This window comes from Pholis gunnellus (genome assembly GCF_910591455.1).
Source record: "Pholis gunnellus genome assembly, chromosome: 10".
Taxonomy (NCBI): domain Eukaryota; kingdom Metazoa; phylum Chordata; class Actinopteri; order Perciformes; family Pholidae; genus Pholis; species Pholis gunnellus.
The window spans coordinates 1,836,258-1,908,346 of NC_136537.1; the positions used below are offsets into that span (position 1 = coordinate 1,836,258).

Here is a 72,089-nt window from a genome sequence, read left to right on the forward strand (position 1 = left end):
AAGTGCCTTTTGGAGTAGATCTACAGTGCTAACTGTATTTCTTTGTATTGGTTCTAAGTACTCCTGATTGAGCTCCAACTTCAGGCCACCATGTGGCAAAGATTTGCACCAAGAAGACTCATTGCACTCTAATTGACCATTCATCAAATGCTAATGGTGTGATAGTTGTATCTTCATAACGCCTTTGTTTACTTACATAGTCAAGACCATTGAAACTTCATCAAAAAGTAGGTGGAGTTCATGTGACTTGGCTGCATTCAGTATTTAAGATGGGCAAATCTGAGCAGGAATCACCACTTCCACAGCTTCATGGACACAACACAGATGATGCGAGGAACGAACCATCTGGACTATGGGGATCTCATGACTGCTCTCTGTAAGTCATTTATGTTTCCTCAACTTGAGCATTGGCTTGTGTTTTTAATTCAGTAAGTGCTACTTGTTGAGGCGCTTGAACATGACAAATACTACAGACTACATCTTAAGATAGATGTCAATGAAATCGCATTCAGATAACCTCAAACAGAGACACTGATGATTGTTTCGTTCATAAGTGCTTCTCTTTGGGGTTGTCTTGGTTGTGTGTTCTTCAACAGAAATATCAAGGGTCAAATGCACAGACAGTAGATTTCCACCATTTTCAAATGACTAGCTAAATGCATAAATTAGGCACCAAAGTTACACAAGCACTGACTTGACTTGTGAACACAGTAAGTGCTATTTGTTGGGGTAGTTTTGATGAGCTCTGAAATCCAAGCCTTCTTTTCAAAGACTTTATGAAGAAAGCCATTCTAGATTGATTGTTACTGGTTAAAGCCCATGATTTCTAAGTCTTCATACTACCTTAACTTGAGCATTGACTGTTGAATTCACTAAGTGCTAAATGTTAGGGCAGTTTTAAGTGACAAAAGCAACAGAATGGAAGAAGAGGACAGAAGAAGACATATTTAAAAAAAGAATTGACTTTCACTTCACTTTAAAGAGAGCCACTGGTGATGCTTTTGTTTGGGTTGTTTTAATTGTTACAATCAAGTGGGATTGAATGCAATGTTTTTTTCCCAATCTGATATCCAGTAATGGTCATTGGGATTACCCTTACAAAAACACTAACTTTGTTTCTCAATGCAGTAAGTGCTTTTTGTTGGGGTAGTTTTGCTGATCTCTAAATCTTCAAATTTTTAAGCTGTATTTAACTTCAAAACTCTGGTGAGATATGCACTAACATTTTACTCCCTGATTCTGCATTGGAATCAGTTTCAGATCTGTTGTCTATTGTTTCAGAAGCTGTCTTGGGGTCTTAAAGTGCCTTTTGGAGTAGATCTACAGTGCTAACTGTATTTCTTTGTATTGGTTCTAAGTACTCCTGATTGAGCTCCAACTTCAGGCCACCATGTGGCAAAGATTTGCACCAAGAAGACTCATTGCACTCTAATTGACCATTCATCAAATGCTAATGGTGTGATAGTTCTATCATCATAAAGCCTTTGTTTACTTACATAGCGAAGACCATTGAAACTTCATCAAAAAGTAGGTGGAGTTCATGTGACTTGGCTGCATTCAGTATTTAAGATGGGCAAATCTGAGCAGGAATCACCACTTCCACAGCTTCATGTGGAAGACAGATGATGCGAGGAACGAACCATCTGGACTATGGGGATCTCATGACTGCTCTCTGTAAGTCCTTTATGTTTCCTCAACTTGAGCATTGGCTTGTGTTTTTAATTCAGTAAGTGCTACTTGTTGAGGCACTTGAACATGACATATACTACAGACTACATCTTAAGATAGATGTCAATGAAATCACATTCAGATAACCTCAAACAGAGACACTGATGATTGTTTCGTTCATAAGTGCTTCTCTTTGGGGTTGTCTTGGTTGTGTGTTCTTCAACAGAAATATCAAGAGTCAAATGCACAGACAGTAGATTTCCACCATTTTCAAATGACTAGCTAAATGCATAAATTAGGCACCAAAGTTACCCAAACACAAGCACTGACTTGACTTGTGAAAGCAGTAAGTGCTATTTGTTGGGGTAGTTTTGCTGAGCTCTGAAATCCAAGCCTTCTTTGAGATCTGGTGAGATATGCACAAACATTTTACTCCCTGATTCTGCATTGGAATCAGTTTCAGATCTGTTGTCTATTGTTTCAGAAGCTGTCTTGGGGTCTTAAAGTGCCTTTTGGAGTAGATCTACAGTGCTAACTGTATTTCTTTGTATTGGTTCTAAGTACTCCTGATTGAGCTCCAACTTCAGGCCACCACGTGGCAAAGATTTGCACCAAGAAGACTCATTGCACTCTAATTGACCATTCATCAAATGCTAATGGTGTGATAGTTGTATCGTCATGAAGCCTTTGTTTACTTACATAGCGAAGACCATTGAAACTACATCAAAAAGTAGGCGGAGTTCATGTGACTTGGCTGCATTCAGTATTTAAGATGGGCAAATCTGAGCAGGAATCACCACTTCCACAGCTTCATGGGCACAACACAGATGATGCGAGGAACGAACCATCTGGACTATGGGGATCTCATGACTGCTCTCTGTAAGTCATTTATGTTTCCTCAACTTGAGCATTGGCTTGTGTTTTTAATTCAGTAAGTGCTACTTGTTGAGGCGCTTGAACATGACATATACTACAGACTACATCTTAAGATAGATGTCAATGAAATCACATTCAGATAACCTCAAACAGAGACACTGATGATTGTTTCGTTCATAAGTGCTTCTCTTTGGGGTTCTCTTGGTTGTGTGTTCTTCAACAGAAATATCAAGGGTCAAATGCACAGACAGTAGATTTCCACCATTTTCAAATGACTAGCTAAATGCATAAATTAGGCACCAAAGTTACCCAATTACAAGCAATGACTTGACTTGTGAATGCAGTAAGTGCTATTTGTTGCGGTAGTTTTGCTGATCTCTGCATCTTCAAGTGTGTAAGCTGTATTTCACTTCAAAACACTGGTGAGATATGCACTAACATTTTACTCCCTGATTCTGCATTGGAATTAGTTTCAGATCTGTTGTCTATTGTTTCAGAAGCTGTCTCGGGGTCTTAAAGTGCCTTTTGGAGTAGATCTACAGTGCTAACTGTATTTCTTTGTATTGGTTCTAAGTACTCCTGATTGAGCTCCAACTTCAGGCCACCATGTGGCAAAGATTTGCACCAAGAAGACTCATTGCACTCTAATTGACCATTCATCAAATGCTAATGGTGTGATAGTTGTATCTTCATAACGCCTTTGTTTACTTACATAGTCAAGACCATTGAAACTTCATCAAAAAGTAGGTGGAGTTCATGTGACTTGGCTGCATTCAGTATTTAAGATGGGCAAATCTGAGCAGGAATCACCACTTCCACAGCTTCATGGACACAACACAGATGATGCGAGGAACGAACCATCTGGACTATGGGGATCTCATGACTGCTCTCTGTAAGTCATTTATGTTTCCTCAACTTGAGCATTGGCTTGTGTTTTTAATTCAGTAAGTGCTACTTGTTGAGGCGCTTGAACATGACAAATACTACAGACTACATCTTAAGATAGATGTCAATGAAATCGCATTCAGATAACCTCAAACAGAGACACTGATGATTGTTTCGTTCATAAGTGCTTCTCTTTGGGGTTGTCTTGGTTGTGTGTTCTTCAACAGAAATATCAAGGGTCAAATGCACAGACAGTAGATTTCCACCATTTTCAAATGACTAGCTAAATGCATAAATTAGGCACCAAAGTTACACAAGCACTGACTTGACTTGTGAACGCAGTAAGTGCTATTTGTTGGGGTAGTTTTGATGAGCTCTGAAATCCAAGCCTTCTTTTCAAAGACTTTATGAAGAAAGCCATTCTAGATTGATTGTTACTGGGTAAAGCCCATGATTTCTAAGTCTTCATACTACCTTAACTTGAGCATTGACTGTTGAATTCACTAAGTGCTAAATGTTAGGGCAGTTTTAAGTGACAAAAGCAACAGAATGGAAGAAGAGGACAGAAGAAGACATATTTAAAAAAAGAATTGACTTTCACTTCACTTTAAAGAGAGCCACTGGTGATGCTTTTGTTTGGGTTGTTTTAATTGTTACAATCAAGTGGGATTGAATGCAATGTTTTTTTTCCCAATCTGATATCCAGTAATGGTCATTGGGATTACCCTTACAAAAACACTAACTTTGTTTCTCAATGCAGTAAGTGCTTTTTGTTGCTGTAGTTTTGCTGATCTCTAAATCTTCAAATTTTTAAGCTGTATTTCACTTCAAAACTCTGGTGAGATATGCACTAACATTTTACTCCCTGATTCTGCATTGGAATCAGTTTCAGATCTGTTGTCTATTGTTTCAGAAGCTGTCTTGGGGTCTTAAAGTGCCTTTTGGAGTAGATCTACAGTGCTAACTGTATTTCTTTGTATTGGTTCTAAGTATTTGTTGGGGTCATTCTTCTGAGCTCTGAAATCCCAGCCACAACACAGATGATGCGAGGAACGAACCATCTGGACTACGGGGATCTCATGACTGCTCTCTGTAAGTCATTTATGTTTCCTCAACTTGAGCATTGGCTTGTGTTTTTAATTCAGTAAGTGCTACTTGTTGAGGCGCTTGAACATGACATATACTACAGACTACATCTTAAGATAGATGTCAATGAAATCACATTCAGATAACCTCAAACAGAGACACTGATGATTGTTTTGTTCATAAGTGCTTCTCTTTGGGGTTGTCTTAGTTGTGTTTTCTTCAACAGACATATCAAGGGTCAAATACACAGACAGTAGATTTCCACCATTTTCAAATGACTAGCTAAATGCATAAATTAGGCACCAAAGTTACCCAATTACAAGCAATGACTTGACTTGTGAATGCAGTAAGTGCTATTTGTTGCGGTAGTTTTGCTGATCTCTGCATCTTCAAGTGTGTAAGCTGTATTTCACTTCAAAACACTGGTGAGATATGCACTAACATTTTACTCCCTGATTCTGCATTGGAATTAGTTTCAGATCTGTTGTCTATTGTTTCAGAAGCTGTCTTGGGGTCTTAAAGTGCCTTTTGGAGTAGATCTACAGTGCTAACTGTATTTCTTTGTATTGGTTCTAAGTACTCCTGATTGAGCTCCAACTTCAGGCCACCATGTGGCAAAGATTTGCACCAAGAAGACTCATTGCACTCTAATTGACCATTCATCAAATGCTAATGGTGTGATAGTTGTATCTTCATAACGCCTTTGTTTACTTACATAGTCAAGACCATTGAAACTTCATCAAAAAGTAGGTGGAGTTCATGTGACTTGGCTGCATTCAGTATTTAAGATGGGCAAATCTGAGCAGGAATCACCACTTCCACAGCTTCATGGACACAACACAGATGATGCGAGGAACGAACCATCTGGACTATGGGGATCTCATGACTGCTCTCTGTAAGTCATTTATGTTTCCTCAACTTGAGCATTGGCTTGTGTTTTTAATTCAGTAAGTGCTACTTGTTGAGGCGCTTGAACATGACAAATACTACAGACTACATCTTAAGATAGATGTCAATGAAATCGCATTCAGATAACCTCAAACAGAGACACTGATGATTGTTTCGTTCATAAGTGCTTCTCTTTGGGGTTGTCTTGGTTGTGTGTTCTTCAACAGAAATATCAAGGGTCAAATGCACAGACAGTAGATTTCCACCATTTTCAAATGACTAGCTAAATGCATAAATTAGGCACCAAAGTTACACAAGCACTGACTTGACTTGTGAACACAGTAAGTGCTATTTGTTGGGGTAGTTTTGATGAGCTCTGAAATCCAAGCCTTCTTTTCAAAGACTTTATGAAGAAAGCCATTCTAGATTGATTGTTACTGGTTAAAGCCCATGATTTCTAAGTCTTCATACTACCTTAACTTGAGCATTGACTGTTGAATTCACTAAGTGCTAAATGTTAGGGCAGTTTTAAGTGACAAAAGCAACAGAATGGAAGAAGAGGACAGAAGAAGACATATTTAAAAAAAGAATTGACTTTCACTTCACTTTAAAGAGAGCCACTGGTGATGCTTTTGTTTGGGTTGTTTTAATTGTTACAATCAAGTGGGATTGAATGCAATGTTTTTTTTCCCAATCTGATATCCAGTAATGGTCATTGGGATTACCCTTACAAAAACACTAACTTTGTTTCTCAATGCAGTAAGTGCTTTTTGTTGGGGTAGTTTTGCTGATCTCTAAATCTTCAAATTTTTAAGCTGTATTTCACTTCAAAACTCTGGTGAGATATGCACTAACATTTTACTCCCTGATTCTGCATTGGAATCAGTTTCAGATCTGTTGTCTATTGTTTCAGAAGCTGTCTTGGGGTCTTAAAGTGCCTTTTGGAGTAGATCTACAGTGCTAACTGTATTTCTTTGTATTGGTTCTAAGTACTCCTGATTGAGCTCCAACTTCAGGCCACCACGTGGCAAAGATTTGCACCAAGAAGACTCATTGCACTCTAATTGACCATTCATCAAATGCTAATGGTGTGATAGTTCTATCGTCATGAAGCCATTGTTTACTTACATAGCGAAGACCATTGAAACTACATCAAAAAGTAGGCGGAGTTCATGTGACTTGGCTGCATTCAGTATTTAAGATGGGCAAATCTGAGCAGGAATCACCACTTCCACAGCTTCATGGGCACAACACAGATGATGCGAGGAACGAACCATCTGGACTATGGGGATCTCATGACTGCTCTCTGTAAGTCATTTATGTTTCCTCAACTTGAGCATTGGCTTGTGTTTTTAATTCAGTAAGTGCTACTTGTTGAGGCGCTTGAACATGACATATACTACAGACTACATCTTAAGATAGATGTCAATGAAATCACATTCAGATAACCTCAAACAGAGACACTGATGATTGTTTCGTTCATAAGTGCTTCTCTTTGGGGTTCTCTTGGTTGTGTGTTCTTCAACAGAAATATCAAGGGTCAAATGCACAGACAGTAGATTTCCACCATTTTCAAATGACTAGCTAAATGCATAAATTAGGCACCAAAGTTACACAAGCACTGACTTGACTTGTGAATGCAGTAAGTGCTATTTGTTGGGGTCATTCTTCTGAGCTCTGAAATCCCAGCCACAACACAGATGATGCGAGGAACGAACCATCTGGACTACGGGGATCTCATGACTGCTCTCTGTAAGTCATTTATGTTTCCTCAACTTGAGCATTGGCTTGTGTTTTTAATTCAGTAAGTGCTACTTGTTGAGGCGCTTGAACATGACATATACTACAGACTACATCTTAAGATAGATGTCAATGAAATCACATTCAGATAACCTCAAACAGAGACACTGATGATTGTTTTGTTCATAAGTGCTTCTCTTTGGGGTTGTCTTAGTTGTGTGTTCTTCAACAGACATATCAAGGGTCAAATACACAGACAGTAGATTTCCACCATTTTCAAATGACTAGCTAAATGCATAAATTAGGCACCAAAGTTACCCAATTACAAGCAATGACTTGACTTGTGAATGCAGTAAGTGCTATTTGTTGCGGTAGTTTTGCTGATCTCTGCATCTTCAAGTGTGTAAGCTGTATTTCACTTCAAAACTCTGGTGAGATATGCACTAACATTTTACTCCCTGATTCTGCATTGGAATTAGTTTCAGATCTGTTGTCTATTGTTTCAGAAGCTGTCTTGGGGTCTTAAAGTGCCTTTTGGAGTAGATCTACAGTGCTAACTGTATTTCTTTGTATTGGTTCTAAGTACTCCTGATTGAGCTCCAACTTCAGGCCACCATGTGGCAAAGATTTGCACCAAGAAGACTCATTGCACTCTAATTGACCATTCATCAAATGCTAATGGTGTGATAGTTGTATCTTCATAACGCCTTTGTTTACTTACATAGTCAAGACCATTGAAACTTCATCAAAAAGTAGGTGGAGTTCATGTGCCTTGGCTGCATTCAGTATTTAAGATGGGCAAATCTGAGCAGGAATCACCACTTCCACAGCTTCATGGACACAACACAGATGATGCGAGGAACGAACCATCTGGACTATGGGGATCTCATGACTGCTCTCTGTAAGTCATTTATGTTTCCTCAACTTGAGCATTGGCTTGTGTTTTTAATTCAGTAAGTGCTACTTGTTGAGGCGCTTGAACATGACAAATACTACAGACTACATCTTAAGATAGATGTCAATGAAATCGCATTCAGATAACCTCAAACAGAGACACTGATGATTGTTTCGTTCATAAGTGCTTCTCTTTGGGGTTGTCTTGGTTGTGTGTTCTTCAACAGAAATATCAAGGGTCAAATGCACAGACAGTAGATTTCCACCATTTTCAAATGACTAGCTAAATGCATAAATTAGGCACCAAAGTTACACAAGCACTGACTTGACTTGTGAACACAGTAAGTGCTATTTGTTGGGGTAGTTTTGATGAGCTCTGAAATCCAAGCCTTCTTTTCAAAGACTTTATGAAGAAAGCCATTCTAGATTGATTGTTACTGGTTAAAGCCCATGATTTCTAAGTCTTCATACTACCTTAACTTGAGCATTGACTGTTGAATTCACTAAGTGCTAAATGTTAGGGCAGTTTTAAGTGACAAAAGCAACAGAATGGAAGAAGAGGACAGAAGAAGACATATTTAAAAAAAGAATTGACTTTCACTTCACTTTAAAGAGAGCCACTGGTGATGCTTTTGTTTGGGTTGTTTTAATTGTTACAATCAAGTGGGATTGAATGCAATGTTTTTTTTCCCAATCTGATATCCAGTAATGGTCATTGGGATTACCCTTACAAAAACACTAACTTTGTTTCTCAATGCAGTAAGTGCTTTTTGTTGGGGTAGTTTTGCTGATCTCTAAATCTTCAAATTTTTAAGCTGTATTTCACTTCAAAACTCTGGTGAGATATGCACTAACATTTTACTCCCTGATTCTGCATTGGAATCAGTTTCAGATCTGTTGTCTATTGTTTCAGAAGCTGTCTTGGGGTCTTAAAGTGCCTTTTGGAGTAGATCTACAGTGCTAACTGTATTTCTTTGTATTGGTTCTAAGTACTCCTGATTGAGCTCCAACTTCAGGCCACCATGTGGCAAAGATTTGCACCAAGAAGACTCATTGCACTCTAATTGACCATTCATCAAATGCTAATGGTGTGAGAGTTCTATCGTCATAAAGCCTTTGTTTACTTACATAGCGAAGACCATTGAAACTTCATCAAAAAGTAGGCGGAGTTCATGTGACTTGGCTGCATTCAGTATTTAAGATGGGCAAATCTGAGCAGGAATCACCACTTCCACAGCTTCATGGGCACAACACAGATGATGCGAGGAACGAACCATCTGGACTATGGGGATCTCATGACTGCTCTCTGTAAGTCATTTATGTTTCCTCAACTTGAGCATTGGCTTGTGTTTTTAATTCAGTAAGTGCTACTTGTTGAGGCGCTTGAACATGACATATACTACAGACTACATCTTAAGATAGATGTCAATGAAATCACATTCAGATAACCTCAAACAGAGACACTGATGATTGTTTCGTTCATAAGTGCTTCTCTTTGGGGTTCTCTTGGTTGTGTGTTCTTCAACAGAAATATCAAGGGTCAAATGCACAGACAGTAGATTTCCACCATTTTCAAATGACTAGCTAAATGCATAAATTAGGCACCAAAGTTACACAAGCACTGACTTGACTTGTGAATGCAGTAAGTGCTATTTGTTGGGGTCATTCTTCTGAGCTCTGAAATCCCAGCCACAACACAGATGATGCGAGGAACGAACCATCTGGACTATGGGGATCTCATGACTGCTCTCTGTAAGTCATTTATGTTTCCTCAACTTGAGCATTGGCTTGTGTTTTTAATTCAGTAAGTGCTACTTGTTGAGGCGCTTGAACATGACATATACTACAGACTACATCTTAAGATAGATGTCAATGAAATCACATTCAGATAACCTCAAACAGAGACACTGATGATTGTTTCGTTCATAAGTGCTTCTCTTTGGGGTTCTCTTGGTTGTGTGTTCTTCAACAGAAATATCAAGGGTCAAATGCACAGACAGTAGATTTCCACCATTTTCAAATGACTAGCTAAATGCATAAATTAGGCACCAAAGTTACACAAGCACTGACTTGACTTGTGAATGCAGTAAGTGCTATTTGTTGGGGTCATTCTTCTGAGCTCTGAAATCCCAGCCACAACACAGATGATGCGAGGAACGAACCATCTGGACTACGGGGATCTCATGACTGCTCTCTGTAAGTCATTTATGTTTCCTCAACTTGAGCATTGGCTTGTGTTTTTAATTCAGTAAGTGCTACTTGTTGAGGCGCTTGAACATGACATATACTACAGACTACATCTTAAGATAGATGACAATGAAATCACATTCAGATAACCTCAAACAGAGACACTGATGATTGTTTTGTTCATAAGTGCTTCTCTTTGGGGTTGTCTTAGTTGTGTGTTCTTCAACAGACATATCTAGGGTCAAATACACAGACAGTAGATTTCCACCATTTTCAAATGACTAGCTAAATGCATAAATTAGGCACCAAAGTTACCCAATTACAAGCAATGACTTGACTTGTGAATGCAGTAAGTGCTATTTGTTGCGGTAGTTTTGCTGATCTCTGCATCTTCAAGTGTGTAAGCTGTATTTCACTTCAAAACACTGGTGAGATATGCACTAACATTTTACTCCCTGATTCTGCATTGGAATTAGTTTCAGATCTGTTGTCTATTGTTTCAGAAGCTGTCTTGGGGTCTTAAAGTGCCTTTTGGAGTAGATCTACAGTGCTAACTGTATTTCTTTGTATTGGTTCTAAGTACTCCTGATTGAGCTCCAACTTCAGGCCACCATGTGGCAAAGATTTGCACCAAGAAGACTCATTGCACTCTAATTGACCATTCATCAAATGCTAATGGTGTGATAGTTGTATCTTCATAAAGCCTTTGTTTACTTACATAGTCAAGACCATTGAAACTTCATCAAAAAGTAGGTGGAGTTCATGTGACTTGGCTGCATTCAGTATTTAAGATGGGCAAATCTGAGCAGGAATCACCACTTCCACAGCTTCATGGACACAACACAGATGATGCGAGGAACGAACCATCTGGACTATGGGGATCTCATGACTGCTCTCTGTAAGTCATTTATGTTTCCTCAACTTGAGCATTGGCTTGTGTTTTTAATTCAGTAAGTGCTACTTGTTGAGGCGCTTGAACATGACAAATACTACAGACTACATCTTAAGATAGATGTCAATGAAATCGCATTCAGATAACCTCAAACAGAGACACTGATGATTGTTTCGTTCATAAGTGCTTCTCTTTGGGGTTGTCTTGGTTGTGTGTTCTTCAACAGAAATATCAAGGGTCAAATGCACAGACAGTAGATTTCCACCATTTTCAAATGACTAGCTAAATGCATAAATTAGGCACCAAAGTTACACAAGCACTGACTTGACTTGTGAACACAGTAAGTGCTATTTGTTGGGGTAGTTTTGATGAGCTCTGAAATCCAAGCCTTCTTTTCAAAGACTTTATGAAGAAAGCCATTCTAGATTGATTGTTACTGGGTAAAGCCCATGATTTCTAAGTCTTCATACTACCTTAACTTGAGCATTGACTGTTGAATTCACTAAGTGCTAAATGTTAGGGCAGTTTTAAGTGACAAAAGCAACAGAATGGAAGAAGAGGACAGAAGAAGACATATTTAAAAAAAGAATTGACTTTCACTTCACTTTAAAGAGAGCCACTGGTGATGCTTTTGTTTGGGTTGTTTTAATTGTTACAATCAAGTGGGATTGAATGCAATGTTTTTTTTCCCAATCTGATATCCAGTAATGGTCATTGGGATTACCCTTACAAAAACACTAACTTTGTTTCTCAATGCAGTAAGTGCTTTTTGTTGCTGTAGTTTTGCTGATCTCTAAATCTTCAAATTTTTAAGCTGTATTTCACTTCAAAACTCTGGTGAGATATGCACTAACATTTTACTCCCTGATTCTGCATTGGAATCAGTTTCAGATCTGTTGTCTATTGTTTCAGAAGCTGTCTTGGGGTCTTAAAGTGCCTTTTGGAGTAGATCTACAGTGCTAACTGTATTTCTTTGTATTGGTTCTAAGTATTTGTTGGGGTCATTCTTCTGAGCTCTGAAATCCCAGCCACAACACAGATGATGCGAGGAACGAACCATCTGGACTACGGGGATCTCATGACTGCTCTCTGTAAGTCATTTATGTTTCCTCAACTTGAGCATTGGCTTGTGTTTTTAATTCAGTAAGTGCTACTTGTTGAGGCGCTTGAACATGACATATACTACAGACTACATCTTAAGATAGATGTCAATGAAATCACATTCAGATAACCTCAAACAGAGACACTGATGATTGTTTTGTTCATAAGTGCTTCTCTTTGGGGTTGTCTTAGTTGTGTGTTCTTCAACAGACATATCAAGGGTCAAATACACAGACAGTAGATTTCCACCATTTTCAAATGACTAGCTAAATGCATAAATTAGGCACCAAAGTTACCCAATTACAAGCAATGACTTGACTTGTGAATGCAGTAAGTGCTATTTGTTGCGGTAGTTTTGCTGATCTCTGCATCTTCAAGTGTGTAAGCTGTATTTCACTTCAAAACACTGGTGAGATATGCACTAACATTTTACTCCCTGATTCTGCATTGGAATTAGTTTCAGATCTGTTGTCTATTGTTTCAGAAGCTGTCTTGGGGTCTTAAAGTGCCTTTTGGAGTAGATCTACAGTGCTAACTGTATTTCTTTGTATTGGTTCTAAGTACTCCTGATTGAGCTCCAACTTCAGGCCACCATGTGGCAAAGATTTGCACCAAGAAGACTCATTGCACTCTAATTGACCATTCATCAAATGCTAATGGTGTGATAGTTGTATCTTCATAACGCCTTTGTTTACTTACATAGTCAAGACCATTGAAACTTCATCAAAAAGTAGGTGGAGTTCATGTGACTTGGCTGCATTCAGTATTTAAGATGGGCAAATCTGAGCAGGAATCACCACTTCCACAGCTTCATGGACACAACACAGATGATGCGAGGAACGAACCATCTGGACTATGGGGATCTCATGACTGCTCTCTGTAAGTCATTTATGTTTCCTCAACTTGAGCATTGGCTTGTGTTTTTAATTCAGTAAGTGCTACTTGTTGAGGCGCTTGAACATGACAAATACTACAGACTACATCTTAAGATAGATGTCAATGAAATCGCATTCAGATAACCTCAAACAGAGACACTGATGATTGTTTCGTTCATAAGTGCTTCTCTTTGGGGTTGTCTTGGTTGTGTGTTCTTCAACAGAAATATCAAGGGTCAAATGCACAGACAGTAGATTTCCACCATTTTCAAATGACTAGCTAAATGCATAAATTAGGCACCAAAGTTACACAAGCACTGACTTGACTTGTGAACACAGTAAGTGCTATTTGTTGGGGTAGTTTTGATGAGCTCTGAAATCCAAGCCTTCTTTTCAAAGACTTTATGAAGAAAGCCATTCTAGATTGATTGTTACTGGTTAAAGCCCATGATTTCTAAGTCTTCATACTACCTTAACTTGAGCATTGACTGTTGAATTCACTAAGTGCTAAATGTTAGGGCAGTTTTAAGTGACAAAAGCAACAGAATGGAAGAAGAGGACAGAAGAAGACATATTTAAAAAAAGAATTGACTTTCACTTCACTTTAAAGAGAGCCACTGGTGATGCTTTTGTTTGGGTTGTTTTAATTGTTACAATCAAGTGGGATTGAATGCAATGTTTTTTTCCCAATCTGATATCCAGTAATGGTCATTGGGATTACCCTTACAAAAACACTAACTTTGTTTCTCAATGCAGTAAGTGCTTTTTGTTGGGGTAGTTTTGCTGATCTCTAAATCTTCAAATTTTTAAGCTGTATTTAACTTCAAAACTCTGGTGAGATATGCACTAACATTTTACTCCCTGATTCTGCATTGGAATCAGTTTCAGATCTGTTGTCTATTGTTTCAGAAGCTGTCTTGGGGTCTTAAAGTGCCTTTTGGAGTAGATCTACAGTGCTAACTGTATTTCTTTGTATTGGTTCTAAGTACTCCTGATTGAGCTCCAACTTCAGGCCACCATGTGGCAAAGATTTGCACCAAGAAGACTCATTGCACTCTAATTGACCATTCATCAAATGCTAATGGTGTGATAGTTGTATCTTCATAACGCCTTTGTTTACTTACATAGTCAAGACCATTGAAACTTCATCAAAAAGTAGGTGGAGTTCATGTGACTTGGCTGCATTCAGTATTTAAGATGGGCAAATCTGAGCAGGAATCACCACTTCCACAGCTTCATGGACACAACACAGATGATGCGAGGAACGAACCATCTGGACTATGGGGATCTCATGACTGCTCTCTGTAAGTCATTTATGTTTCCTCAACTTGAGCATTGGCTTGTGTTTTTAATTCAGTAAGTGCTACTTGTTGAGGCGCTTGAACATGACAAATACTACAGACTACATCTTAAGATAGATGTCAATGAAATCGCATTCAGATAACCTCAAACAGAGACACTGATGATTGTTTCGTTCATAAGTGCTTCTCTTTGGGGTTGTCTTGGTTGTGTGTTCTTCAACAGAAATATCAAGGGTCAAATGCACAGACAGTAGATTTCCACCATTTTCAAATGACTAGCTAAATGCATAAATTAGGCACCAAAGTTACACAAGCACTGACTTGACTTGTGAACACAGTAAGTGCTATTTGTTGGGGTAGTTTTGATGAGCTCTGAAATCCAAGCCTTCTTTTCAAAGACTTTATGAAGAAAGCCATTCTAGATTGATTGTTACTGGTTAAAGCCCATGATTTCTAAGTCTTCATACTACCTTAACTTGAGCATTGACTGTTGAATTCACTAAGTGCTAAATGTTAGGGCAGTTTTAAGTGACAAAAGCAACAGAATGGAAGAAGAGGACAGAAGAAGACATATTTAAAAAAAGAATTGACTTTCACTTCACTTTAAAGAGAGCCACTGGTGATGCTTTTGTTTGGGTTGTTTTAATTGTTACAATCAAGTGGGATTGAATGCAATGTTTTTTTCCCAATCTGATATCCAGTAATGGTCATTGGGATTACCCTTACAAAAACACTAACTTTGTTTCTCAATGCAGTAAGTGCTTTTTGTTGGGGTAGTTTTGCTGATCTCTAAATCTTCAAATTTTTAAGCTGTATTTAACTTCAAAACTCTGGTGAGATATGCACTAACATTTTACTCCCTGATTCTGCATTGGAATCAGTTTCAGATCTGTTGTCTATTGTTTCAGAAGCTGTCTTGGGGTCTTAAAGTGCCTTTTGGAGTAGATCTACAGTGCTAACTGTATTTCTTTGTATTGGTTCTAAGTACTCCTGATTGAGCTCCAACTTCAGGCCACCATGTGGCAAAGATTTGCACCAAGAAGACTCATTGCACTCTAATTGACCATTCATCAAATGCTAATGGTGTGATAGTTCTATCATCATAAAGCCTTTGTTTACTTACATAGCGAAGACCATTGAAACTTCATCAAAAAGTAGGTGGAGTTCATGTGACTTGGCTGCATTCAGTATTTAAGATGGGCAAATCTGAGCAGGAATCACCACTTCCACAGCTTCATGTGGAAGACAGATGATGCGAGGAACGAACCATCTGGACTATGGGGATCTCATGACTGCTCTCTGTAAGTCCTTTATGTTTCCTCAACTTGAGCATTGGCTTGTGTTTTTAATTCAGTAAGTGCTACTTGTTGAGGCACTTGAACATGACATATACTACAGACTACATCTTAAGATAGATGTCAATGAAATCACATTCAGATAACCTCAAACAGAGACACTGATGATTGTTTCGTTCATAAGTGCTTCTCTTTGGGGTTGTCTTGGTTGTGTGTTCTTCAACAGAAATATCAAGAGTCAAATGCACAGACAGTAGATTTCCACCATTTTCAAATGACTAGCTAAATGCATAAATTAGGCACCAAAGTTACCCAAACACAAGCACTGACTTGACTTGTGAAAGCAGTAAGTGCTATTTGTTGGGGTAGTTTTGCTGAGCTCTGAAATCCAAGCCTTCTTTGAGATCTGGTGAGATATGCACTAACATTTTACTCCCTGATTCTGCATTGGAATCAGTTTCAGATCTGTTGTCTATTGTTTCAGAAGCTGTCTTGGGGTCTTAAAGTGCCTTTTGGAGTAGATCTACAGTGCTAACTGTATTTCTTTGTATTGGTTCTAAGTACTCCTGATTGAGCTCCAACTTCAGGCCACCACGTGGCAAAGATTTGCACCAAGAAGACTCATTGCACTCTAATTGACCATTCATCAAATGCTAATGGTGTGATAGTTCTATCGTCATGAAGCCATTGTTTACTTACATAGCGAAGACCATTGAAACTACATCAAAAAGTAGGCGGAGTTCATGTGACTTGGCTGCATTCAGTATTTAAGATGGGCAAATCTGAGCAGGAATCACCACTTCCACAGCTTCATGGGCACAACACAGATGATGCGAGGAACGAACCATCTGGACTATGGGGATCTCATGACTGCTCTCTGTAAGTCATTTATGTTTCCTCAACTTGAGCATTGGCTTGTGTTTTTAATTCAGTAAGTGCTACTTGTTGAGGCGCTTGAACATGACATATACTACAGACTACATCTTAAGATAGATGTCAATGAAATCACATTCAGATAACCTCAAACAGAGACACTGATGATTGTTTCGTTCATAAGTGCTTCTCTTTGGGGTTCTCTTGGTTGTGTGTTCTTCAACAGAAATATCAAGGGTCAAATGCACAGACAGTAGATTTCCACCATTTTCAAATGACTAGCTAAATGCATAAATTAGGCACCAAAGTTACACAAGCACTGACTTGACTTGTGAATGCAGTAAGTGCTATTTGTTGGGGTCATTCTTCTGAGCTCTGAAATCCCAGCCACAACACAGATGATGCGAGGAACGAACCATCTGGACTACGGGGATCTCATGACTGCTCTCTGTAAGTCATTTATGTTTCCTCAACTTGAGCATTGGCTTGTGTTTTTAATTCAGTAAGTGCTACTTGTTGAGGCGCTTGAACATGACATATACTACAGACTACATCTTAAGATAGATGTCAATGAAATCACATTCAGATAACCTCAAACAGAGACACTGATGATTGTTTTGTTCATAAGTGCTTCTCTTTGGGGTTGTCTTAGTTGTGTGTTCTTCAACAGACATATCAAGGGTCAAATACACAGACAGTAGATTTCCACCATTTTCAAATGACTAGCTAAATGCATAAATTAGGCACCAAAGTTACCCAATTACAAGCAATGACTTGACTTGTGAATGCAGTAAGTGCTATTTGTTGCGGTAGTTTTGCTGATCTCTGCATCTTCAAGTGTGTAAGCTGTATTTCACTTCAAAACTCTGGTGAGATATGCACTAACATTTTACTCCCTGATTCTGCATTGGAATTAGTTTCAGATCTGTTGTCTATTGTTTCAGAAGCTGTCTTGGGGTCTTAAAGTGCCTTTTGGAGTAGATCTACAGTGCTAACTGTATTTCTTTGTATTGGTTCTAAGTACTCCTGATTGAGCTCCAACTTCAGGCCACCATGTGGCAAAGATTTGCACCAAGAAGACTCATTGCACTCTAATTGACCATTCATCAAATGCTAATGGTGTGATAGTTGTATCTTCATAACGCCTTTGTTTACTTACATAGTCAAGACCATTGAAACTTCATCAAAAAGTAGGTGGAGTTCATGTGCCTTGGCTGCATTCAGTATTTAAGATGGGCAAATCTGAGCAGGAATCACCACTTCCACAGCTTCATGGACACAACACAGATGATGCGAGGAACGAACCATCTGGACTATGGGGATCTCATGACTGCTCTCTGTAAGTCATTTATGTTTCCTCAACTTGAGCATTGGCTTGTGTTTTTAATTCAGTAAGTGCTACTTGTTGAGGCGCTTGAACATGACAAATACTACAGACTACATCTTAAGATAGATGTCAATGAAATCGCATTCAGATAACCTCAAACAGAGACACTGATGATTGTTTCGTTCATAAGTGCTTCTCTTTGGGGTTGTCTTGGTTGTGTGTTCTTCAACAGAAATATCAAGGGTCAAATGCACAGACAGTAGATTTCCACCATTTTCAAATGACTAGCTAAATGCATAAATTAGGCACCAAAGTTACACAAGCACTGACTTGACTTGTGAACACAGTAAGTGCTATTTGTTGGGGTAGTTTTGATGAGCTCTGAAATCCAAGCCTTCTTTTCAAAGACTTTATGAAGAAAGCCATTCTAGATTGATTGTTACTGGTTAAAGCCCATGATTTCTAAGTCTTCATACTACCTTAACTTGAGCATTGACTGTTGAATTCACTAAGTGCTAAATGTTAGGGCAGTTTTAAGTGACAAAAGCAACAGAATGGAAGAAGAGGACAGAAGAAGACATATTTAAAAAAAGAATTGACTTTCACTTCACTTTAAAGAGAGCCACTGGTGATGCTTTTGTTTGGGTTGTTTTAATTGTTACAATCAAGTGGGATTGAATGCAATGTTTTTTTTCCCAATCTGATATCCAGTAATGGTCATTGGGATTACCCTTACAAAAACACTAACTTTGTTTCTCAATGCAGTAAGTGCTTTTTGTTGGGGTAGTTTTGCTGATCTCTAAATCTTCAAATTTTTAAGCTGTATTTCACTTCAAAACTCTGGTGAGATATGCACTAACATTTTACTCCCTGATTCTGCATTGGAATCAGTTTCAGATCTGTTGTCTATTGTTTCAGAAGCTGTCTTGGGGTCTTAAAGTGCCTTTTGGAGTAGATCTACAGTGCTAACTGTATTTCTTTGTATTGGTTCTAAGTACTCCTGATTGAGCTCCAACTTCAGGCCACCATGTGGCAAAGATTTGCACCAAGAAGACTCATTGCACTCTAATTGACCATTCATCAAATGCTAATGGTGTGAGAGTTCTATCGTCATAAAGCCTTTGTTTACTTACATAGCGAAGACCATTGAAACTTCATCAAAAAGTAGGCGGAGTTCATGTGACTTGGCTGCATTCAGTATTTAAGATGGGCAAATCTGAGCAGGAATCACCACTTCCACAGCTTCATGGGCACAACACAGATGATGCGAGGAACGAACCATCTGGACTATGGGGATCTCATGACTGCTCTCTGTAAGTCATTTATGTTTCCTCAACTTGAGCATTGGCTTGTGTTTTTAATTCAGTAAGTGCTACTTGTTGAGGCGCTTGAACATGACATATACTACAGACTACATCTTAAGATAGATGTCAATGAAATCACATTCAGATAACCTCAAACAGAGACACTGATGATTGTTTCGTTCATAAGTGCTTCTCTTTGGGGTTCTCTTGGTTGTGTGTTCTTCAACAGAAATATCAAGGGTCAAATGCACAGACAGTAGATTTCCACCATTTTCAAATGACTAGCTAAATGCATAAATTAGGCACCAAAGTTACACAAGCACTGACTTGACTTGTGAATGCAGTAAGTGCTATTTGTTGGGGTCATTCTTCTGAGCTCTGAAATCCCAGCCACAACACAGATGATGCGAGGAACGAACCATCTGGACTATGGGGATCTCATGACTGCTCTCTGTAAGTCATTTATGTTTCCTCAACTTGAGCATTGGCTTGTGTTTTTAATTCAGTAAGTGCTACTTGTTGAGGCGCTTGAACATGACATATACTACAGACTACATCTTAAGATAGATGTCAATGAAATCACATTCAGATAACCTCAAACAGAGACACTGATGATTGTTTCGTTCATAAGTGCTTCTCTTTGGGGTTCTCTTGGTTGTGTGTTCTTCAACAGAAATATCAAGGGTCAAATGCACAGACAGTAGATTTCCACCATTTTCAAATGACTAGCTAAATGCATAAATTAGGCACCAAAGTTACACAAGCACTGACTTGACTTGTGAATGCAGTAAGTGCTATTTGTTGGGGTCATTCTTCTGAGCTCTGAAATCCCAGCCACAACACAGATGATGCGAGGAACGAACCATCTGGACTACGGGGATCTCATGACTGCTCTCTGTAAGTCATTTATGTTTCCTCAACTTGAGCATTGGCTTGTGTTTTTAATTCAGTAAGTGCTACTTGTTGAGGCGCTTGAACATGACATATACTACAGACTACATCTTAAGATAGATGACAATGAAATCACATTCAGATAACCTCAAACAGAGACACTGATGATTGTTTTGTTCATAAGTGCTTCTCTTTGGGGTTGTCTTAGTTGTGTGTTCTTCAACAGACATATCTAGGGTCAAATACACAGACAGTAGATTTCCACCATTTTCAAATGACTAGCTAAATGCATAAATTAGGCACCAAAGTTACCCAATTACAAGCAATGACTTGACTTGTGAATGCAGTAAGTGCTATTTGTTGCGGTAGTTTTGCTGATCTCTGCATCTTCAAGTGTGTAAGCTGTATTTCACTTCAAAACACTGGTGAGATATGCACTAACATTTTACTCCCTGATTCTGCATTGGAATTAGTTTCAGATCTGTTGTCTATTGTTTCAGAAGCTGTCTTGGGGTCTTAAAGTGCCTTTTGGAGTAGATCTACAGTGCTAACTGTATTTCTTTGTATTGGTTCTAAGTACTCCTGATTGAGCTCCAACTTCAGGCCACCATGTGGCAAAGATTTGCACCAAGAAGACTCATTGCACTCTAATTGACCATTCATCAAATGCTAATGGTGTGATAGTTGTATCTTCATAAAGCCTTTGTTTACTTACATAGTCAAGACCATTGAAACTTCATCAAAAAGTAGGTGGAGTTCATGTGACTTGGCTGCATTCAGTATTTAAGATGGGCAAATCTGAGCAGGAATCACCACTTCCACAGCTTCATGGACACAACACAGATGATGCGAGGAACGAACCATCTGGACTATGGGGATCTCATGACTGCTCTCTGTAAGTCATTTATGTTTCCTCAACTTGAGCATTGGCTTGTGTTTTTAATTCAGTAAGTGCTACTTGTTGAGGCGCTTGAACATGACAAATACTACAGACTACATCTTAAGATAGATGTCAATGAAATCGCATTCAGATAACCTCAAACAGAGACACTGATGATTGTTTCGTTCATAAGTGCTTCTCTTTGGGGTTGTCTTGGTTGTGTGTTCTTCAACAGAAATATCAAGGGTCAAATGCACAGACAGTAGATTTCCACCATTTTCAAATGACTAGCTAAATGCATAAATTAGGCACCAAAGTTACACAAGCACTGACTTGACTTGTGAACACAGTAAGTGCTATTTGTTGGGGTAGTTTTGATGAGCTCTGAAATCCAAGCCTTCTTTTCAAAGACTTTATGAAGAAAGCCATTCTAGATTGATTGTTACTGGGTAAAGCCCATGATTTCTAAGTCTTCATACTACCTTAACTTGAGCATTGACTGTTGAATTCACTAAGTGCTAAATGTTAGGGCAGTTTTAAGTGACAAAAGCAACAGAATGGAAGAAGAGGACAGAAGAAGACATATTTAAAAAAAGAATTGACTTTCACTTCACTTTAAAGAGAGCCACTGGTGATGCTTTTGTTTGGGTTGTTTTAATTGTTACAATCAAGTGGGATTGAATGCAATGTTTTTTTTCCCAATCTGATATCCAGTAATGGTCATTGGGATTACCCTTACAAAAACACTAACTTTGTTTCTCAATGCAGTAAGTGCTTTTTGTTGCTGTAGTTTTGCTGATCTCTAAATCTTCAAATTTTTAAGCTGTATTTCACTTCAAAACTCTGGTGAGATATGCACTAACATTTTACTCCCTGATTCTGCATTGGAATCAGTTTCAGATCTGTTGTCTATTGTTTCAGAAGCTGTCTTGGGGTCTTAAAGTGCCTTTTGGAGTAGATCTACAGTGCTAACTGTATTTCTTTGTATTGGTTCTAAGTATTTGTTGGGGTCATTCTTCTGAGCTCTGAAATCCCAGCCACAACACAGATGATGCGAGGAACGAACCATCTGGACTACGGGGATCTCATGACTGCTCTCTGTAAGTCATTTATGTTTCCTCAACTTGAGCATTGGCTTGTGTTTTTAATTCAGTAAGTGCTACTTGTTGAGGCGCTTGAACATGACATATACTACAGACTACATCTTAAGATAGATGTCAATGAAATCACATTCAGATAACCTCAAACAGAGACACTGATGATTGTTTTGTTCATAAGTGCTTCTCTTTGGGGTTGTCTTAGTTGTGTGTTCTTCAACAGACATATCAAGGGTCAAATACACAGACAGTAGATTTCCACCATTTTCAAATGACTAGCTAAATGCATAAATTAGGCACCAAAGTTACCCAATTACAAGCAATGACTTGACTTGTGAATGCAGTAAGTGCTATTTGTTGCGGTAGTTTTGCTGATCTCTGCATCTTCAAGTGTGTAAGCTGTATTTCACTTCAAAACACTGGTGAGATATGCACTAACATTTTACTCCCTGATTCTGCATTGGAATTAGTTTCAGATCTGTTGTCTATTGTTTCAGAAGCTGTCTTGGGGTCTTAAAGTGCCTTTTGGAGTAGATCTACAGTGCTAACTGTATTTCTTTGTATTGGTTCTAAGTACTCCTGATTGAGCTCCAACTTCAGGCCACCATGTGGCAAAGATTTGCACCAAGAAGACTCATTGCACTCTAATTGACCATTCATCAAATGCTAATGGTGTGATAGTTGTATCTTCATAACGCCTTTGTTTACTTACATAGTCAAGACCATTGAAACTTCATCAAAAAGTAGGTGGAGTTCATGTGACTTGGCTGCATTCAGTATTTAAGATGGGCAAATCTGAGCAGGAATCACCACTTCCACAGCTTCATGGACACAACACAGATGATGCGAGGAACGAACCATCTGGACTATGGGGATCTCATGACTGCTCTCTGTAAGTCATTTATGTTTCCTCAACTTGAGCATTGGCTTGTGTTTTTAATTCAGTAAGTGCTACTTGTTGAGGCGCTTGAACATGACAAATACTACAGACTACATCTTAAGATAGATGTCAATGAAATCGCATTCAGATAACCTCAAACAGAGACACTGATGATTGTTTCGTTCATAAGTGCTTCTCTTTGGGGTTGTCTTGGTTGTGTGTTCTTCAACAGAAATATCAAGGGTCAAATGCACAGACAGTAGATTTCCACCATTTTCAAATGACTAGCTAAATGCATAAATTAGGCACCAAAGTTACACAAGCACTGACTTGACTTGTGAACACAGTAAGTGCTATTTGTTGGGGTAGTTTTGATGAGCTCTGAAATCCAAGCCTTCTTTTCAAAGACTTTATGAAGAAAGCCATTCTAGATTGATTGTTACTGGTTAAAGCCCATGATTTCTAAGTCTTCATACTACCTTAACTTGAGCATTGACTGTTGAATTCACTAAGTGCTAAATGTTAGGGCAGTTTTAAGTGACAAAAGCAACAGAATGGAAGAAGAGGACAGAAGAAGACATATTTAAAAAAAGAATTGACTTTCACTTCACTTTAAAGAGAGCCACTGGTGATGCTTTTGTTTGGGTTGTTTTAATTGTTACAATCAAGTGGGATTGAATGCAATGTTTTTTTTCCCAATCTGATATCCAGTAATGGTCATTGGGATTACCCTTACAAAAACACTAACTTTGTTTCTCAATGCAGTAAGTGCTTTTTGTTGGGGTAGTTTTGCTGATCTCTAAATCTTCAAATTTTTAAGCTGTATTTCACTTCAAAACTCTGGTGAGATATGCACTAACATTTTACTCCCTGATTCTGCATTGGAATCAGTTTCAGATCTGTTGTCTATTGTTTCAGAAGCTGTCTTGGGGTCTTAAAGTGCCTTTTGGAGTAGATCTACAGTGCTAACTGTATTTCTTTGTATTGGTTCTAAGTACTCCTGATTGAGCTCCAACTTCAGGCCACCACGTGGCAAAGATTTGCACCAAGAAGACTCATTGCACTCTAATTGACCATTCATCAAATGCTAATGGTGTGATAGTTCTATCGTCATGAAGCCATTGTTTACTTACATAGCGAAGACCATTGAAACTACATCAAAAAGTAGGCGGAGTTCATGTGACTTGGCTGCATTCAGTATTTAAGATGGGCAAATCTGAGCAGGAATCACCACTTCCACAGCTTCATGGGCACAACACAGATGATGCGAGGAACGAACCATCTGGACTATGGGGATCTCATGACTGCTCTCTGTAAGTCATTTATGTTTCCTCAACTTGAGCATTGGCTTGTGTTTTTAATTCAGTAAGTGCTACTTGTTGAGGCGCTTGAACATGACATATACTACAGACTACATCTTAAGATAGATGTCAATGAAATCACATTCAGATAACCTCAAACAGAGACACTGATGATTGTTTCGTTCATAAGTGCTTCTCTTTGGGGTTCTCTTGGTTGTGTGTTCTTCAACAGAAATATCAAGGGTCAAATGCACAGACAGTAGATTTCCACCATTTTCAAATGACTAGCTAAATGCATAAATTAGGCACCAAAGTTACACAAGCACTGACTTGACTTGTGAATGCAGTAAGTGCTATTTGTTGGGGTCATTCTTCTGAGCTCTGAAATCCCAGCCACAACACAGATGATGCGAGGAACGAACCATCTGGACTACGGGGATCTCATGACTGCTCTCTGTAAGTCATTTATGTTTCCTCAACTTGAGCATTGGCTTGTGTTTTTAATTCAGTAAGTGCTACTTGTTGAGGCGCTTGAACATGACATATACTACAGACTACATCTTAAGATAGATGTCAATGAAATCACATTCAGATAACCTCAAACAGAGACACTGATGATTGTTTTGTTCATAAGTGCTTCTCTTTGGGGTTGTCTTAGTTGTGTGTTCTTCAACAGACATATCAAGGGTCAAATACACAGACAGTAGATTTCCACCATTTTCAAATGACTAGCTAAATGCATAAATTAGGCACCAAAGTTACCCAATTACAAGCAATGACTTGACTTGTGAATGCAGTAAGTGCTATTTGTTGCGGTAGTTTTGCTGATCTCTGCATCTTCAAGTGTGTAAGCTGTATTTCACTTCAAAACACTGGTGAGATATGCACTAACATTTTACTCCCTGATTCTGCATTGGAATTAGTTTCAGATCTGTTGTCTATTGTTTCAGAAGCTGTCTTGGGGTCTTAAAGTGCCTTTTGGAGTAGATCTACAGTGCTAACTGTATTTCTTTGTATTGGTTCTAAGTACTCCTGATTGAGCTCCAACTTCAGGCCACCATGTGGCAAAGATTTGCACCAAGAAGACTCATTGCACTCTAATTGACCATTCATCAAATGCTAATGGTGTGATAGTTGTATCTTCATAACGCCTTTGTTTACTTACATAGTCAAGACCATTGAAACTTCATCAAAAAGTAGGTGGAGTTCATGTGCCTTGGCTGCATTCAGTATTTAAGATGGGCAAATCTGAGCAGGAATCACCACTTCCACAGCTTCATGGACACAACACAGATGATGCGAGGAACGAACCATCTGGACTATGGGGATCTCATGACTGCTCTCTGTAAGTCATTTATGTTTCCTCAACTTGAGCATTGGCTTGTGTTTTTAATTCAGTAAGTGCTACTTGTTGAGGCGCTTGAACATGACAAATACTACAGACTACATCTTAAGATAGATGTCAATGAAATCGCATTCAGATAACCTCAAACAGAGACACTGATGATTGTTTCGTTCATAAGTGCTTCTCTTTGGGGTTGTCTTGGTTGTGTGTTCTTCAACAGAAATATCAAGAGTCAAATGCACAGACAGTAGATTTCCACCATTTTCAAATGACTAGCTAAATGCATAAATTAGGCACCAAAGTTACCCAAACACAAGCACTGACTTGACTTGTGAACGCAGTAAGTGCTATTTGTTGGGGTAGTTTTGCTGAGCTCTGAAATCCAAGCCTTCTTTTCAAAGACTTTATGAAGAAAGCCATTCTAGATTGATTGTTACTGGGTAAAGCCCATGATTTCTAAGTCTTCATACTACCTTAACTTGAGCATTGACTGTTGAATTCACTAAGTGCTAAATGTTAGGGCAGTTTTAAGTGACAAAAGCAACAGAATGGAAGAAGAGGACAGAAGAAGACATATTTAAAAAAAGAATTGACTTTCACTTCACTTTAAAGAGAGCCACTGGTGACGCTTTTGTTTGGGGTTGTTTTAATTGTTACAATCAAGTGGGATTGAATGCAATGTTTTTTCCCCATCTGATATCCAGTAATGGTCATTGGGATTACCCTTACAAAAACACTAACTTTGTTTCTCAATGCAGTAAGTGCTTTTTGTTGGGGTAGTTTTGCTGATCTCTAAATCTTCAAATTTTTAAGCTGTATTTCACTTCAAAACTCTGGTGAGATATGCACTAACATTTTACTCCCTGATTCTGCATTGGAATCAGTTTCAGATCTGTTGTCTATTGTTTCAGAAGCTGTCTTGGGGTCTTAAAGTGCCTTTTGGAGTAGATCTACAGTGCTAACTGTATTTCTTTGTATTGGTTCTAAGTACTCCTGATTGAGCTCCAACTTCAGGCCACCACGTGGCAAAGATTTGCACCAAGAAGACTCATTGCACTCTAATTGACCATTCATCAAATGCTAATGGTGTGATAGTTGTATCGTCATGAAGCCTTTGTTTACTTACATAGTGAAGACCATTGAAACTACATCAAAAAGTAGGCGGAGTTCATGTGACTTGGCTGCATTCAGTATTTAAGATGGGCAAATCTGAGCAGGAATCACCACTTCCACAGCTTCATGGGCACAACACAGATGATGCGAGGAACGAACCATCTGGACAATGGGGATCTCATGACTGCTCTCTGTAAGTCATTTATGTTTCCTCAACTTGAGCATTGGCTTGTGTATTTAATTCAGTAAGTGCTACTTGTTGAGGCGCTTGAACATGACATATACTACAGACTACATCTTAAGATAGATGTCAATGAAATCACATTCAGATAACCTCAAACAGAGACACTGATGATTGTTTCGTTCATAAGTGCTTCTCTTTGGGGTTGTCTTAGTTGTGTGTTCTTCAACAGAAATATCAAGGGTCAAATGCCCAGACAGTAGATTTCCACCATTTTCAAATGACTAGCTAAATGCATAAATTAGGCACCAAAGTTACCCAAACACAAGCACTGACTTGACTTGTGAATGCAGTAAGTGCTATTTGTTGGGGTAGTTTTGATGAGCTCTGAAATCCAAGCCTTCTTTTCAAAGACTTTATGAAGAAAGCCATTCTAGATTGATTGTTACTGGTTAAAGCCCATGATTTCTAAGTCTTCATACTACCTTAACTTGAGCATTGACTGTTGAATTCACTAAGTGCTAAATGTTAGGGCAGTTTTAAGTGACAAAAGCAACAGAATGGAAGAAGAGGACAGAAGAAGACATATTTAAAAAAAGAATTGACTTTCACTTCACTTTAAAGAGAGCCACTGGTGATGCTTTTGTTTGGGTTGTTTTAATTGTTACAATCAAGTGGGATTGAATGCAATGTTTTTTTCCCCATCTGATATCCAGTAATGGTCATTGGGATTACCCTTACAAAAACACTAACTTTGTTTCTCAATGCAGTAAGTGCTTTTTGTTGGGGTAGTTTTGCTGATCGCTAAATCTTCAAATGTTTAAGCTGTATTTCACTTCAAAACTCTGGTGAGATATGCACTAACATTTTACTCCCTGATTCTGCATTGGAATCAGTTTCAGATCTGTTGTCTATTGTTTCAGAAGCTGTCTTGGGGTCTTAAAGTAGAATGTGCCTTTTGGAGTAGATCTACAGTGCTAACTGTATTTCTTTGTATTGGTTCTAAGTACTCCTGATTGAGCTCCAACTTCAGGCCACCATGTGGCAAAGATACTCCTGATTGACTCCAACTTCAGGCCACAATGTGGCAAAGATGTGAGGAACCATAATGCAATGTGAATTACGTTCTTTAAAGGTAAAAATATGCATTAGTTTTATGTTAATATTAAGGTTCACATACTTAACATGTTCTTATGTCCTGTAATCGCTAGCGTTATTAAAGCTTAATCTCCCCTTGTCTTCCAACTTTTACAGAGAGGAGAGGAGACAGCATGCAATGTGAAATCTCTTATTTAAAATAATCTTGCCCATCAAGATCAGTTCACTACAGAGTCAAGCCTGGAGGACCAAACAGCCATCACACTTATTTTTAAAAGACTCATTTATAAATAACTTGCATAGACATAGGGCTCTACTGATCATGAGTAATTCTTCCTGTCTATAAAGTTCCAAAATAGAAGAATCTATTGACAGAAGTCTTATTTGAGCTCTTGCTCTTGTGTGTGTGATCCACAGCACTACAAAGATAGCACTGAAAGAGAAAGGGAATCAAAAGAGCACCACTGGAGATAGCTTAAACTGTATCACCTTCATGTTGGGATTTAGACTTTTTAAATAATTATTTCTAAAGGTATCTTATGGCCGATAGCGAAAGTAAGCCAGTGTCTGTGCAGTTTGGTTAATGCAGTCAGAAGGTTGTCACAGCTGGAATGATTGAGGTGTGGTTTGCACACTCCTGAAAAGAAGAGAAAAAAGGTTAGAAAAAGATGTCTTTATTTTGTGATCATCTAATTAGTTTTACAGACTTTTTGCACATGATTTACTATTTATCGACAGCCCTCCTGACAAGTTACAGCTGAAACAAAATGTGGTATCAAATTTAGAGTTCAACTAATAACATCTTCAAAAATGTCTTCTATGGAATTTTGTTTGTATTTGTTAATTTATTTCAAGAACAAAAAACAGTAACATTGGCGTCAGACCATAGTAACAGAATATCTTGACCATCGGAACAGGATATAGGCCAACAAGTCCTCTGAATCAAACGACAACATTTTTTTGTTACTGTTTGTAACTGCTATTGACAATGAAAAAGGAAGGAAAAAAACATGGTTTGGACTGAAAAAAAGGTTCGGGAACCCCTCGTTATTATGGTTGCCTTAAGATCTTGTTATAGTCAGGGAATGGTAGTCGTGGTATAAAGACCTCGCACCCCAAGGACCTCAACAGCTAAAGCCCATCAATGGACTCACTTCAGTTTCCCTGCCAACCTGGGGTGGATGACACTGTCATCTACCTTCTACAAAGATGAAGGTAGATGACTGGCTGTGCTCATGTGATTGGTTGAAAATGAGGCTGACATCTGATTGGTTACAGATGGTCCATGTTGAAGAAAACGCATTTGCGAATCAAGCCACGTCAGGGGAGTCTCAAAAAACCCACACACAAATGTGGAGCAATCCACAAACAAATCCAGTGCGATCCACAAACAAATAGAAAAATCCACACACAAATACATACAAATGCAGAAATATATTTGTGATTTTTTACATTTATATAAATCGTCATTTATTTATTTGTGCATTGGAATGTATTTGTGAATCGTTCTGCGTGCATTTGTGAGTCAAATTTATTTGTAAATCCTTCTGTGTGCATTTGTAAATCGAATATATTTGTGAATTGTTCTGTATGCATTTGTGAATCTTTCTGTTTGCATTTGTGAGTCTTTCTGTGTTAACCATAATTATTGAGACTGATCTGACCCCATACTTGATGGGTTGGTTTAGAGTGGCGAATGACATACGGATCACGAAAATGTAAGGGATAAGATTCAAACGTCCCCGCTTTGATTCCTCCAATCTAATCAGAATCAGAATCAGAACTGTTAATTGCCAAGTACGTTACACATACAAGGAATTTGACTAGATGAATGGTGCATCACAATAAACAAAGTGCAATAATCAAGACATAATTTAAAAATAGAAAAATATTAAAATGTACAGATGACAGTACATTAAAACAAGTACATTATAAAAGACACAATATATCGTCACAAATACACCCAGATAAATTGTTAAAATGTACAGTAAAATATAAATCACAGGTCAATGTCACTGACTGGTGAGAAATTGAGTGGAGCAGATACAGGGGATGACCTTTTTGCTGGGGGATGGAGGCTTGAAAGGGAGAGCAGAGTCCTTCTGTGCAGCTGGGAGGGGCTTGTGTGATAGTGGGAGAGGCTTGTCACTGCGGTATGGATTGCTTTGGAAATAATCTCTGGGGCGAAGGTTTAGTTTGAAGGGACCGTCTCTTAACTTGGAGCGATGGATTGCTGCCCCCTTCTGTATCACACACACATACACAGACATTTAAAATTCTAATCTAAATTTAAAGGGAAACTTTAAACAGGATTTTCATCTGTCTTTGTATCGTTGAAATGTTGGTGCAAGTCTGGCTTCCATTTGTGTTGCTGGCACCCGGAGCACATCATTCATTTTTCGTAATTCGAGGGACTTTGGACAGCGGGTACACAAAACATTGTTCAGTTCCACACAAAAACTTTGAAAATCGCCAAAGTTTCCCCTTTCATGTTAATTAAGATTCGTCAAAATGTAGAAGTTTTTAATAGTACATGTTTTTTTATAGTTTAAAGGCCTGGACAAAATGTGATTTAAAACAACAAAATATTGCATTCAAATCAATTAATGCCAATGGATTTGCTGCAATCAGATGATCTGCTTGAAGAGGTGAAATTAATCTGCCAAAATTCAACTTTGACATGTGAATTTGTGCAAGCCATCTTGAAAAAGCTGAGCTTTTAGGGGACAGGAAGCTGGCTAGTGCAGGAAGCTTTCACAGGTTATTACTTGTGTGTTGCCATCCAGTTTATTTTGAGCCTCGTTTGCGCCACAAAAACTACTCCACAAAAGATGTATCCATTGTTATGTCAATGGTACAAATACATGAATACATGAATATGTGACGCAAACATGCGTTTGATTAATATTTGATATGATGAATTTCTGTGATTATGGTCTTTTCCTGAACTTTCAAATGTAATGTATTTTTTTTAAATAACAGTGACGAAACATAAGGATCTATAATACAAACTTCCTCAGAAGTGTATTTTAACCAATGCACAGTAGATGGCATTGCCGCGCTGTGCTTTCGTCTTGCGACTCCGGACTTGTATGTGCGCAAGCAGCTCTTCTCATAGCTTGAGAAGACTTTGAATGATGAAGACACAAGTTTGCCTGCCTCATCATTTTTCCTGTTTTCTCAGGTTAGTGACATGTAAAGTGCACCAAATACCATAAAAATATATTGGGGACTAATGTTTATGAAGCAATCTGGATGTTTTAATAAGTTGTTTCATCCTAAATGTGTTGGTTAAATGTTACTGAAAGATGTACAGTATATAAGTGTTGGGCATGTTAGTTAGCCTTTGCTAGTCCCTCTCGCCTGAGTTAGGGCTTGTTCGCCATATTTTTTGTGCAGCAATAGTTTGCAATAGTATTTGCACTGGAAAAATGTTAAATAAATATAGCTCGAGAAGCCATAAGTTTGGCTGCCTCATAATTTTTCCTTTTTTCTCAGGCACACTATTCTCAGGGTTTTTCAAACTGATACCTGTAACATAGACTGAGCTGACTTACTATTAGCAAGCTCGTTAGCTCAGAGAGCTTTTTTCCCCATCTTTAATCACTTGTTATTGACCATAATGGCGTACAATGGTCAACAAAATTAACCTGACGCACAAGATGGTTTGCTACAAAGAACCATCTGATAAGCCTTCATTGGAAACTGTTTGAAAAAAGGACAGGCATTTTAAAAAAATACTTAGCAGGTGATTGTATTTGTCTACAAAAGTCTTGCCAATGCCGAGCCTTTTTCATTGAAAAAGCCTTCAGTCTCGTGCTTTAGTCTTCTTTAAATTATGAAATACTCTCCAGTTCTGATATGTTACAATTTTCTTTTTCGGTTTTGGACAGAGTCACTTCATGTCACTGTGTTCACACACCATTATGCTTGTAGCTCCTCACAAGACACTGATTGGTCTGGTAACTGGTGGTCCGGAAACAAACACACACTTAAAGCCTGACTAGATTGATTTTTGTGTGATCTTGTGACCCCAAAATTCATGAGAATCCAGTTGCCATGCAAGGTAAGAGCCAAATGCCAGAGGGGAGCATTGAACTTTAGAGAGAAAATGGAGCGCTGTTGTTACTGACAAGCCCAGCTGGCAAGTTAATGGCTCGCCAACTACAGTTCTGCGAGTAGTCAATATGTCGCACACCTTTTGGGCCCACCTATTTTGTGTTGGCCATCAGTTATGTCAGTAATATTAACATTGTACTCACAGCAAGTTAATTGCAAAGATCCGGGACACAGCACAACCTCTAAAACGGTGATAAACAACTTAGAACTCTGCTAAATGAGCCAACAGATCACTACAAAGTATTAGATTTTGTGTTGAGATTTTTGTAAAACAAATAACATCTCATCCTTTCGCTGACTGTGCCACTCATCTGTGTCCATGGTAAAGTTTGGTAATCAACCTGCCACATTATTATTTTACCTCTGTTTTAGCTAGCTTACCTCTTGGCTTCTTAACAAAAGCCATCCTCACCAGAAAAACAGCCGTACAGTATAGGTCGTCTGTTCAAGCAGCTTATTATGACCTGTATCTCCGTTTGTTGTTAGGCTGCAACCTCTAATGCACGTTGTAATCATTACAGGAGCAAAGGAGGATGTCAGCTGAGCCAGTATGAAAAGCAACAAAGTCCACATAGGGTCATGGGTAAATGGGTCAAAAAATCACAGGACTTTCACCCAGGAGATAGGTATTGTATGATACCAAAAGTCAATATGTTGAGTTATATTAAGTTACCTAGGTGACAACGTTAGTATGTACATAACTATGTTGAGTATGCAGCCACGTCACATATTGATTAATAAGCATACTTATTTGAACACAAACTATGATCTTTTCCAACACCTAACCACACTTTGTTAACGTTCGCTTTCACTATTGGTTTCTTAACAATTACGACATGGATAAAACTGCGACCATTTCGCAGTGTTAAATAGAACATATATGTCATATATGTCATTTTTGGAATCATTGAAACAAACCTATTCTGATGTTCAGATATGAGGATGTATTATTACAACCAGATGTGATCATAAACCTGACTGCTTGTGTTTGTCACCCCATCTGACTTCTTTTTAGAGATGATGCCGTGTTTCCACATCTCATCAATTTCATTGGTGAGAACAATGTTGATATAACTAAAATAAATGATGGCCAAAAGTAATATAAGGCCTTGAATACAGTTTAAACAAATGTTTTATTGAGGGGGCCTGTTCTCTACGTTACACTCTTCTCTTGCTGTTCTTCTTCTGAGAAACTTTACAAGGAAGCGTGACTACCATGCACAGACAACCCCCCTAGTGGTGAGATGGCGACACCTGCTGGCCGTTTTAACTATAACACATTACAATATAAAATGAGTTAGTCAAAAGTCCATTTATCTCACACTCTCCCCCACTTGAACAAATGTCGTCTCGACATTTAACTACACTGGTAACCTTTTGTGTGTCTGAATCATCATCAGTTAATAATTATTATGATAATCATAATTTCTCATTATTGCAATTTGCCTAATTTGTTGTAATCCAACCAGCCATAAATCTCCTCCAAATGAATTGCATGTGATGCGCAAGCTTTTGTTTTGGGCATAATACTATATTACTCTCATATTTGTAGAGTATTTATAAAGCCAGTAGGTGGCAGTATGATCACAAACAATGGCCTTTGTGAGTTATCAGTGCAGACTCAGAGTTAAAACTTGGAGAACAGAGTTTATGTACTAACTTTGACAGCATAATTTAAACACTTAGTATAACTGGTGTGTTTTAGATACACAGCAGCACATGTAAAATGCACAGAAGGTAGCTGGATTTAATATGGATCTACTATACCGTAGGTCTTTAGGCCTGCCTAAAAGATACATGTTGGATGCAGAGAAAATAATCCCCCCAATAGAAACGTTCCATTAAAGTATTGGCTTTTTAATTAAACACATAAATCTGATTAATGCCCTTTAAAATTGCTGAAGAAAAGAGTCGAAAGCGTGAAAGGATGCCAATCCACTTTGGGGAATGCAAATTAGAATCAGTTTCTACAGCTCAATTATTTCAAAGCGAACTTCATCCACAAATAGGTACAATTATTCCTAATTGCCTTGCAAACATGAACATACAGTATACTGTATGTTAATATACTGTATGTTAATGTCATTACCATACAAGACCATGTCCAAAATATTTTTGGGGCAGCACTTTAATTCGGCTCTTATATAATCTACCAAGAAACATTAATAGGAACGTCTATTCTAAAAATGCTATAAAGTACCTCCCAACAGATCGACCAATAAGGTGATCTGTTGGGAGGCGGGGCAATCCTGGAAACATTAGTGTCATCTGTGTGATGTAGTATAAGCGGCGCATACAAGAACTGTATCATAAATTAAGTACAAGTTTGTTTAATGTTTACGACGATGTGAGACAACATAAGAACTCTACACGTTTTACATATTTAAACGTAGTTTGGCCGGCTGTCTTTGCTCATAACGGGGTTTGCTTTGAAGGCGGAGTTGTTCTGCTCGAAGTTCTCAGAGTTTTGCTCTGAGGAGAAGAAAGGTGTGTTTTAAACGTCAAAGTGGTGGAGGAAAGGTAAATCATTTAATCCGGCATAACGGTTACACTACTCGTAGGCTACTATGCAAAGTAACAACGCCAGCTCTGACGCGTTACATATTTGCCTCTCGCTGAACCCTTCAATGTAACTGTCAGTAAAAACGCTGGGTTGGCAAATATGACGGATGTTTTTATCACGAGTTTTCACGAAACAGAAAAGAACATGTTATCCACACGAACCTGCTCTAATCTCTGCTAAATCTGGTAGGAAACGTAGAAAAATTGTTGATGTGTTCATGTTTATTGTTCGCAGTAGGTACTACATACAGAAAAGTTATAATCCATGTCCTGACTTCATTTAGTCTAACAGTGTAGAACAAGTGTGGAGTGGCAGACAGTTTGCATGGGCTATGATCGGATTGGTAGGATGTTTTTCATTTCAACTGTGAACAATCTCATTACTTTTTCTTTTTTTTCCTTCACCAAGTAGCCCTTGGATTGTGTGCGTGTGTGCGTGTGTGTGTGTGTGTGTGTGTGTGGCGGGGGAGGGCAATTTCCTTTTGACTGAGAAGGTTTGCTTTCTCAATAACATGTTGCAAACCTTAAAAAAGGAGAAGTAAACTCAGATTGACTAACATATGGAGAAATCTGCCCAAGACGCTGACATGTGTTACACAGCTCAGAGTGGAAGATGGTAAAAACTGTTTCTGGCTGTCAGTGTTTTGACTCACATTAGTCTGCAATTTATACAACAATATTTGGCTTTGCTATTATCGAGTGGCACAGACAACCAGAGGAGTTTCCTGAAACAACAGAACAACATTTTGTTAATCGCAATTTATAAAGTTAGTACAGAGAAACCGCTGTGTAATCCTAATCTACAGCGTCTGATATACATTTGAATCCATTCTGACATTCTTCCCTCTGAGGTGAGCTGCTGAGGTGGGGCTTTTGGTCCACTCCTTTTGTTAAGCCTGCAGTCATGGCTCGGTACCTGGGCTACTTCACCACCGTGGGCGATGCGCAGCCGATCCAGTGGGAGGATGAAGATCTGCTCGTGAACAGCGAGGAGCTGAGTCCGGCCACTGGCCAGTTTCCAACAACACTGGCCTTCAGGGATTCACTGCAGAGGCTCTATGGCTCAGAGCGATTCCAGGTATGCGAGATGTGACCATGCCACGCGAGACTACAAAATGGTGTTTTGGAGGGAAAGCTATCAAAATAGCGGATGTAGTTTTGACTACCAAAATGACAGATGTAGTTTTGTACGTGATCACGCAACTCAAAACTACAGAAATGGCGTTGGAGCCTCGATAGAGGCCGCGTTTACACACCATGTGCATCTGAGATGAGTAAAAAAGCAAAACCTATATGTGTGTATGATGAGTATGTGTGCTTGGGTTAGCTAAATAATAAGGCAAAAGAAAAAAAGGGAACACTCAAAACAAGGCAGATCCTCACCGCAGCAGTAAAATACAGAAACTTACTTTATCACACAGAAACCCAACTGCAAACTCTGATTCGGCAGCTGTGGCACTGGTCTTTTAACTGATAAAGTTACAATTACCAACCTCCCTCGCGGTGACTGATTTAACTACGAACACTATTACAGCAGCATGTAATACAACAGTACTAACTTCACAGCACTAACAGAACTTGGCGGTCCGTAAGATTACACAATATCAAGGAACTGTACAGTAAACTTAGAACAAAACAAAACAAGGTAACAAACACACTATGACCTATCTCTGCCCAGACACAAGCCTCTTACTCTGAGATTACTTTGTAGCGGTCAATGTGGTTCTTCAGAATTCTTTGTTAAATTCGGGATCCGGAGCTTCAAGCTGCGTGGCGATAAATCCTCAGTATGGCAGTGGGGAGTCCTCGGAAGTTAAGGGAATTTTCATCCTTACGACCGGCAAATGTCGACTTTAACGGGAAGAGAACTTGTCCATCTCTTCCTCTGAAGAATGGGCTTCTTCTTTCTGCAGTTTAAAGTTGTCTGCTTTGATCCAAACACAGTCTATTGTTTGTCCAGCAAATGTAAAAATATTCCATCCCACTTTGATGGGTAAGATTGGTGCAGCTCCCCTTGAAGTCACTGTATAAAGAGAGGCACCTCCCACTGATTGACTGACTTTGCCTCCAGGTGTTGGTGGTGTGTCTGGTAATCCTGGATGCCATCTTTGTTCTTGCGGAGCTGCTTATAGATCTGTCTGTGATCCAGTTGGAACATGGCCACCTTGCTCCTGAGGTGAGAGACAGATTTGTCCACTTGCTCCAAGCAAAACTCAGTTGTTATCAAGACCATTGTATAATACCATTCACTTTTATTGTGCAGGTGTTCCACTACCTGAGCTTGGCTCTTCTCACATTCTTCATGGTGGAGCTGGTTGGTAAGCTGTATGCTTATCGCCTGGAGTTCTTTCAACACAAGTTTGAGGTGTTTGATGGCGCGGTGGTGGTGGTTTCCTTCGTGTTGGACATTGTGTTCATCTTCCATGAGGACGCCTTTGATGGGATGGGTCTCCTCATCCTGCTGCGACTTTGGAGGGTGGCCAGAATCATCAATGGTCAGTAACACTTTGCCTCGAAGTATGTAAAGGGTGTTGCCGTTTTGAATTATATTTTTTTATATGGGAAGAGGTTGGGGTGCTCTGTCTGGGTGCCAAAGGGTCTCTTTGTCTCAGCTGGAAGAAAGGGAGGTGGAGCTTTTGTTACCGTTTGATCTTACAGTGTGGGTACTTGTGTTGTAGCAGAGCCAGCGCCTCTACAACAAGTGTGTGTTTCTCTGGGGGTGTCGATACCTATCCGCGGCTCCAGAGCCGAATGCAGCTCTTCAGCCCCTCTATTGTGGCTCCCTGAGTCTACATCCACACTAATACGTTTTAAAACAGGTTTTAACAAACAAAAACGATCTCCGTCCACACGGCGTTTCAGCATCGTTTTCTAGATGATCTCCATCCAGAATAACACACCTGAAAACAAATATCACGTGACTATTCACTGGGCATGCGGGTGGGTGACGGTGTAAACAGGAAGTCGTTGCTAAGTTAAAAAAATAAGACAGAGTAATTAAGTAGTCTTTAATAATGAAAGGTCATGTTTGATAATTAAAATGTTCTCTAAAATCTTCCTCTATGAACTCAAACAGACACATTTAGTGGAAAGTTTTAGATGTTTTATTTTTCAGACTTAGTTACAGTGCTGCAGGTCTTGTTCTATCTTTCTCTCTCTCTCTCTCTCTCTCTCTCTCTCTCTCTCTCACATCAAATTTACTTTAAAATGAACACGTACACATCAACGTTTACTAGATTATGGGTCATAAATGTGGTCAACACACGTCTCACTCGTTTCCTCGGTTTCATTGTTTCTGTTCTCACACGTAGCTCTGCTGGTGTCTGAAGTCTGTCATACTGGAGAGCAATCAATGTTTTGTTCCTTTATAGCTTATGTGTGTGGACTTCACAAATAAGCATTAATAAGAAAAGGAAAGTCCTCCGTTTTGTGTCCGTCCTCCTCAAAGCCGCTAACCGTGACTTCAGACGTCCGTAGGTCTGATAACTCCACTCGACATGCCGCTCGCTAATCACTCCAATAACAGCTGTTTCCTCTGCAGAAATGCAGACTTTAATTGAACAACAGCTGCTAGTAAAGACAACACGGTCAGCAACGCCTGTAATCAGTTGTCCATGTTGAATTAACCTGGTAGCCGATTGGTAATCAATACTGTTTGTGAATTTCCGGGTAAGGGTCACGTGATAGGGGTGTGACGAATCAGGGAAGGACACGTCATAACTGCTAAGAACCAATCAAGTAGTGAACATGTGATTGTTTCCAAATGTATGCGTTTACGCCGTCTACACGACAAAGCAACCCCGGAGTTTTCAAACTTATCCGTCCTCGGGAGCGTTTCCAATCTCCTCCTTTTTCAGTGCTTTGAAAACTCCGGCGTAGTGTGGATACTCAGTGTAAACGTAGCAGAACATATGCGTTCATAAATGGAAACGTAGTAGTGTGGACATGGCCTCAGGCTTTGACAAAAAATACATTTTATTGTTTGCACAGTGGACAATCTTTCAAAGGGAACACCTCTTATCTTGGAGTTTGAGGTGATACTGTCACTGAGAATAGCAATAAAATGTCAAGAATTGTCTTTATTCTTGTTCTATAATTTCATAAATACAACAAACTATAGTTTTTATATATATATATATAATATAACTATATACAAAACTTTATAAGCTGTGATATCACATAGCTTTTGCGGCTCCAGACGAACCTTATTTGGTGGAAAATAGGGCAAAATGGCTCTTTGGATAGTAAAGGTGGCCGACCCCTGCACTAGACGTTAACGTTAAAGGGATAGTTCAGGTTTTTTGAAGTTCTAAGTACTAAGTTTTCCTTAGTCAGTGTATTACCTACAGTAGATGGCGGTCGGCACACCCCCAATTTGGAGAAAAATACAGGAGTACCTAGACAGGAGCAAAGTAATGTATTAAAATATATATTGGACAAAAATAAAAATATATATTGGAAACAAATAAAAATAAACAAAAATAAATATAATTCTTTATTATGAATCAATTTTATAAAGTGGTATATCACCCAGAAACACTTTATTTGTGGCTAAATAGTCTTTGGTAAAATCAGATAAAACATGTTCATTTAGATTGTTATAGTATATAGTATAACAATAATACTTGCTACTTAAAAGACCATGATAGTGAGACTATGGACACCCAATCACAGACTCCCCTCCTCTCACCCAGCAGCCTTAGGCCCAGTTTGGTAGAGTTTTTATGATGACATACATTTACTTGATTTCATTTCTATGGCTTCCCTTGAGTTTGCAGTAAAAATGTGCTTGTCATAAAAGAAGAGCACTATGAGCCAGCATTGTTGCTACACACCCAGATGACTGTTTGAATGTGTTGCAGGTATCATGGTGTCAATGAAAACCCGTGCAGACCAGAGGATTCACAAGCTTAAGGAGAGCTATGACCACCTCGTTCAAAGAGTCACAGAGCTACAAGAGCACAGTGATAAACTGGTGATTCATTATAACTGCTTCAAACTAGATCAGAAAGATTACTCAGACTCTGTTCATTTAATGAGCTTTCTAATGCTCCACAGCAGGAGCAGAGATTTATATTGTAATAAGGGGACATATCAAGCTCATTTTCAGGTTCATACTTGTATTTTGTGTTTCTACTAGAACATGTTTACAAGCTTTAATGTTCAAACAACACATATTTCTCATACTGTCTGAATATACCCGTGTTCACCCTCTGTCTGAAACACTCCGTTTTAGCGGCTGTCTCTTTAAGTTCAAATGAACCTGCATGTGATATAGGAATGGCAGCCAATTCTGATTGGCTTGTTGAATCACATGTTTTCATATCTAGCCAGTACACAAAAAACTGATTGGGGGGGGGCTTTGTATCCTACAGTTAAAAACTTAGAGATGGTGGGTATTTATTCAGCTCAGCTTTGTCCTTTTAGACTCAAAATATTTACATTTCACAAAAAAGAATAAAGGCTTTCAGAATTGAATTTCAGCACATTAACTGTTTTCATGAAAAAAGTTTATTTAAATGACATTTTTTGTTGTAATTGGTTCCATCAGTGATGACATTGTACTCACCAACGTAAAGGCTGAGGTCTCAGAACATGGAGATAATGCTAAAAAATGTCCAATTGCAAAACAACTTGAGCAGTCAGACAATCAGACTGGTAGTGTATAATGCATCTTACCTGCACAACACCGTGGGGAATCTCAGCACAAGTATTTCGAAAATAATCTCCACTAGGACAGAATTCCATAAAATTTGGTCTAGCACAATTGAAATGACAGTGGGTGTGTACGCTTTGAATGATGTCCAACTACATACTGACTCTTCTCTCTCTCCATCTGCATTCATCTTAGGAACAAGAGAACCAGAAACTGCAAGCCCTCCTGAAGAAGAACAGCATAGTCTTCTAACTCATCGAGCTAACTCTTGTGGAGCACGTACTTCTCTGCACTATCAAACTATACACTCCATGAACTTTTATTTTAGACCCGATTTCAGTATTCCTACTACTTGTTGACTAATCCTTAACTGTTATCACATTACCTGAAGCAAAACCATCTTTTTTAAATTTCTGTATCAGTGGATCCATATCCAGGTTTCTCGTCATTATAGTGATGGAGACCAGTGAAAGGTCTGCTTACTGTAGGTCTAATACATTTCAGATAGTCCAATGCTACTGGATGTCACTCCATAAAGCTACAAAGCCATGGCCTTAATTTAATAGTAAATATTTGAAACATTCCTCACACTGATGACTTGTACATAAAACTAATGTACATCAAGTGATGTTTAAAAGTGTATTATGTTGTGTAAATAACCACGTCAATAAATGAAGTCATTTCAATGATCAAAAACATTTGTTAAAGTTTTTTATATTTACATTATTAACACAATATACAGGAACACATAGATCATACAAACAGTGCTTGGTGTATTAACAAGGTGTATGGTAAATGTTACCATATACTACTAAGAGGAATCCGCATGTCCTGTTTGGACAAAAAGGGAACATGAACTCTTCTTCCCTTTTTCCATGTGTGTTCTGTGTTCAGACAAAAGGGAAAAAGAAATCAAAGGGCAATTTGACATTGATGGTGGGTGTGGCTCTGTAACCAGGAAGAGCAGCAGCAGAAACTGGTACAAAGGCCACTGAGCTCCTGATTGACAGGATGCTGCTTCCTCCAGACAACATGTCCTGAGGGAGAACAAAGACAGTCAGACACAGTAGAAATGATTAGACTGCCATTGCAGTTTTTGGGAGGGTTAAAACCTGCAAGTGTCATGCCAGTATTTATGAAAAAGCGAGTCTTACCAAACTGGTCGTGTTGGTTTGGATCACTTCTTTGATGCTCACTATCTGAGCTTGGGGGTTCATCAACAATCCATATTTAGTCCATTCAATTTGTAAGTGCAGCGACAGTGGGATGCTGCAACTCTGTGCTTCCTGCAAAACACAACAATACTACTGGATTGTGGCCCCACAACACAGATTCCATAAATTAAATGAGCTTTCTATCAACATTTAACATATTTTCTATATAAGGCACAAATATAATATCTCAACCTGAAATTTGAATTTGAATTGAATATGACTTGAAGAATGATTGAAGTCAGTTATAAAAAAACAACCACAAGTGTTTGTGGGTTAAGTGTATGGTTTACATACCACAAACAGTAGCGATTAGCAAAGTCATACAAATGTGCAAATTAGGCTCAACCACTTCCAACAATCAATATATGTGTAAAGTCATGAAAAAAGGGAAATTAATTAAATAGAAAAACAAAAGACAAATAAATATGATTTAAAAAAAGGGGAAATAATTATAAATAATATATAGAAAAATACAAAAAAAGAATAATAGGAAAACAATGTAGAAACGAATCAAATATAATACAACAACTTAAGTCTCGTTAAGACACAAACTGTCACAAATAAAAATGCACTGAAATGTTATAGATATTATATTGTGGAAATATTTGGTCTGGATTGATTTACACTTCTCCAATCAGATTCAGGATGAGACTAGACCTGAGACTCTTTTCTGTTTTCAAACCATGCTCACCACAGGATTAAAGTTGCTCTCGATCGGCACCCAGTCCAGTGGATAGTCTAGTGGGGAGTATCCAAAAGATGCCACAAAATTGGCATGGTTTGGTCCTCTCAAAACATCCAAAAGCACCTGAAGGACCAGGGAGCAGTTGGCAGCATCCTTCAGTCTGCAGGGAAAAGACAAGTCACCATCATATATGTATTAAGACACAAGGAAGCACTGTACCAGAACATAGTAAGCAGATCTGTTAAGTGTAAATATGTCCTGCCTTAATGTGCAGCCGGACACAGAGTCCAGACCGAACAGGACAGGGGAGCGCTTATGTGGTCCCTGCAGACAGTCCTGGTCCTCAGCACTGTGGAGAAGGGATACTGTGTCTCTGGGGTCAACGCTTCGAGCGATCCCTGTGACAACAATTGTTAAGGACAAATCCTGGGCCTTGTAGCACATCAGAACGTCATCTCTTTCTCATCAAACACTGTCAAAGTATCCATACTACGTACTACTGTCCAAAGATATAAGTAAAATGTTTCTATTCACACTGATTCATACTGTCTGTAAATCAAGGTGAGGGAAATCCAGCGTCCAGGCAGGTAAAGGATATTCTGCTGTTCTTGTTCCAGACACAAGAGGTAGTCCAACCACATAACCTGGATTTCCACTGTAGTGGATGGCCGCCTCTTCCCCATCCTCCTGTTTAATAGAGACAAGCTAAAGTACATTATTCACATTCAGTTTAAAAAATAACATGTTTTCATTTATTACATTTATAGTTTGCACAGGACCGAATTATTGTTTTCTAAAATCAGTCAGAAAAAACTTTTTTTTTAACACCCATCAATGATTGAAAGGGAAACTTCCCTTTAATGCTAGAATTCTACAGAGTTGTTTTGCAGTTTTTCTCAAAAATAGAGGATTGGGCAAATTTAAAACATTGAGGAACAACCTAGCAACCCCATACCCAATGGTTTTTGTTACATAATCATCGAAATGTCTGCAATCAAGACACAATTTGAGTGCTGTGAGTGTCTACATCATTAGATTAGATTCTAAAATGTTTTACAAATCTGCACCCTTGCATGGAGAGAGCAGGTTCACTCTAGTCTTTACAGAAGTTTCAGTCATATATTAAGCTTTGTGTTCTCTACCATTTTTAATATTGCACTCTATGCTGCAACCTTTCAGGACAAATAAAGTTAAAGTTGTGAGGAAACTAAAAACTGTTCTATTAGTTTCAACAACTCGGATACAATAGAAAGCTCAAGCTGTCCTCACAATGCAGTCCTGGCAAATTTACCAGCAAGGACCTGATCCTTTCATTTGGCTATGCCATCCTTTAACTCATACTGATCTTGTTTTATGAAACCTGTTTTGTAAGTAAATACTACTTCAAATGGTGGTTCTGAGTGCAACATAGCGGACAACACTCCATAATACATAGACAATGCCTTGTTGAGATCAACCTGGAAAAACGTGATGTGAAACTCCTGTTCCAGGGACAGTGCTGCTTCACGGACAAATCCAAGTACCAGAGACACCGTCACATTCACTATTTCACCAGCTGAGTTGTACTTAGTCACATAAGCAACCTATGGAGATAAACATTTCTAATTGGTCCAGCAGACAATGACTTCTTTTATTTGCAAGAGTTTTCATTCTAAGTCTAAAACTTCAGCTATAAATCTCAAAATACAGGTTGTGTGTTTGAGTAGACTCACCTTCAGCACCACATTAGCACAGAGGGTCGGGTTCAGGAGAACAGGGTTGAGGTTTTCTCCACCACTGATCATCAACTCTGTCTGAGTCCCATCAACAGACTGCAGGATGACTGACGCCACCTCTACAGGAACAAGCTCAAGCAACATCACAAACATCCACATTAAATCAACATTTATCCACAATTACTTAACCCAAATATGTTTTCAGATTTACCCCCTGCTCTCATTTACATCAGTCTGTAGAGTTTGTTTACAAAGGAAAGCAAAGCCGGTGGATCGGTTGCTCCATCACTTTAATCCGGACTGAAAAACCTCAACTAATGGATGGTTGGCCTCTGGATTTTGTACAGACATCAGGAGGAATTGTAATACTTTTAGTTATCCTCTGACTTTTCATCTAGTGTCACCATCAGGTCAAAAATTGCATGTGTCCAATACTTTGGTTTATAGGGTTAGTCTAAACTATTGACATTCCCGTTGTTGCAGGGAGTGTGTGTATTTCAGAAGCAATGGTCCTTTGGAACAATGGCTATTTGTTTTCTTGATAACGGGCTGTCGGACAAATGGGCTTTTGGTCCAATGGGACAATTTCTTGACTATTGGGGTTTAGTAACAGTGGGCCATCAGAACAATGGCATGACACCTTTGTATGCTGATGTTAGCACTTAGCTCAAATCACTACTGCTGGCTGTAGACTTCTAGTCTAGTTTGAGTGTGTTTTACCAGCCTTCCAGACAGTCAATAATTTCCTATGCTGTCCATTTCTTTTTTTTTTTCTTCCTTTTTTGAAAGATATGTTTTTATCATGGGAGAATTACAACACTGATTAATAAAAAATGTTTGCAGTGCATTACAGCATCATTAAAAGCAGACAGGATGTTCACTGTTGTGAATTACATATCTCTATCAAGTTTCAAGTTCCCACTGCTTGATTTTCATTCTAGGAAAAACCTTACTGTGAAATCTAAAGGTGCGTTCACACCAAACGCGATGAACGCGGCGAGATTACATACAAAGTCTATGCACAGACGCGATGAACGCCAATTTGCGTCAAAGCACCGGAGTTGAAATATTTCAACTTCTGAGAAAAAATCGCGTGACGCTGTGGTAGCCTATCAGCGTTGAGATGTTTCTCCTGTCATCACTGACTTCCTGCCGTTGTTGAATCAAGAAACAAATACTGTAGCCATCTGTGTTCACCCAGAGCTCTACGATACCTCATATCAATAGAGACCGGACCAAACTATGTGTAGACATGTGTGTGACGTTATGTTGAGTGTTGATGGAGGTGCTATGTTAGCATAGCCTAGCACCGATCGATCTGAGCTCCATTGAGAAAACAAGTACAAATTGGCATCATTACGTAGTTATTTCGGAGTCCCTTTTTGTCGGTTTATTGCCGTTAAATCACAGCCAAATCAGTTTAGTGTGTGTTCATACAGCTGTAGTAAACAGCCGACGTGTGGCTTGCTAGAAACAGTGAATACAGCTCGATGAAATCCACGGAGCTCCTCTGGACTATGTTATGAACCAGACATGACGGCGTTTAGTTTCCCGTGATATCTGGGACTTCCACAACACGTACTAAGCAGAAATACAGGTTATTTTTTCCACGGTTGATTGCGGAAAGTTGAACGGCTTTCAGGGCAATGAGCCGCGCCCCCTCTCCGGTGATTCGCGCCGCGTTCATCGCGTTTGGTGTGAACGCAGCATAAGATGCTACCAATTTGTTTTGATTTCATAGATTGCAGAAATGTAAAGCAAAAAGTAAAGTGTTGTGTCAATGCAAACATGACAATAACTGAATACTTACTTCTTCTCGGTAACAGAGAGAAATGTAAAAATGTTTTTGGTCCTCACATTGCAGCAGTCAACCTGTCAACACTTAGTCTGTGCTAACTTACTGCACTATGTGAAATGTTTTTGTGGTCCACCTATTCTTTGCGCAACACGATTGTCAGTGTCTTGCTAAATTTCCTGGTAAGGCAGGCGACATGATGGCATGTGAGTTTTTAATGTTATGTCAACAATGTAAAGACAACTTTTCAGATAATGGAGAAACCATGCGACTATACACATATATCATGGGGGGGAAGAGAGAGAGCGAGAGAGCGAGAGAGATATAATTCAAAACAAAGAAGGTACGACCAATTTGGGGTGGGTGGGGTCAGGTGCGGTGGGGCTTACAATGTTCCTATATCATCAAAGGGGGGCTTGACAGGAAAAGTTTGGGAACCACTGACTTAAATTATTAATCCCTTATCAAAATATGTCAATGAATTTTCTGTCGATCACCTAATTTACTTACAGAGTCAAACAAAAAAGTAGGCATACTTACTGCTGCATCTTGAGTCTTCCCCTGTTAGTGGAAAAGATTTGGTTTAACATCTTTCAACCGATTCTCTGTTATTTCAGCATTTTCAATACAGTGACTCATTTATCTTGTGCACAAACATCCATGCTACTTTGTTTTCTTATTTAAAAATGTAAAAAAAATGAGTAAACTCAAAACTTGGCTTAATGAAAATGGCTGAAGCAGATTCTGAAAAGAAGGTGGACAAAAAGACAACTCACCAAAAGGTAAATTGCAACACCTAAGAGATTACTTCAGCTGTTAGGTATTGTACTTTAAAATAAATAAAATTAGGGAACCCACACAAGATTTTAATGTAAATCAGGTGGATTAACCCTTTAATACCAATGTATCCTTTGGAGTGCATTAAACGTCCCTCACTGAGGCTGTGACAGTGTTTGAACGCAAATGTTTTCTTTCAGTGTATTGCAGAGTAAATGTGGGACTCACAGCAAAGAGCCGGATGTCGGTGTAGGTGTCCATGCTGAGGGCAAGCAGAGATCCGCAGTCCTGCTTCAGAACCACACGCCGAGAACACCGACTGCTCTGATCCTTTAAGAACGCTGGGGAGACAAACAGGAAAAACGTAAGCAACAACAAACATGAAAAACACGATTCCGTTACTCTTTTAGCATGTTTGAAATATGAAATTACAATGATACGACGAAATTATTATAATTATGTATTTCCGAAGTATTCCTTTTACAAAATATAAGCAAGCAAATTTTGAAAGAAGTATTAAAAAAAAATGGCATGTAAAGATGAAATAATCTTAATATGATTACATAAAAGTATGAGGGATTTTTGCCTTATGTTTCTGACGAAGCATATTCTCACCACTCTCCTGAATGTTACACCGTATAATTCACACTTATCAGCCTTTACTGTGTGTCGCTGTTTTTACTTGGGATGCACTTTGTACCATGCTCGTTATAGGCATTATGACAGCAGTCGTGTGAATCATGTCATTGAGTGAGACTCTGTAGGTGCAATCATAAATGTAACAGGACCTGTTTTGTTTGAAGTTGTTATGACAAGTGTCCTGCAACTACAATTTTGCAAATGTATTCAACTATTGTAAAATCAGTTTTCTACATTACGTATGATGTTTTTGGGGGGTGGAAATATAAATTAAATTTATAAATAATAAAAATTCAACAGAGAAACATAATAATACAAATATACAAATGAATACATCCAATACAGTAGTTATTCACATCGTATTAAGCAAAAGATTTTTCACTTTAACCTATTATTTATTGCTTTGAATTCATATTTTACCAGGTCACACCACCTGACATTTATCAGTTTTGCCACCTGACAATATTAGTAATCACAGGAAATATGCAGAATAATTGCATTTTTATATACAATTATATAATAATTAATACGACACAATTTTTTTAGTCAACACACTCTTTTCACATAAAAGTAGTAAATATTTCATAGTAATCATGTTTAGCACATAAGTGGAATAGAATCACAGTCTCTTCCTCCCGGGCTGCTGCAGCTTCTGCCTCATCGTAGCAGCGTTCTGCACACGCTCCACACAGGACCTGCTGTCTGCTCCCTGGGTCGGGATGATTTTGCTTTACTTGACAGTGGCGTCCTTAATAGTTAAAAAATATTCATTAATATCATGTAAATAGTTTGAAAGTTTATAATCGTTAACTTAACACTGTTAAACTTTTGAATTGTTTTTAATATAATGTTAGAGCTTAAATATAATATCATAAAGTGACAAGTCTTTGCAGTTGCTCCACCTGATTGACTGGTTGCTCCACCTGACATTTGCAACTTATTTCAAATTAAACAGGCATCTACTAGGACACTAGCATTAGCGTTTGTTCTTGCTAACAAATTCATACATATACATTTTAAATAGAATAAAGACATTTATGATAAAATAACATGTTTCTAGTTTTACATTGGTTGTAACACCCTGACATGGAAAGTGAAACACTTGAAAGTAGCTGTTTTTATCAATATTTAAAAGAGATATCAAAACATTTTCACTCTGCTATAAAGGTCAGTTGAGGTCCTCTTGATGATGCAATATCCTGTTTACTGTTCTGCTCTTTAATTTCATAATAAAAGTCCCATATTTACAGTTGTGCCACCCTGGCATTTGAGAACATTCAAATTGCTGGACAAAGGTGTTTAAATGATTGCAACAGCTTAAAACTATTGGTATTTGTAAACATTTGGTTTATTTGAATCGTTATAACAATAAAAGCATGCCATAGTATTTTATTTTGAATTTATCATCATTTAAATACCTTTTTTAATAGTTTTCTTAGTCTGTTCATCAATTTGGCATGTTCAGTCTGCTGGCAGCCGCTCCACAGCCAATTGTTTCTCCAGTTCAGCTTGTTTAAACTTGTCGTGGTCAAGCTGTAACATCAGCAGCTCTTTTTGCTGTTCAAATGTGAAATTAGATCCCGTTTGGCGCGGAGACCCCGCGGTCTCCGGCAAAACAGCTGACGGGTCCTCAGTCAAAATATTCGTTTCAAATAAACTTAATTTCAAGAGGGCCTTCACTCTCTCCTTCAGACGTTTATCACCAACTTCGATCTTATAATACTCGGCGATGTTCAGCAGTTGGTCTTTGGTGCAAAGATCTAACAACTTCTCAGAGGGAGAAGCAAAGAAGCTCTCAACCGTCTCCATCCTTAAGTGTAAATGAAATTGATGAGACGAACAGTGAAGGCTACTGGTGCACCAGCCACGTTGTTTGGCCTAGTAAGCATACGAGTGCGCCCCTCTAGCTGACTGCCTAACCATAATCTATCTACCTGCAAACTTAACCCTAGTCTTCATGCAGTTAATGGTGGTGGGTACTTACGCACTAAAGCCCAGTGGGGAGGAAAGCAACCAGAAACTGGCGACTCACCCCGAACCATGGATGTACTCCCGAGCAAGATTGCTCTAACCACGGTCACCGCAACATTAATAAAACAACAAACAAGACGAAACCCAAAGGGGTAACGCCTCTGAACCTGACAGGGGAACAACGTTTGCGTCAAAGTTATTTTAAGTGCACCAGCCAGACCACACGTACCTTACATTGATTTGCACTTTTTACACTAGGAGGAAAGAAACTTCCCTCGCAACAACAGGCTAATCTCCACGCCAAATAGCCGATACAACCTACTGCATCTCCCCAACAAAAGCGCTAGCGGGAATCCAAGGAAACCCCACTACACTTTTACTGACATCAATGATGACGTACCTTACAACCAATTCAGCATGGGCAGTCGCAATACTAAACCAAACCAAGCTACATACCCAATACCACAACACGGGCAGATCCCGGACGAGCCCCCAACTGTCACGACCTGGCTCTGACGGCCGTAACCTGAATCAGGGAGACGCAGACAGTTGACCAACGGTACACATTTATTAGCCCTGACAGAGGATCTAACAATAATGGTGATCGGAAACGAGCCATCCACGTTCCTCCACGGGGTGAAAGGAAGGCGCCCCGGTTGCCAGGAAGGCGGAGCCTTATAGCGGGAGCGTACCGGCCCAGGTGCCTCCACTCAGGAAGATCACCACTTCCGGTACCTGCTTGTTAAAGGGGCACAAACACGTAACTCCGATAGGGAACCGTCACACATGGTTTGAGAACCACTGTTATCTAACTTTTGCTCTCCAAGCATCTTAGTTTGCATGTATCAGAGAAGTCTTTTTCTCATGGTGTGCCCCCAAGCCCTTTTAATACGCTCCGACTACATCGGTGCTCGGGCCCTAATAAACATTAGAATAACAATAGGTCCTCCGCTCCGACTACGTCGGTGCTCGGACTCTAATAATAATCCTAGCGATTTCAAGAGGGCCTCCATGGCCCGGTGTTGACGGTGCTTGGGCCCTGATTACCCATAATCTTCTGCATCCATGGGCCCATAGAGCCAGCGCAGTAGCGTTTCCTTTAACTCCATCTTCCAGCCCTCGGTCCGGCCTTGTTCTTCCAAGATTCAAATGAACGGAGGAAGGAAAAGAACACTGGATTTGGCTACCCTCTGAACCCGAAGCACTTTCGGGGCGTTTTTCACTCCTGTCACATTTTTCTCTCTGTGGCCTTGATTTTCATTGCAATTAAATAACTTGCCTGAAATAGCAGTCCACTTCCTTGTTTTGGTACAGTTGGGTTTTTAAAACTGATGCAAACTGTACTCAAATACACACAAACTGTACTCGGGAAGGATCGGTCGACAGTGTTCACACTAATCAAACAAACTTTGGGGTCAAGTGTACTCACATCTGGGTACACTGATATGAAACCCTTATTAGTCTGATAATCTGACAGAATTGACATATTTTTCTAATTTTTGATAGACGTTGCTGTGTTACAGATATTGCTGAGTCAGTTTGCTGACTTAATGACTACTCCACTACAGTAACACTACTTTTTAGCATTCATCATAATTATCACACAGTTGCAAAACTTTAGCAAAAGTAGCACTGTCCCTTGCAGTTACCTGCAGGACTGGTGTCCACACAGTCAGCAGTGACACAAGGAGCTGGCAGCCAGAACATCCCTCTCTGTCCACTCTCTCCCGCTGTCACCATCACATCCCCCCACTGAAACCAGAAACCATCAGCAGAGAATGAACACTGTTCTTTCGCGATAATTACAAATAATCAATTTGAGACAAACGGAGACGGAATAACCATTGAAAACAGAGACTTGCCTGGTATCCAGACAAGGCCTGGAGCTCTGCAGGGTTCACCGGACCACCGTTCTCCTCTGAGACAAATATAAAGCTGGTGAATTCTTTGAAGAGTGAGTCAAAGTTGCTGTCAGTTGGAAGCGCAGGAGAGGGGTGAGATAATCCATCAACACCTAGACAGAACATATTGTCAGCAAATGAGACAAACTTGGAAAAGGAGTAAAGTAATTTGTTATATAGCTGCATACTGTACCTACAAGTAGCCATACAATTATATTCTGCATAATATACATTCATTAAAATAAAAACTAAAACATGACACCCGCCTTATCCTTTGAATTCTGCATAAAAGGGATGTTTTGGATTTTTTTAAGTGTGGTTGAGATACTTATCCCTAGTCAGTGTATTATCTTGAGCGCAGTCCTTTCCGACGGCATTATATCCATCTATGCTCTCTTCAAAGCTAACTGACTCCATTGACCAAAACATTTAACCAGCAGAATGTGGAAGTTGCTCATCTACCACTGCCTCAATCAGTGTGTTTGTTTGTGTTACTGTGTGACTTTGGTAAATCCAAGCTATCACTTTAAAATACCAAAGTCACACAATAACACAAACTAACTAACTAACCGACTGAGGCAGAACAAGACCTCCCATGTTCTTTAAGGTAAAACTATCAATGGAGTGTGGCTTTAAAGAGAGCACAGATAACGGCTGCAGTCAAGGTGAAATATTCTAACTACAGCGTACACACAAATTGATATTGATTTTCTTAAGGTGTCTAAAACACATTTGGCTCCTCTGTCTGTCCCAAGCTGTACATTAGTTCGCTCCTGTACTTGTGTTTCTCCAAACTGTGGGCATGCCGGCAGTCATCACTTTGTGTTCATTTAAATCCAGTAATTAAAAAATTGGTGTCAGACTTAAGTAATAATTGATATTTTCTTAAAAATGCTTTCTTCATAGGTCATTTCAAATCCAAATGAAGGACCATTAATGACTTACGGTTCTGTGACTGAATGCAGAAGACGTCGTAATTAGTCTCCTTCCGAACAGATGACTGTAGCTCTGAGTAGCCATCAATCGTGCTCCCTAAAGAGTAGGTCGCTACATCATTGCTGCACAGCTGCTTTTTGCCACTACAAACAAAAAAATAAACACCAATGATGAGCCAGAACATATATTGTGTGTAGACAGATGTTACATTGCTTATCTATTGTAAATAACCACCGGCCTAAGATCGCCCACTGCCAAAGGGTCAATTACCATCTCCCCATTCATTGCATAAATCTCTCTATTTCAGAGTGGTAAACTGATGAACTGCTGCTAAGAACTTGACGATATAGTTTTCAGGGTGGATTCTAGTGCAGTCATTAGTGCACTGTGAAGAGGACTAGGGTGCAGACACAGCTCTGAGGGGCACCAGTGCTGATTAATCTGGGATATAAGGTCACATTGTTAAACCTAACACGCTGGGTGCGATTGGGTAAAAAAGAAAAGTATCATCCCTAAAAAAAAAAAGAAATAACATCCATCTGTTTCAATTTCTGAATCAATATGTGAGGCTGTAGTCTATTCATAGTTGAGCTAAAATCAACAAACAGTAGGAGTACATAAGCTTTGGGGTCTTCCAGATGTTGAGTCACCAGGTGTGTGATGTTATTAATAGCATCGTCTGAGCAACATTATTGATTTCTTCCGGAGGGTGGTGGACGTATCTCTGCACATGTTTTTAGCATAAATGCAGAGAAACCATCTGGGCCAGTGGCCTTCTGGGTTAAAGGTCTGCCTAAAAGGTGATTGGACCTAAAAAGGTTTTAATCACCAGCTTTGCATCATGGTCAGTGACAGAGATCGTTTCTAAAAAAATCTCTACATTCTGAGGAGAACTCCTGGGAGGACTAGACCTTTATCTGAAGCAGCATGCCTTCATTTCTAGTTTCCCCTGTTTCCCATATGTTATTGTATTTACCTTTTTGTCTTGATTAAATTCCACATAATATACATTTTCACACAAAAACTGCTGCTCGCACTTTCTTGGAAATATTGTTTTCATTCAGTTATTAATTCCAGTCACTTCCATTTTGCCTCATTCCATCTATGTTAAGCTGGTGTCACTGAAACAACACTTCCCGCACTGATATTTCATATTCAAAGCCAGGGTCTCAAAGGGCGAAGGCCTCCCTTATCTTCTAGGCTTTTAATTTGAAATGTAGTTGAGTTGCATTGACGGGGACTTAAACACCACTCATAACGAACCTAAAAACTTAAGTGTTTTAAATTAAGAAGTGAATAAAAAAACAGTATTTCTGTTCAAAATGAAAACTCGGAGCAGCAGAGTGGTGAGTATGACATGACTGTTTTGTTGTACTGTGTGGAAATGTACATCCCACTGAATTTACGATGTGAGCTGTTAGAGTACTGTAATTCTACTCCTCCCCAATGTTTTTATCTGGACTTTATTGACATCTGGCCTTTATTTTTCCATGTTTGGCCATTGTTTGAAAAATGTATTTTTAATATTGACAGTAAATGAAATCTGTTTTCTGCTTTGTTACAGTGCCAACCCTTTGCAGGTCCATGATACTAATGAATCATTGTGACTGAAAATGATGAAAGACACAGCAGGCTAGGAAGCAGCAACCCCCACTCCTCCCTTTGGACCAGGTGGGAGACTTGCCTGACAGTGTCCACCGAGCAGCCGGTGAACAGAGCAACCTGCTCACTACATGCTCTGTCACAGCAGCAGTTGATGTCACACACATCCTTGTGCTTGTCACAGGGACACAAGCTGCCAACTGAAACACAGCAATGCTCAGGTTAGACAAAGGCATTCTCACAACAAAGCAAAGTTTATCCACCTTGGTGTGAGTGTGCTTTTTACTGCAATTATATACATTACAAGGACTTAATCTACAGCATGTGCATTGTGTAAAGCTATGCAGGATATCTAATCTATGACATGTTTGCACGTGGATATTTTAATGAGCTATGTTATGCACAATTAGTTATTTTCAAAAGCGTATTGTCTATACGTGTTTGTGCATTTATAGTTGTAATGTTTACATATTGTTTGCGTACTTAGAAGTGTAGCCGAGGGTTATATTGCACCTATACTTTATAATAGTAATAATAACAACACGGGGCTCCGTAGTCTGCACCAAGACGGCAACAACTTTATTTCCTTCACAAATACCAGTAGAACCTTTTTCCCCTCTTCACTTTTATCCTTCACAATAAATGCCCCATAATAGCTTACATACCTCCCCTCCTCCAGAAAGAAACCGTTTCTAAACATTCTAAATGCAACAAAATAATTTTCCAAACCACAGTAACAACATGTCAACACAAAATGTAACAGTAGAAAACATTATACATGCTCCCATCACCCAACTGCACAGCCTCCAGATGATATGCCGCACTAATCCCAATAGACATCAGACATGCACCATAGCGTTTGGACACACCATACATATAAAGCATGTGCTGCTACAATGAAGAAAACATGTTAACAGACCTATTCACACATTCACCACTCCCAAATCAATTAGTGACAAGTCCTTTAAATAGGCTGGTTGTCTCACAACTCTCTTAGAACAAGACACAGTCTGTTGTGCTTCACTGGCGACCCCTCGTCCTGCGGCGAAGGAGCTTGGTGAGGAGAAGCCGGGAGGCTACTTGAAGAACCAGCAGGCCGTAGCAAAGTATAAGCTTTCAGAACAACCTGCTCCGGCCAGTTGACCAATGAGAGTCTGATTACATCTTTGGACCATGCCGTCTGATTTGGGATTATACGGCGTGCGAGTATTCTCTTAATCCCTTAAGAAAACACTGCCGGTGTTACGTCCCTACTGGTTTTTGAACCTACTGGTTTCCCTTTGTGCATGTGTTGTGTTCGCTTAAAAGCAGCAGCTGTTTTCTGCCTCTGTCGCCTGATTCGTCACACATTCAAACATATTGCTTGAGATCTATAAGCCACATCTCATATATATTGCAGGGATTATGATTGTATAAGTGAGCACTACATCACAGCCACGCATGAAGAAATACATTGAAGAAAATATATTTATGGAAAGATCGCATCAACCTGGATTCGAACCCTGTCCATCAAAATAGTAAAGCTCCCTGAGGTGGTCGCGCTACGCACTCCGTCACTTGTGCTAAATTCATTGATCGACATTAATTAATTTATTGATTAAGTCACACCTCGTTAGCGCCCAGGAAACGTTTTGGCTTAGGGTGAACTGAAACCACTGGTTACCTGGGGGCGTATCTTCGAACACTTCCAAACCTTTTTATCAACGCTTTTTCGCGAGGCTTTGCCCAGACACCACCCACGCATTTTGACAAAAACAAATGTACTTTTGTGACGATTATACAGTGACGATTGTACCGTGAAAATACTCATTAGCGAACACTAAGCCACAGGAGGAATGAAATATCAGTAATGTTCTATCCACAAAACAATGAAGAAATGGACGTAGTGATTGACAGGGTCATTCTACATATTGTATGTGTCTAGTAACGTTATAGTGAAATACAGTGGCTCCCATTCCGACACCCAGAAGTAAGGTGCACGCTGTGTATTTTCGGATTTTACGTCTGTGATGCACTTTTTTAACTTGTGTAATATGTAATAAAAGTTTATCACCAGTATTTGTAATATTATAATAGTCCGAATATAATTTAGGAAAACCTGGGCGTGAACATCATACATTTGAAAAGCATTGATACATTTGGAAGTGTTCGAAGATACGCCCCCAGGTAACCAGTTGTTCACCCTAAGCCAAAACGTTTCCTGGGCACTGACGAGGTGGGAATTAATGAATAAATTAATGAATGTAAGGTAGCGCGACCGCCTTAGGGAGTTTTACTATTTTGCTGGACAGGGTTCGAATCCAGGTTGATGCGATCTTTCCATAAATATATTTTCTTCAATGTATTTCTTCATGCGTGGCTGTGATGGAGTGCTCACTTATACAATCGTTATCCCTGCAATTGATATGAGATGTGGCTTATAGATCTCCAGCAATATGTTTGTGAATGTGTGACGAATCAGGCGACAGAGACAGAAAACAGCTGCTACTTTTAAGCGAGCACAACACACGCACGAAGGGAAACCAGTAGGTTCAAAAACCAGTAGGCACGTAACACCGGCCCTGGTCACTGTGAACCACTTCTGGGACGCCATGTACCAGCACGTAATCCTCAAACAGACACTGGGCTACTGATTGGGCCGTTTCATTAGGAAGAGCATACATGTTTACAAACTTGGAAAAGTAGTCTTCCACTACTAACGCATATCTGTTGCCCTTAGAAGTCACTGGTAATTCAGGAATATCCATTGCCACTCTCTGGAATGATCGTGTTGCTTGGGACCCACCCAATTGTATCTCCTTTACACTCACCAGTAAAACCTTTTTTCTCTTCCCCTCTAGGGCTTTTATCCTGAAGGATAAAACGGAAAGACACATACACTGGAACACTGCTTTCTAGAGAGCTCTTAAAGTAAATGGAAATAATAGATCACAGGAACATGTCGATATCTGTATGCATGGGTGTGTATAATGTGCATGTTTTTTCTTTTTCTTCAGTCAGAAATTCGAAATGCTATGCAAACAATACAAATGTAAGTCTATTTGTGGTATTTTACACCCTTACACCAAACTCCATTTAAAAACATCTCAGTTCAAAGTTGTCTTTTTGATACGTAAAAAGAAAGTTAACGTTAAGTGGCCCTACAAATACTTCCACAACACGTGTAGAACATGGTGTACGCTGGCTAACGTTAGCTATTTCACGTAACGTAATACTAATAATTGAGGAGTGCAGTGCAGTCTAGCCACAGATTACCTTTAGTGACAGGAGTGAGCAGGCGGCCGGAGACGGGCAGGCGCTCAGCGGGCAATGTCGGCTGAATGGGCTCCTCTGTTCTGCTGTATCTCGGTGTTGTTGAGTCAAAGTCTGTAGGCTGTGTGGTTGTATAATTGTCCGTAACATTATTTGTTACGTTCTGGTCACAATATGTCGTATTCAAGTTGTAGCTTGTTGTATTTTCTTCTGTAGTTATGGCAGAATACAAGAGAAACAAACATAATAGGTTTGAAGTGGACCAAAACACAGCGGATGACACCACCATCTTGGTTTCAATCGTTGCTATGGTTCTTCTTCGTTTATTCTGTTAACGGGATACGGCCTTGAATGAAATATTACTGCCACCTGCTGTCCGAAAAGGGGTTGTTACAGTTCAGCCAGGTGAAGAATTGAAGGATGTTGTAGGTTTGATGTCGGCTATCAGCCTCAGAAACTCCTGCCCCTATCAAAACACACGGTGAATGATGTTGATCATGTTTGGTTCTTACAGAAGGCCTTCATTTGAAAAACGTATATGGAATTTGTCTTTCCGTAAACATTGTCCTAACAATTAAAATGTAAATTACTCACTCACAGTATTGTATACACAAATCCTTCTGAAGTAATTACTTGAAAGTCAATATAGAGTTTAGCCTGAATTGGTCTTGATATTACAATGGCACATTTACTAGCTGTAATCATATGTCAATATATGATATTTAAAGCTTAATTTAAAGCATTCATTTTGTTGTTCTCTTGGAGGCATAGGAACAAAAAACACAACAAATTATCATAACGATAACAAATTAAAGCTGCAAGCAGCGATATACGGGCCCTCGCACCTTCCCGCGTCCCGGGGGTAATGGCAGGACGCCGGCAAACACGGCCGCGAATGTCTTCGACCATCAGACAACGCGTCCCAGAGTTCAACGTATTTTTCCAGCGTGGACTGTGTGACACTGGAAATTATGTAGTGCAAATATTCCACCACTTCCTGTATACACTATGTGGCGCTAGATAACACTCGCAAACATGCATTATGTTGCTCTACATCTAGTGCAGACCACATCATGTAAATGTCATGTAAATCAGATGCCGTTTGTCACATAACACTGTCTTCCTGTTGCCAGTAGGTGGCGCTATGACTGAGTGAAAATTGGCTTGGAGACATCCTCAGGCCATGACTGTTATCAAGTATGGCAAGTTTGGGACAGATTTGAGCAAGTCCAGTGGAGTTACATCAACTTGTTTATCGGCGAATGACGTAAAATGTCCGCCACGGCTATGCCATTCCATCAAACGTAAAGCTTTGAGTAACTTTTAATTGCAAAGGTCTTTAGATTGTAGTGACCAAATTTGAGGTGGCTCTGACAAAGTCCCTAGGAGGAGTTCGTTAAAGTATAGCGACTAGAAACTAAGGAAAAATTCACACAAAAATCAAAATCACAGACTATTAATTTTAGAGCATGGTCCCAAGACACTTTTTTTTAAGTCTATGTGATACATAACTACTACATTGTATACGTCTATGTCAAACGTACTGAGAGGGCTGCTTTGTCAAAATTTAGTAGGGGGCGCTATCAAGCCGACTTGCCACTCTGAAGCATTAAAACCATATTATATAACAACATTTTGGGCTTTAAATCTGTGTGCCAAGTTTGCTTATGTTTCAAGCATTTTTAGCCCCTCGCCGTGCAAGCACCTTCGTTTTGCACGGCGAAGACTGCGTCGCCACGGCAACAGCGTTGGACGAAATATCAACAGCTTCATGAACTTCTTACATTTGTGTAGAACTAATTTGATGATGATCAGATTTACCTACTATGAGAAACAAGCCAAAGTATAAAGATTTTAACTTCCTGTTACCAGTATTATATATAATTGGCCTGTAGATGTCTTCAGGACTGGAGTCTCATCAAACATGTGAAATCTGGAAAAGATCTGATGATGTGGAGTCAAGTTACATCAGTTTATTTTTTCATGGCGAAGGATCGAAATTTGTTGAGCCGCCACGTCGCCGCCCTTTAACAAATTCTGACAATCTTCACAATGACGCATCATCAAGGTCTTAAGGCTTTTCTAACAACATTTGAGAGGGATCTGATTATCTGTGAGGAGCAGGATATCAAAGTACACAACCTGTAACCACTAGGTGGCGCTATTACTAGGATTCTAAATTGTCCTATCAATGGCCAAAACGCAAAACCTCCTATCTGCCTATTTTCTGATTGGCGGATTTCACTTTGGATGATGAGAACAGGGAAGGCTGCTCATATTCAGTCTGTCTGCAAGATTTTCCCGCCCTTCGTTGTGAAAGAAAAGTTATTCCAAAAACAGTGTATTATGTATAACAAATAGCATTCTGCAAGAAAACAAGAAGTTCTTTTTTGTTTTCTCAACAAAGTGCATTTTTCAGATAGGAGGTTTTGCTTTTCAGGCCATATGTGTTTCAGGTCAGGATGTTATGACATGAGAAATTTGGAGTAGATTAGACAATGTACGGCCGAGTTACAACAACTTCCTGTTTCATAGCGAATGGTGTTTTTTTGCCGCCACGGATACATAGTTCGATAAGTTTTTGATCTTTGACTAACTTTTCACTGCCAAGGTCTCAAGAGCATACTGACCGAATCGGAAGTCAATCGGGTAAAATCTCTAGGAGTTTGTTAAAGTACGGCGCCTTGAAATGATCGAAAAACGTCATAAAATTCAAAACGGCCAACTTCCTATTGGGTTTAGGGCCTACCTCTTTGAGGCTTTTTTGTACATCCCATCGCGTTACATATACCAACCAAATTTCATACAGCTAAGTGAAACCCAATGTTGTATGGGGTCAGATCAGTCTCAATAATTGCAAATGCACACAGAAAGATTCACAAATGCGCACAGAACAATTCACAAATATATTCGATTTACAAATGCACGCAGAACAATTCACAAATACATTCCAATTCACACATAAATAAATTAAGATTTATATAAATGTAAAAAAAAAAAAATCACAAATATATTTCTGCATTTGTTTGTGGATTTATATGTATTTATTTGTGGATCGCACTGCATTTATTTGTAAATCGCTTCACATTTATTTGTGGGTTTATGAGACTGTCCTGACATCGCTGGATTCACAAATGCGTTTTTTTCAACATAGACCTGTCTGTAGCCAATCAGATGTCAGCCTCATTTTCAACCAATCACATGAGCGCAGCTCCCCCCTCCCCTCCCCACGAGACTGGCAGCTTTGTTGAATCAGTAAATAAATATTGTAGCCGTCTGTGTTCACCCAGAGCTCTACGATACCTCATATCAGTAGAGACCGGACCAAACTGTGTGTGTAAACCATATGGTACAAACAATGAGGCCACGAGGCTGCCAGCGTAACGCTGCGTTCACACCAAACGCGATTCGCGTCGCGTTAATCACGTTATTTGCTTCGCCTGTCTCCCCGGGGGACTATTTGTGTTCATTCGCGTGAATCGGTTGAATCGCGCTGGACGCGCCGGAGAGGGGGCGCGGCTTATCGCCCTGAAAGCCGTTCAACTGTGGAAAAAAACAACCTCTATTTCTGCTTAGTATGTGTTGTGGAAGTCCCAGATATCTCGGGGAACTAAACGCCGTCATGTCTGGTTCATAACATAGTCCGGAGGAGCTCCGTGGATTTCATCGAGCTCACTGTGTCTAGCAAGCCACACGTCGGCTGTTTACCACAGCTGTATGAACACAACATAAATTTGATTTGGCTGTGATTTAACGGCAATAAACCAACAAAAAGGGACTCCGAAATAACATTAATACACAGTTTGGTCCGGTCTCTACTGATATGAGGTATCGTAGAGCTCTGGGTGAACACTGACGGCTACAATATAATATATTTGTAAATCCTTCTGTGTGCATTTGTAAATCGAATATATTTGTGAATTGTTCTGTGCGCATTTGTGAATCTGTTTGCATTTGAGAGTCTTTGTGTGCATTTGCAATTATTGAGACTGATCTGACCCCATAATGTTAGGGCTACTCTATAGGTCTACCAAGTCTACCTACGGGTACAAATAAAAGTAACCTGAACCTGATAGGTGGCGCTATCGAGACATTTTGTCCGATCTTAATCCTTATTTCGACTGATTCAGATTTTTTTTGCAAGTTTTTAAGACTGGACGTGTAGCCCAAGCACCTCTTTTTCCCCTTGAAAGACGCAGAATAATATTAAACATTTGAAGAATAGGTCCTACGCTACAGACCAAGTCTGTGCTTGGGCCCTAATAATCATCTCATAAGGATGTGTTAGCAAATAGTTGTCTATTTACATATTCAAGCAGATACAGAGCCACATCCGCATTTGATGGAGCTTGTTTTCTTTATGGATCTAAATCCAACAAACACTCTTAACTCTTGCTGTAGCTCAGATACATGTTCTCATTCACTTATTGCTTAGTGTCAGTTTGAGATCTTAAGCTAAGATTGCATTTAAGGAATATTTAGGTCCAAAGCTCACAGTATTTTTGAATACAACCTTAATTTGACAGTATATTACAATTTCTGGTTGCAGTGTTTTAGTTATCCACAAGATGGCAGCACAAGACAGTGAAACGCAGGAATCCAGAGTTTACTGGAATCTTACATTCATCCAGCTTTATTCAAAAAGAGAACAATTCACTGTAGCGAGACCAACAAGCAAACATATACAGTTATACTGATTGAATGATAACTATAAAGGAAAAGAGAATTGCTGTGATTGGATAAAATCACTTGAAAATAGATCAGTTAGATATGAAATAACATGTTGCATGTGGGGTAAAATGATTGGATGGAACAAATAATAGGTGTGTGTAAAGAGTGCTGAGGCGAGGTCCACGGTTGAACTTCCACGATAGCTTCATAAGTCACTCTGATTGGTCCACTGATCTCACAAGAAAATTACATTTAAAGAGTGCCGTTAAGTCCATTTTCTATTGGTCCAGGGAAGGATTAGGGACTAACACAAAAACAACCCAAATAATAATAAATAGACCATGAACCATACATAATATTTATTTTGCTCACGTACAGTTCAATAAGAGTGAGTCTGAACACAGAGTGAGAGAGGATGGGACAGGTGTGGTCGTGCCAAACAATTGAGACCAATATAACAAAACTAACTAACTAACCTCTGAAATCAAACAAACAAAATGTCTTCTCTAGCTTATCTAAATGTACTTGACCAAAACCAAATACAGATGGGGCACCGACCAATAAGCCTAGTGTATCTAGACACAGAAAATCAACTACATGTTTGCTAATGTACAGGTTAGCCCAGACTCACCTTTGTCCACAACCGCTCACCACAAACATTAACCTGAAGTCCCAACTCTCAGCATCGACAGAAAACAATATGACGCGAAGACTAGCTGAACTCTGAGGCTTCCTGATTTTATCTTTGGCTCTCCCTCTGCCGATTGGCCAGCCTGCAGTTGGTGCAACCCACCGAGCATCACGACCGGCCCCCACATGTGGAACCCAATCAACTGATTGACACCTGTTAGGAACATGAGAGAGAGAGAAAGAAAGAAGGGCAGGAGGGGATAAAACACAAGTAACAAGTGCCAGGGAAAACATAGGTGTGGCATTCAAAATTGTAATCAATTAATTTAAAATGTTAGAACAAAGTGAAAATTGTGATTACAATTTTCAAAGGTTATGTATTCCAACCAGAGATATTCACACATTTTAAAATGACATAAAACAGAGAAATTCAGCAAATCCTCACATTTGAGAAGCGGAAAATGAATTATCAAATTTTTGGCTAATACATTTCTGTAAATTAACTGATCAAATTCCCTTCCAGGAAATAGTGAGCACCGTTTTTGCAGGTTTCCAAATGTAAGTAGCTGCTAAATGCTCCACTGTGTTCACCAGCTAGTCTGTTTGTCAGCTGTTTGCTGCTGGGCAGGGAGTGTTTTCACTGCCTTTTCACTGAAACAGCTGCCTGCTCCTGATGAATCAATCATTTCCCCAAAAAATTGCTAGCAGCACTAGCTTCAAAAGTCGCTAAATCTGGCGAGAAAGTTCCACTGACAGCCCATCCCTTGAGACCTTCCTCCAAAACCACTCCCCCAAAATGGTCATTATGAATGTAAACATATCATAATGAATGTAAACAAAGAAAAACATGGCTATCAATAGTACTCAAAACTGTAAAGTTACCAACTTGAACGACCTCAAGAAGTCAAACTGGGTGCTTCACCTTTTCTCGTTCTCCTGATTCAAATCTGACTCCTTGACCTCTGACCCCTCCTGTCTCTATCTCTTTATATGGACTTGTGCAGCTTGTGTTTCCTGTTGCAATACACCTCTCTCTCCCTGCAGTGTGTCCTGCCCTTTACACTCATTAATTAATTATCACTGGCCATTAAGGCAGCATAGGCTGGATCACTGATAAATATGTTCAATCTGAGTCTTTGTGGATAATATTCAACATGTCTGGGGGGGGGGCACACCTGCTCTATGGATGGTGATGTCCAAGGTGTGTGTGTGTGTGTGATTGCTGGGGCATGGTAATTTAAAGATGAATACAGGTTATCACAAGGTCACCACCTCAATTGTATCGCATGTGTGTGTGTGTGTGTGTGGTGGGGTGGCAGTGAGAGGAAGGAGGTCTAATTAGAGCATTAATTAAGAAGCAAACGGTTTATTGAATACATTGTGGGGTCATTAAAAGAACACACAGCAGCCAGCCTCCTCCCCTCAGTGTCTCCTCCCTCTGCTCTAATGTCAATGTGACAAAGCCGCTGTAACTTTGGACTAATACACCACGTATACTTGGTGTACACCTTACTCTGAGGAGCTCAGTGGTACTAATGGGGTACATCCCAAGTCTCTTAATTGCGTCCCCGTTTCCCTCACTTGCGTCTAACCATGCGAGGAGAGAGGAATCGAGGAAATGACAAATAAGAGTCTTGGGATGTACCCATTGACTTTTAGTCTTAAACATGTTTATTGGGTTTAATATCCTTATTCTAGGAAACAATAATATATGCTACATCACTGAATGCTGAAAAACTGAATGCCGCATTATCACTGCATTGCTCTACTCATCACGACTCTCTCTTCTTTGGTTTTCCAAAGTACCTGATGGACTCGGTCATAGTTCAAAACCTGCTGAGCCAATACTAGAAGGTGAAGTTAAAACATCCTGCACAAACCTGTCATTTTTTAAATAGCCAGTCAACGGTTATGAGCAATTTTTTTATTCACTCAAACAAGATTTTAAAGAGTGGACGCCCGCAAAACTCTACCGTACACTACTCTCTGTTTGGTTGCCGAAGAATGGATTCAACGTGTGGCAGGTTGAAGGTTGTCATGGCAGTTTCACACGGTGTCTCTACGGTAATCAGCTGAGAATCCCACATATACTGAGAGGGTACTATCTGCAGTGATAAATGGTAAATGGACTTGTACTTGTATAGCGCCGTTCTAGTCCATTCACACCAAATGGATCACACCCAACCATTCACTGATGCATGCAAGGTGCCACCTATCTAAGCATTCATACACCGATGGTTTAAGAGTCTTGCGTTTAAGTGTCCCAAGGATCGACATGGACTAGAAGAGCCGGGGATTGATCCGCCAATCTTCTGATTATGGGACAACCCGCTCTACCTTTCTGAGCCACAAAATAAAGAAGAGAACCTGGTATAAAAAGTGAGTCAAATCGAGTCCAGGAAAACGGAACCATGCAGTGAAAATGAGGCATAAAACGTAGGTTTTAGTTTCCTACCTTTGGTCATAATTTCACCGAGGGAATAGCTGAGACCTGTGTACACGGACTCACTCATGCCGTGTGCCCTTTACTGTGCTTTGTGCCACGTTCCATTGCTTTACAGCAGGGGTCTCAAGCTCATCTTCACTCTGGGCCACATCAGCATCACAGTCGTCCTCAAAGGGCCGGTTGTAAATGTAAGACTGTATAAATGTAACTACTCCTAACACATTGGTAAATAACTGTCTCTGCATTTAATTATTGTTTATTCAAGTCATAAAATATTCTACATGCAGTTATATAAATAACTAAAGATATATTTAAGCACATTTATTAAAACTTAAATCCTTTTAATTTAGGGTTAAGAAACCCACATTACTCTATCAAAGATCACACTTTTAAAGAAAATAGCAAAGACAAACACAAGTTATTACAATAACTTTGTTCAAAGCTTAAAATCCTTTCAAGGGTGCGTTACCACAATCCCACGTGACGTATTTCATGTGTTGTAAAGCCACGTTTAAAGTTGTCTTCAATGTACTCACAATACATTTACATGTCAAATGCAGAGTAACCAGCCAAAGAGCTGCTTCTATGACTGTGTTTAAGTATCTCATAATTATGACTTTCTATCTCATAACTTCGACTTTCTATCTCATCATTTCGACTATGGGGATATTTTTATTATCAAGTCTAACTTTACAATTTTTAAACTTTTAAACTTTTGCTGGCGGATTCGCGGGCCACATAAAATGACGCGGTGGGCCGGATTTGGTCCGCGGGCCTTGAGTTTGACACCCCTGCGTTACAGGAAACATTGTCCTTAGCTGTAAATCTGCTGTATTGCTGCCTTCAACTGGCTGTAATTCACCATACAAAGCATGTATGTGTGTTTGTAGTGTATCATGTCCCAGTGCTACAGAGCACCACCTCTGCTCCTCTAATCCTCTCGGCCTACCCCTCTCTCTGTCTCTGTCTCCATCTATCTGTCCATTTATCTGTCCATCTCTCATCAGGTCATCCCCTCTACTGTTTCTGCCTTCAAAACCCCTCCCCTCCCCCTCTGCCAAGACCAGTGTCTTTCACAAGCACATGCGCACAGATCACAAACAGTTTGCAGAAGCCTTGGGCTGTATCTCCAGGATTCAGCATTTACATTTTTCTAAATGAACTTCATTTTTAATAAAGTAAAGCCTCACTTTTGTAGTATTCTGCAGAATCGTTAAATATCTGTAACATAGACTATAAACATATATTTCTGCATTAAAACAGTATCTGTAAAGAAATGCAATGATTCAAATATTTATATTATCTGGACGTGTTGTCTATATCTTTCTGTGGCTCTTCATCCCATATTCTATCCTCTTCCTCTCTCTGTCATTCTGTCATCTCTCCATCCTGATAACATCATGTTATCTGCTCTCCAAATTAAAACACCAGCCTTATGCCCTTGCTGACACATACCCACTCTGTGTGTGTGTGTGTAGGTCACAGTGTTTTGCCATTGTCTTGTTACAAAGGTTGTGCGGGGGAGGTTGTTAATCAAACCACCACGGTTTGGTTTATGGTAAAAAATTGAAACATTTCTTTCTATCTTTTTCAATTGAATGTATGCAAATACAATAGACATGGAAAGGTGTGCATGTGAGGTTTAGAAAAGTTCTGTCACCGCCAATGTTACAGTCTTGTACAACATTTTCAATGTACAAGAGGGAATTTTGCACAAGAAAGGCTCTAACTCTGGAAAATCATCTACTGCATGGAAGAAAGAGCTGCGATTTAGGTAAGGCAAGGCAAGTCTATTTGTATCGCACATTTCAACAACAAGGCAATTCAAAGTGCTTCACATAAAACCATTAAAAGCATCAAAACAAGGCAAAAGAAAAGGAGATTTAAAACAATTAAGAACATTGATTGAAACATTAAAAACACTAAAAAGCAGTGTAAGAAATAAAATACAGTAGTAAAATGCAGAAATACAGGAAATTGATTAATATCCTTGAATGTGGTTCAATTAAAGGCAGCAGCAAACAGAACAGTCTTGAATCTGGATTTAAAGGAGCTGAGGGTCTCAGCAGACCTGCAGCTTTGTTCCAGATATGTGGAGCAGAACAACTGAACGCTGCTTCTCCATGTTTAGTTCTGACTGGGAACAGGAAGTAGACCGGTCCCAGACCACCTAAGGGGTCGGGATGGTTCATAAGGTAGCAGCAGATCACAGATGTATTTTGGCCCTAAACCATTCAGTGCTTTATAAACCAACAGCAGGACTTTAAAGTCAATTCTTTGTTGGACAGGAAGCCAGTGCAAAGACCTCAGGACTGGAGTGATGTGATCCACTTTCTTGTTCTTAGTGAGGACTCCAGCTGCAGCCTCGCAGCCTTGATATGTTCTTCAGGTGATAGGAGGCTGATTCAGTAATTGTCTTGATATGGCTGTTCCGGTTGAGGTCTGAATCCATAACTACAGCTAGATTTCTGGCTTGGTTTGTGGTTTTTAACATCAGTGATTGAAGCTGAGCGCTGACTTTCAGTCGTTCGTCCTTGGTACCAAAAACAATGACTTCTGTTTTGTCTTTGTTTAATTGAAGAAAATTCTGCCACATCCAGTTGTTGATTTGTTCAATGCATTTACCCAGCCCTTATATGGGATTATAGTCCTCTGGTGATATAGTTATGTAGATTTGTGTGTCGTCTGCATAATTATGATAACACACTTTGTTGTTTTCCATAATCTGAGCTAGTGGAAGCATGTAGGTGATGAACAGAAGAGGCCCCAGTGTTGAACCTTGGGGACCACCACATGTCCTTTTATTCAGCTCTGATGTGTGATTAGCTACAGACAAAGTATTCTCGGTCCTTCAAGTAGGATTCAAACCAGTTGAGTGCTGTGCCAGAGAGTCCCACCCAGATGTTTAGTCTGTCTAGTAGTATGTCATGGTCGACCGTGTGGAATGCAGCACTGCGATCCAGTAATACTCAGACTGAAGTTCTGCCATTGTCTGTGTTTAAGTGGATGTCGTTGAAAACCTTAACAAGAGCAGTTTCAGTGCTGTGGTGCTGTCCAAAGCCTGACTGGAAGACATCAGAACAGTTATTTACAGCCAAGAAGTTGTTCAGCTGTTGAAAAAGGGATGTGTTTACAATCTGTAAAAGATCAGAGGTCATGCAGTTTGAAATATTTTATAAAAAGTGTGTTGGTAGAATATCCAAGCAGCAGAGGATGACTTCAGATGTTGTATAATGTCTTCTAGGCTTCTAAGGTCGATTGAATGAAATTGTGTCATGATATATTTGAATGGATGTTATTCAGAGATGGGGACAACACATATCCTGTGGTTGGTGTGGAGGCACTGACTGCTTGTCTAATTTTCTGAATTTTGTCAGTAAAAAAGGAGGCAAATTGATTGCATGCCCAGGTGGATTGGAACTCAGCAGCTACTGACACTGGAGGGTTTGTTAGCCTGTCGACAGTAGTAAAATAAGGCACGTGTATAGTTATTGTTTTTGGTTTTGATGTCAGAGAAGAAGGACTTCCTTGCAAAGTTCCAAATTATAATTGCGAAGTCTCTCTTTATAGATGTCACAGTGAACCTGGAGATTTAACAGCTCTGTGCCAGTGTTCGAGAGTACAGATCAGTCCTGCTGTCGAAGGTTCTCTGAAACCACCGCATTTTAACTCTTTCTTGTCTAAGTCAAGTCAGAGAAATAGGACTCTGGATTTTATTTCAACTGCTGGAGTATCACTAAACTGCCTGTGCCTTTCCCTTTATTTGTTAACATCATTACTGTGATTTTATGTAAAACTTCTTGCTTCAAATACAACCAATAAATTGACTTATTTAAATTTTGGTTACTGTTGACGACCGTCATCCCTCCCCGCCCCCCTTCATACTCATTCCAAAAAAAGGGAACACAAGTGACAGGAGAAGAAGCTGTGGCTGTCTGAGTTGTCACTAATAAATACACATATATATATATACAGTTTATGTAGAAGTAGAATATGCATTTGTTTTCTGTAGGTGTTTTTATGGGAATGTGGATCTTTCAGAACAATTTGAGGAGTGACTATGGTTTGCATTTGCCACATTTTATCTGAAGTTTGTCGTACAGTTGTGGGACTTGCACTGGTCTGGTCTTGGTCTCAACCCCTCAAGGTCTTGGTCTTGTCTTGATCTCGGTTTGGGTGGTCTTCACTAAAACAATACTATGTTCTCCATATTAAGTGGGAAAGTGAATCTGACATACACTTGCTAACCAAATCACTTCCTCCTCACAGGAAACGGAATTGGGTTAAATGCCTTGACAGCTAACGATCACTTTACTTTAAGTCCCCCTATATATACCGGTGTAGGGGATTGAAGGGACCAAATTCACGGGGCCCCTTTAAGAGAAGGGGCGTAACCCTGGTGACAAAGGGGCTAAAGGGTAGCAGGAAGTGAATGTGTGTGATGTGTGTATGGATGGAAATAAACGGCCACAAGGTGCAGCCAAAGGGAATACTCACCTCCTCGTTTGTTTCCACGCTCCTACAACGGCTTATATAAGAACATTGTAAAGGAACAGTATGTAGCATTAAGGGCGATCTATTGACAGAAATGGAATATAACATGTTTTCATTAGTGTATAATCTCCTGAAATCAGAATCATTGTTTTCTTAGAACGAGCCGTTTATATCTACATAAGGAGCGGGTCCTCTTCAGAGAATCGGCCGCCATGTTTCTACAGTAGGCCAGAATGGACAAACAATTTGCGTTTCAACATTTTCCCGTTGGCCATCATATTTCTCCCACACGTTTGGCACACGGTACAAGTTTCAGTTGGTTGCAATCTGCAACCTCACCTCTAGATGCTGCCAAATCCTACACACTGCAACTTTAAGTATTTATTAACATATATTATTCGTCAACAATTAGAACCTCTCCTATAAAGACATACTTTATGATATTACTTTATTGAACTATATTGTCATAGCTATTGTTACCCACAGGAGGTGTTATAGTTGTGAGCAAATACATTAATAAACACTTATACCTGCTTACAGCTATATTTCGGGGCGTTATAAACCATTCAACATATAATACTGCTTATGAATGCTAAATAGGGGGAACTTGGAGTAAAGTGTTAGCGGTCTAACTTTGACATACATACAATAGATGAACAGACATTCATATCATAGTCACTCTATAGAATAAGAATTATCTATCATAACAAAGACCTTGGCTTTGCCAGATTTCCATTCAGTTATTACTGGTTATTACTCCCAATGAAAATAGAAAAATACAACCACTGATTTATCCCCAGCAGCTGCGTGTGCAGAGCTCAGCTCATTTCAATCACAAATGGCAGTATCTTGATTTACATCGGCCACTGTTTTAATAGAGCTAGCCATGGCCAAATTTAAACTAGCACAATTAATCAACTAAACATTCAATATCTCCCATTCAGCAGGCATACACGACTTCTCAATATGAATTTTCCGGGAGATTTCTCTATTGATCGACAGAGAGATGATTTGTGAGATACATTGTGTGGAGATCAATAGGCGGCCAGTCAATAGCTCATGGCGAGAAATGAACTGTGGTGACGCGAAGGCCACAAAGTCAAGTCTGCATGTAGTCTGGCATGTGAAAATGGGGACGTGAATGGTGTTTGCCTAGGACTCGAACCGGCAACCTCTTGGTCACAATCCTCTAAAACTGCTCTGCTACATGCAGCCGATGAGGTTTAATAAAGTAGAGAGGCACAGAGCCTATGGAGACAGCAGGGTGGCCAGTGACTTTTACAGCAATCATGCTCATGTCTCCTACACACACACACACACACACACACACACACACACACGGCTTCATACACTCAGCGATTTTAGAGGGGTTCCACTTTGCTGCTCTGCTCTGTAGGGAGACCTCTGTCTTTGGGGGGGACTGCTGTGGGTATGCTGTATACGTGCACTCTATGTGTTTCTTTGTTAGTTTGTTCAGCCATTCAACCCACTGGGTTTGGCTTGACCGGTATGTGTGCGTGAAAGAACAGTAAGGTTAGAGCAGTGTCAAAGCCAAGCGGATGATGAATGGCATTAGTTTAGTCTGTCATTACAGACTGGTGTTTTATGTAGGGTTCAACTGTAATGGAGGAGAGGAGAGGACTGGAGAGGAAGGGAAGAGAAGGGAATAGAAGAGAGGAGAGTTGGACACATGCAGCCCAGTTGAAGTCCAATATTGAGCTTACAGTTTTTTACGATTGAATATACACTAAAATCTGGTATTGTAAATCAGGTATTTGTAGAGAGAGAGAGAGAGAGAGAGAGAGAGAGAGAGAGAGAGAGAGAGAGAGAGAGAGAGAGAGTTAAAGGACATACTCCCTGTGGTAACTTTGGGTGATGGGGCTTGACTGACCCCAACCACACATACCCTGTCAGAGGATTGGCAGCGTGCCGCTGAAACAGGCGGGATGTTTTAGTAATCTCCACCAATCAGCTGCCTGCTAGTAGTATGAGAGAGAGAGAGAGAGAGAGAGAGAGAGAGAGAGAGAGAGAGAGAGAGAGAGAGAGAGAGATTTTAAATTACAGCTTGCACTCTCTAGGTGAATAACCCCTCACCTACACACTATACGCTGTCACACATACAGTCACCACCACCAATGGCCAATGAACGCTGTATTAGCCACCTTAAAAAGAGACACACAAGCGAGCGACCAGCAGCCTTGGCTGTGCTGAGCTGCTGCGTGGAGACTAAAACAGAGGACAGCAAGGTCCTGCTGGCTGACCAACCTTGTTATTAAGTCAGGGTGGCCAAACACAACCTAACGGTGACATGATTTAAAGTGGCCCCTCAGCAGCCTGTCACCGGGCTGGCTGTTTTAATCCAGGGCACACCAGGTGACAATTTGATGTATTTTAAACCCTGAAACAGGTGAACAACAAACAGTTGTTTCCAGCAAGCACTCCGGGGATGCAGGGTTACATGCGTGCATGAGACCTGGGACAACCGGTACAACTTTCATTACCACTGAGTTACTGTGTCTGGCTCAGTGGCCCCTCACAAGCAGCTGTTGACTGAAAGGGTATGCGTTAGCAACTAGTCAGGAAATAACAACCAGTAACTCTGTTTCTCTTTTCTAATCATTGGTGCTTCTTCGGACTGTGAGCAACTTGGATGATTTTATGTTTTGTAGGTCTGTTCTGATATATGACCAACAAAAATAAGCAGAAAGCAGGCAAAACTTCTGAAACTCCTTTACACAAACCAGTAAAGATAGTAAATCCTACAGTAATGACCTGATAAAATCAATGTAATGAACTGTTACGAATTTGCCGGCATATGTTCATTAAAATTGTATATTAGGTCACCACAAACCAACATGTTCTCTCTCCCAACTCATCATACTTGGTCAGGACCCCTTTAGCGTAATTTGTCAACACTAGGTTAATGTTACACATACCATACACAATATAAGTTTAGAATGCGACACACCAGGTTAAATAAGTCAGATGTTGGGAGTGACAATTTACTTTGCACGGCAGCTGGATTTTCCAAATGTGATGAGGTCAT

General features: G+C 39.5%; 2 protein-coding genes across 3 annotated transcripts; one reads left to right on the top strand and one right to left on the bottom strand.

Moving 5' to 3' along the window:
• The first annotated feature begins 34,378 nt into the window (after positions 1-34,378).
• Positions 34,379-40,996, top strand: hvcn1 (hydrogen voltage-gated channel 1). 2 transcript variants are annotated; one of them, XM_079167675.1, is made up of 6 exons: positions 34,379-34,617; positions 35,511-35,737; positions 36,731-36,835; positions 36,923-37,154; positions 39,522-39,634; positions 40,511-40,996. In XM_079167675.1, the coding sequence occupies exons 2-6, from the start codon at positions 35,564-35,566 to the stop codon at positions 40,565-40,567; spliced, it is 681 nt and encodes a 226-aa protein (XP_079023801.1). In that variant the 5' UTR covers positions 34,379-34,617; positions 35,511-35,563; the 3' UTR covers positions 40,568-40,996. The 2 variants fall into 2 exon arrangements, with proteins under 2 accessions (XP_079023801.1, XP_079023802.1); XM_079167676.1 differs by lacking the exon at positions 34,379-34,617 and having other exon boundaries at positions 35,278-35,737.
• Positions 40,997-41,090: 94 nt separating this feature from the next.
• On the bottom strand, positions 41,091-57,091 carry tctn1 (tectonic family member 1; the record flags this gene model as incomplete). The annotated part of the gene is made up of 14 exons (XM_079168177.1): positions 41,091-41,352; positions 41,470-41,601; positions 42,221-42,374; positions 42,477-42,613; positions 42,812-42,901; positions 43,672-43,797; positions 43,927-44,061; positions 46,265-46,285; positions 46,730-46,842; positions 50,761-50,863; positions 50,974-51,125; positions 51,958-52,091; positions 53,633-53,750; positions 56,806-57,091. 14 exons carry the CDS (start codon positions 57,089-57,091, stop codon positions 41,206-41,208), a joined length of 1,848 nt encoding a protein of 615 aa, XP_079024303.1. The 3' UTR covers positions 41,091-41,205.
• Positions 57,092-72,089: the final 14,998 nt, after the last annotated feature.

Excerpts from the sequence above, each read along its gene's own strand:
- hvcn1 (XM_079167675.1), top strand. The coding sequence starts at position 35,564 with ATGGCTCGGTACCTGGGCTACTTCACCACCGTGGGCGATGCGCAGCCG. Across the intron at positions 35,738-36,730 it reads ATGGCTCAGAGCGATTCCAG|GTGTTGGTGGTGTGTCTGGT; the intron begins GTATGCGAGATG and ends CTTTGCCTCCAG. Across the intron at positions 37,155-39,521 it reads GGTGGCCAGAATCATCAATG|GTATCATGGTGTCAATGAAA; the intron begins GTCAGTAACACT and ends AATGTGTTGCAG.